Genomic DNA, 72,089 nt, shown 5'->3' with positions numbered 1-72,089 from the left:
TATGTTTATACTAGTCTTATCCATAATATACAAAAACTGGACACAACCCAGTTGTCTGTTAATGAGTGAACACTTAAATTGTGATACATCTATACCATGAAATACCACTCAGCAAAAAAATGAGCAAGATAATGATAAATGCAACAAACTGAATAATGATCCACAGAATTAGGCTATAAGGGTTATATAGCATATGAGTCCATTTATATTACATTGAAATGAAAAAGAATTATAGAAATAGAGAACAGGTTAGTGGTTGCCAGAGTTTAAGTTGGGAAAGGCCTGTGGCTATGAAAGTACAACATAAGGGACCCATGATATTGAAAATGCTGTGTATTTTGACTGTATCAATGTCAATATTCAGGTTGCAATATTGGATTACAGTTTTTAAGATGTTACCATTGGGAAGAATTGGTTAAAAGATACGTGAAATCTCTTATTTTTTTTTTCAATAGCATGTGGATATACAATTATCTTTTAAATTAAATGAAAATTTAAAGAGAAAGTTTTGTGTTATTAAAAGCTGGTGATATTTTTCATAAGATTTTTAGTACAAATTAGTAGGTGCTGAAAAAAATTCTGTGAGCCTATGATCTTGTGGACAGAGCACAGTTGCTATATGATAAAAAGCAAAAACACTCAATGCTGATATAGAGACTTGTAGCCCCAAATATTCATTATTGGGGCCATCAGTGATCTATTTCATTTGCTACTTATTGAATTCCTTATTCACCTGTGTACCAATACTATTGGTAAATTAAATGGCTTTTCAACAAGTTAAATTCTATCATAATTACTTAGAATTCTAATGTGTTTTAAGATTTTAAAGTATACATTGTCATTTTAAGACTACCTTATTGTAATTAGCAAATTTTCCTGCTAAGTATAGTAAGAGCTAAGTATACTAAACAAGAGAAGACATTCTTGGTTTTATAAATCTCTGCTGCTGCTGCTGTAATTATATTTTGTGGTCTATAGTTGGTTCATTAAACTCTATTTTATTTATTTGTTTTATGGCCTTTATATGTAATCCCAATTGGCCTAAGCTTTTCTAATTATCTCAATATCCAATAGTCTAAAAAACCAATTTATGGAAGACAGGACAGGACACACTGGATTAGGAAATGCTCATGAGAGGTCAATATTCATTCTCACAATAAAGTTCATGGACTCCTAATTGTTTAAGGAGACAACCAAGTTAAGATGAGTGAACTACACAAATATCTGGGAGACAGTCATAGGCAACACTAAATAAAAGGAAGAGGAAAATGACAGATGGGAGGCAAGATTCAGGACTGTTAAGTTCATTTTGTTGCTAAAGTAAATTTCAGTTTCATTTGACTATGCACAGTTAAAGTGACACAGAACACCATATAAAAGATTTGGGGGTTGGAGAGGCAAAAGGAAGGGATATTCCTAAAGTTATATTTCATATAGTCATATCTTGTTCTTGATCTGTTCTGTCCTTTTTGCATGCAAGTATTTACTTCTCTCTACCCACTCTCTAACAACTGATGTCTCTGGTGGTTGTGCAATAACACAAGGAATGGATGACACAAAAGGAGGTAGCTGATAGACCTGATAAATGCAGATATCGCATAACCATCTGGTCTCATGACTCTAAGGGGGCTCCCTTTCCAAACACAGAGTTAGCTGAAGGAAATAGTCAGCTTCTTTCCTCCTTCATCCAATACCTTGTATAAAGAAACCTATCTTTATAGATGAAAAAGTTTAAGAAATACTAATTTTTTTACTACTTACTACTCTGTCTTTTAGCTGTACTACACTATACATCTCTATCCAATGGCAATAACTCCTGTTTTAAAGCATTGCTTATCCTGCTAAAGTTACTCCTTCCAATAATAACAACATGTATTAAAGGAAGTTTTTCATTCTACAAATATTTTATGTTATGCCTGTTATGAGATGCTAACCATTCATTGTTATTCAATAAATACCCAATAATTACCAGGAATATCATTTGAGAATTTCAGATAGTGGTTTGTGTGGTTCTTGAAAAAGTCAGTTTAAATCCAGAGTTTTACTTACCATGTTTCTTTTTCTATAATTTATAAAGGGGTACTGCGGAAATTCTAACCACTCTGACAAGATATTTTTGTGTTTTGTTATTTGTATCATGACACATTGGGAAGAGTTTTACTGATTTTAGCATCATTTGGTTCATTAATAAAGTTATTCAAATTTTATTTATAATGATACAAATAAACATCTTTTAATATACTGTAGGTGATTTCATTGAAATGTACTAAACAGTAGAAATGACACTGAGTTTTGATAATAAAAGTCCACCAAAACAAAATGATATTGTAAGGGCTTTCTATATCTTAGTTTTCTTATCTACAAGTTGTACAGAAGGCTTTTTAATCAAACCCCTGAAGTTATACTAACCAAGGAGATGGAAGTAATAACATTATACAAGCACAATGGATGAAGCAAGTCCCAGCAGAATACTTACGGTGTATCTTAAGTTCAGAATAAGTGGAATGAAATGTGTGGACATGTATATTGGTAAAAATGTTAAATATTATGAATAATAAATGAAATTTAGAAAGCTATCGCTTATCAGGAAGATAGAATGTGGAAGTACATTTTGGTAAACATTGGTAATTATTACTATGCTATGCTTCTTGTGTTGAACAGGAGGTTTGTAGCTATTCATTATAGTAGTAAATAAATATAAAAGTAAATCAGTAAAATAGTCATACATGGGACAATAATGATGATGAGTTTTGAGTTAAGCATATGATTGTGGAAGGCAGAATTCTAAGATGGCCCCAATATCCCCACCCCTCTGTTATACACATTTTCTTTCATTTATTGAATTAAATACTAATCTAGGTGGGTCTGTAAAGGGATTTGACAGATATAATGAAAGTCTCATATAAATTGAGTTTATATGAGAAAGATTATCCTGGATGGGCCCTATCTAATCAGGTGAACCCTTAAAATAAGTCAGAAGGATTAAAAGAGACAGAGATACTCCCTTGTTGGCCTTGAAAGAGCAACCACCATGTCGTTAATAGACTGTGGTCGAGGGATGTGGCAAGGAACTTAGGGTGACCCCTAGGGGCTGAGTGTGGTCCCAGGCCAATAGCCACGGGGAAGAAGGGAACCTCAGCCCTACAACTGCAGAAAACTTCTTCCAACAACCTGAGTAAACCTGACAGAGTACCCCAAATTCCAGATGAGACTCCAGCCATATGGATGCCTTGTTTTTAGCTTTGTAAGATGCTAGGAAAGGGCCCATGTACACTGTGCCTGGCATTTTGACTATAGATGCTGTGAAATAGTAAATGAGATGAGACCAGAACTATAAAGTCAAGGCTCATTAGAGGACAAATTTCAGACCAAATGCAATTTGATGTAGTAATAATGATAAATAACATTTTATTTTGTCTTATTATGTTTAGATTCTTTTCTTTCTATTATTAAGGGTGTATCTCTAAATGAAATGATTTGCTCACTTTTTTCAGGAGTCAGATATGTTCTTCTTTGCAACAAAACAATGTCATTGCGAGTACACCCAGACAAAAGTACGCTTCTGAGAAAGGCGTTTAAAGGACCTGCGTATCTAGATTTGTCATAACTCAGCACCAGCATCTTAACTCTCATAATCAGGGAGGTTCTATGCTGTCTGGGAACCTATATGCAGCAATTCATAGCAGTTTTTAAATTTAGGACTTGATGAAATTGACAAGTGGGTATGTTGAAAGTGATTCCCCATATTCAGTTTACTTTGTATTTAAATCACAATAAGTTATTTTTAAAAAAGGATAATGTTGTATCAGTTCTAATTTCTCCAGCATGGAACTGGTAGGAAGCCTTAACCAAATTGGACAGGGAAGTAGTTCCTTTCTGTGCCTCCCTTGGTTCTTAACTAATCCTACCTACTGATAGATATTAGCCTTCCTGCTTCAGGGCCCTAAGTGTTAGGTTTTCTTTATGTAATTAATCAGTCTCAAAGAACTGAGATTTTATAAACTGATTTCTATTGAAGGCTTCAAATATATGCTTTGAAAACTGCTAGCTGTTAAGGTGTGATTATGTATCTATTCTTTTTGTGAAATCAGTGTTTTTCTATACCCTGCACTAGCATTAATGTTTATAGAAATATGATTGCTATTTTTAGTATGATTTTTCTTCCACTTTTTTTCTTCTAAGAAAGAAGTTATGAGCGGAGCTTGTTAGACATATTGGGAGGAAGAATTGCTTTCTCCTTGCCACCCAGGTTAGAAGGAGATTGCTACTGTGGAGAGGTAGGAGGCACAGATCCCCTGAAGTTCCTGTAGAAAACTTTACTATTTGTTCCATCGTTAGTAACTGACAAGAACATTATGGCTACCATATTTGCTGGATTTTTTCTTAAAAGACAATCTCACAAATTTTTCCTTTGTTTCATTCTTATGCCATTTGAATTAACAAGCAATTATATGTAATACTGGAATTTTAAATAATGATTCAGACTACTGAACAACAGGGCTGACAGAGTAGATACAAGCTTTAACTTTTATCACAAACTTTTGATTACATACAGTACTCCTTAGGTGACTTGGCCTGTTTTTTAGTTTGTTTAACATTTCCAGGGTCTGAGTATAAAACCACCAATGATTTTTAAGAGGAATACTAAAAATCCTAAAATTAGAAAATATGTAGTTGAATACTCACTTGCTCATATAATTTCATATCAGCTTTCAGGATCTGTAAAGAGACACAACTGTTTTACAGTTCGATTGGAACTGGGGAGGAGTTTAAAAGAATCACAGTAAGCCCTCTAGTCTTTTCCAGGAGGATAATCAACAACATTGACTGATTATGTTTGTATGGGTAAGTATGTCTGTTTATAGATAATGTTAGTTCTCCTCCAATGAATGTCTTCTATGTAAATAGACATGAAATTCATACTGTTCAAAGCTGTCTGTTAGTTTAGACTATTCTAAATTGCACTGAGTATATGATATTGAAACACGCTGATCCCTTTGCAGACCTGTCACATATTAGAAGGGTTTCCAAAGAAGCTGTTGAGGGAGCTGGGCTCCAGATAAATACATATTTAAAAAAATACTAGCTAAGACATTGAGGAAGATTGCACTAGCATTAATGTTTATAGAAATACGATTGCTATTTTTAGTATAATTTTTCTTCCACTTTTTTTCTTCTAAGGAAGAAACTTAAGAAAATAACTGTAGAATGATGCCAACTGCACATTGGATACAGATGGGAATTTCCAAGTAACTCATGCTGTAATTAGAGAAACTTCATAAACAGATAATTCATGTCTAAAAATTTAAAGGGAATCTATTTAAAGAAATTGCAGTTTGAAATGATTTTGTAGTGAATAAAGGTTACAATGAGCAGCCAGAAATAGTCCTGGTGAATGAAGCTGTAGGCATTCAGATAAGGGGGTAAGGGAAGACAGAAATAATGCTAAAACAAAAAATATATATGGTAAATGAATGTAAAGAAGTTACAGTAAACATTTCAGAATTATAAGGGGTATGCCAAAATATCAATATATGTATTTGCAAAGAGTTTTATTTTAGGTTCAGGGTATATGTGCAGGTTTATTATATAGGCAAACGTGGGTAATGGGGGTTTGTTGTAGACTATATTATCCTCAGGTACTAAGCCTAGTACCCATTAGTGTTTTTTTTTCCCTAACTCTCTCCCTCCTCTCAACTCCACCCTCCAATAGGCCCCAGTGTGTGGTGCTCTCCTGTATAAGCCCATGTGTTGTCATCATTATCTCCTACTTACAAGTGAGAACATGTGGTATTTTGTTTTCTGTTCCTGCATTAGGTTGCTAAGGATAATGGCCTCCAGCTCCATCCCTGTTCCTGCAGAGATCATAATCTTGTTCTTATTTTATATAGCTGCATAGTACTCCATGTTGTATATGTACCATATTTTCTTTATACAGTCTATCACTGATGGGCATTTAGGTTGATCCTATGTCTTCACTATTGTGAATAGTGCTGCAATGAACTTACATATGCATGTGTCTTCATAAAAGAATGATTTATATTTCTTTGAGTACATACCCAGTACTGAGATTGCTGGGTTGAATGATATTTCTGCCTCTAGGTCTTTGAAGAATTACCAAACTGCCTTCCACAAGGTCTGAACTAATTTACACTCCCACCAACAGTGTATAAGCATTCCTTTTTCTCTGCAACCTCACCAGTGTCTTTTATTTTTTGACTTTTTAATAATAGCCCTTCTGACTGGTGTTAGATGGTATCTCATTGTGGTTTTGATTTGCATCTCTCTAATGATCAGTGATATTGAGCTATTTTTCAGATACTTGTTGGCTGTATGTATGTCTTCTTTTGAAAAGTGTCCGTTCATGTCCTTTGCACACTTTTTAATAGGATTGCTAATTTTTTTTCTTGTAAATTATTTTAAATTTCTTATAGATTCTGGTTATTACACCTTTATCAGATACATAGTTTGCAAATATGTTCTCCCATTCTGTAGGTTGTCTGTTCATTCTATTGATAATTACCTTTGCTGTGCAGAAGCTCTTTTATTTAATTAGATCCCATTTGTCATTTTGTGGTTTTGTTGCAATTGCTTTTGGCATCTTCATCATGAAATCTTTGCTCATTCCTATGTCCTGAATAGTATTGCCTAGGTTGTCTTTCAGGGCTTTTATAGTTTTGGGCTTTACATTTAAGTCTTTGATCCATCTTGAGTTGGTTTTTGTATATGATATAGGAAGGGGTCCAGTTTCAATCTTCTGCATATGGCCAGCCAGTTATTCCAGCATCATTTTTTAAATAGGAAGTCCTTTACCCATTGCTTGTTTTTATCACGTTTGTCAAAGATCAGCTAGTTGTAGGTATGCAGCCTTATTGCTGCATTCTTTATTCTGTTCCATTGGTCTATGTGTCTGTTTTTTTACCAGTACTATGCTATTTTGTTTACCATAGCTCTGTAATATAGTTTGAAGTCAAATAGCACAATGACTCTAGCTTTGTTCTGTTTGCGTATGATTGACTTGGCTATTAGGATTGCCTTGGTTATTAGGGCTCTTTTTTGATTCCATGTGAATTGTAAAATAGTGTTTTTCTAGTTCTGTGAAGAATTTGAATGGTAGTGTAATAGGAATGGCATTGAATCTAGAAATCATTTTGGGCAGTATGACCATTTTTACAATATTGATTCTTCCTATCCGTGAGCAAGGAATGTTTTTCCATTTGTTTGTGTCATCTCTGGTTTCTTTGAGCCATGTTTTGTAGCTCTCCTTGTAGCTTTACCTTCCTGGTTAGCTGTATTCTTAGCTATTTTATTATTTTTGTGGCAATTTTAAATGAGATTGCATTCCTGATTTGGATCTTGGCTTGACTGTTGTTGGTGTATAAGAATATTACTGACTTTTGCACATTGATTTTGTATCCTGAGGCTTTGCTGAACTTGTTTATCAGCTTAAAAAGCTTTTGGGCTGAGACTATGGGGTTTTCTAGCTATAGGATCATGTTGCCTGCAAACAGAGATAGTTTGACTTCCTTTCTTCCTATTGGGATGCCTTTATTTCTTTCTCTTGCCTGATTGTCCTGACCAGGACTTCCAATACTATGTTGAATAGGAGTGATAAGAAAGGGTATTCTTGTCTTATTCCAGTTTTCAAGGGGATTGCTTCCAGCTTTTGCCCATTCAGTATGATGTTGGCTGTGGGTTTGTTATAGGTGGCTCTTATTACTTTGAGGTATGTTCCTTCAATACCTAGTTTATTGAGAGTTTTTAACATGAAGCGGTATTGGATTTTATCAAAAGCCTTTCCTGCATCTATTGAGATAATCACGTGGTTTTTGTCTTTAGTGGTGTTTATGTGATGAATCACATTTATTGATTTGCAGATGTTGAACCAACCTTGCATCCCAGGGATAAAGCCAACTTGATCATGGTGGATAAACTTTTTGATGTGCTGCTGGATTTGGTCTGCAAGTATTTTGTTGAGTTCCTTGCATCAATGTTCATCAAGAGTATTTGCCTGAAATTTTTGTTGTTGTTGTGTCTCTGTCAGGTTTTGGTAGCAGTGTGATGCTAGCTTTGTAGAATAAGTTAGGGAGGAATTCCTTCTCCTCAATTTTTTGGAGTAGTTTCAGCATGAATGGTACCAGCTTTTCTTTGTATATCTAGTAGAATTCATCTGTGAATCCATGTGGTCTTGGGCTTTTTTTGTTGGTAGGCTATTTATTACTGACTCAATTTCAAAGTTCATTATTGGTCTGTTCAGGGATTCAGTTTCTTCCTGGTTGAGTCTTAGGAGGGTATGCATGTCCAGGAATTTATTGATTTCTTCTAGACTTTCTGGTTTGTGTAAATAGAGGTATTCATAATAGTCTGTGATGGTTATTTGTATTTCTCTGTGGTCAGTGGTAATCTCCCCTTTGTTGTTTCTGATTGTGTTTATTTGAATATCTGTTTTCCTCTTTATTAATCTAGCTAGAAGTCTATTTTATTCATTTAAAAAAACAGCTCCTGGATTCATTAATCTTTTGAATGGTTTTTAATATCTCTATCTTCTTCAGTTCAGCTCTGATTTTGGTTTTTTCTTGTCTGCTGCTGGCTTTGGAATTTGTTTGCTCTTGGTACTCTAGTTCTTTAATTGTGATATTAAGTTGTTAACTTGAGAAATTTCTAACTTTTTGATGTGGGCATTTAGTGCTATAAATTTCCCTCTTAACACTGCCTTAGCTGTGTTCCAGAGATTCTGGTATGTTGTAAATTTCTTTTTATTAGTTTCAAAGAACTTGTTGATTTCTGTCTTAAATTCAGTATTTACACAAAAGTCATTTAGAAGCAAGTTATTCAATATCCATGAAATTGCATAGTTCTGAGTGAATTTCCTAGTCTTGACTTATAATTTGATTGTTCTGGAGTCTGAGAGATTGTTATAATTTCAGTTTTTTGCATTAGCTGAGGAGTGTTTTACTTCTGAATATGTGATCTATTTTAGAATATGTGCTGTGTAACTATAAGAAGAATGTATATTCTGTTGTTTTGGAGTAGAGAGTTGTATATATGTCTCTCAGGTCCATTTGATCCAGTGCTGAGTTCAGATCCTGAATATCTATTAACTTTCTGTCTCAACAATCTGCCTAATATTGTCAGTGGGGTGTTAAATTTTCCCACTATTATTGCGTGGGAATCTAAGTCTCTTTGAAGGTCTTTAAGAACTTGCTTTATTAATATGGGTGCTGCTGTATTGGGTGCATATATATTTTGGATAGTTAGATTTTCTTGTTGAATTGAATCCTTTACCATTATGTAATGCCCTTCTTTACTTTTTTATGTTTTTTGGTATAAAGTCTGTTTTGTCAGAAACTAGAATTGCAACCCCTGCTTTTTTCTGGTTTCCATTTGCTTGGTAGATTTTGTTCCATCCCTTTATTTTAAATCTGTGTGTCATTGCATGTGAGATGGGTCTCCTGTAACAGCATACCAGTGGGTCTGGGTTCTTTATCCACCTTGATATTCTGTGTCTTTTAATTAAGGCATTTAGCCCATTTACATTTAAGGTTAATATAGATATGTGTGTATTTGATCTTGTCATCATGATGTTAGCTGGTTATTTTGCAGACTTGTTTATGTGGTTGCTTTATAGTTTCACTGGTCTGTGTATTTTAGTGTGTTTTTGTAGTGTCTGGTAACAGTCTCCTTTTCATATGTACAGTGCTTCCTTCAGGAGCTCCTGTAAGGCAGGTCTGGTGGTAATGATTTCCCTCAGCATTTGTTTGTCTGAAAAAGGTCTTATTTCTCCTTCACTTATGAAGCTTAGTTTGGGTGGATATGAAATTCTGCATTGTAATTTCTTTTCTTTAAGAATGTTGAATGTTGATCCTCAGTCTCTTCTGGCTTGTTGGGTTTCTGCTGAGAGGTCTGCTGTTAGTCTGATGGGCTTCCCTTTATAAGTGACCTTTCTCTCTAGATGCCTTTAACATTCTGTTTCTTTCATTTTAACCTTGAAGAATCTGATGATTATGTGTCTTGAGGATGATCTTCTGTGAAGTATCTTACTGGGGTTTTCTGCATTTCCTGAATTTGAATGTTGGCCTCTCTAGCTAGACTGGGGAACTACTCATGCATGTTGTCTTGAAATATGTTTTCCACATTGGCTGCTTTCTCCCCATCTCTTACAGGGACACCAATGAGTTGTAGATTCAGCCTCTTTACATAATCTCATATTTCTTGAAGCTTTCGTTCATTCCTTTACAATTCTTTTTTGTCTATTGTTGTGTAACTGCGTTATTTCAGAAAGCCAGTCTGCAAGCTCTGCAATCTTTCCTCCACTTGGTCTATACTGCTAATAATACTTGTGATTGCCTTATGAAATTTTTATAGTGTTTTTTTCAGCTCTATTAGGTCAGTCACATTCTTTTCTGTACTGGCTGTTTTGTCTGTCAGCTCCTACATTGTTTTATCATGATTTTCATCTTCCTTGCATTGGGTTTCAACATACTCCTGTACCTCAATGATCTTCATTGCTATCCATATTCTGAATTCTATTTCTGTCATTTCAACCACCTCAGCCTGGTTCAAAACCCTTGCTGGAGAGGAGATATGGTCATTTGGAGAAAGGAAGGCACTCTGGCTTTTTGAGTTTTCAGGAATCTCATGCTGATTCTTCCTCATCTTTGTGGGGTTATCTATCTTCAATCTTTGAAGTAGCTGACCTTTAGATTTTTTTTTCTTTTATCCTATCTGATGACCTTGAAGGTTTGGTTGTGGTATAAGGTGAATTCAGCCAGCTTCATTTTTGGAAGATTTTAGGGGGCCAACACTCAGTTCCCAACTCCTGGACTGCATGCTGTAAGTCTGGGGGACTTGTACTGGACCCCAACTTTGTTTCTATTTCTCTTGAGGTCTGAAATCCACTGAACTGTGGGTGGGAGGAGTGGAGGTGCGGTAGCTGTGGCAGAGTGCTAGTGGGTGTCAGGGTGCCTGCCTTCCTGAGGGCATTCACCACAGTGGCAGAAACAATGCTGCTGGGGGTGGGGTAGGAGACTGTGAGTGTGGTCATGCTGGAGGTGGTGTTGACTTGGAAGTGGGGTGCTCATGGATACAGGTCTGGGTGCCTTCTCTGTGCCCTGCAAGCAGAAGTGATTGCTCAGGGTGAGGGAGAATCCACTGTTCTGAGCAGTGTTAGTGCAAGGGTGGGAAGCTGGTGGGGTTGAGGCTTTCTGGCTCAGTGTTGCCAAGGCTCCGTCTGCAATGACAGTCATCAGGGGGTAGACTGCTGGACTGCTGGCAGGGCAAGGAAAGCAAAACCTGCCTGTGCAGACATGCACATGTAAAGTGATGTGGACAGTTGCTGTGTGCCTGGAGGAAGCTGCATTATAGGGAGGGAGCGGATGGACTGGTGTGTGTCCATAGGGCTGCCTCACTGGAGCTCTCTACTGGTCAGGCACAATCTGCCAGGGCAGAAGCTATGGTGTGGGTCCCCAGGGCACCCAAGACTTCCCTGCAAGCAGGGGTGGCCAGGCTAGGGCCCCAGGAGTGGGCAGCAGACGAAGGGGTGCTCATGTCAGAGCAGCCCCATCTGTTGGGCAAGACTACTCTGCAGAGATCAGGTCCAGCAGTTTCCCTAGGGCTAAAGCCTCCTATGGGAGCAAGTTGAGCCTAGAGGGATGGCTGTCCCTGGCTGTGCTCCACTACTGATGCTACTGCATCAAACCTTCTGGGCTCCACATCAGCTGTCTTGATGGCCCTACCACTTTGCAGAGATATGAAGACGGTGGATTTATTTTACCAGTAGAAATGTCACATGAAATATATGGAAAAGCTTGTATTTACTGAGACATAGTTTCAGACATTGTGGCAGTCTACAGCTAACTACTTTTCTACGTATCTTGTGAGATCAAAGATGTTCTACTTAAGTAGAATAGAATGATCAAACTCAGGAAATCTGACAATGAATAAGGATGGTATATTTAACATATGATATGTATTCATATATTCCCAGTAATAACAATAGTTTTCTTTATAGCTTGTATTTTTAAAGTAATTTTATATTTTATTTTAGGTTCAGGGAGTACATGTGCAGGTTCATTACATGAGTATACTGTGTGATGTCGATATTTGGGATATGAATGATCCTATAACCCAGATAGCATGCATAGTACTCAACACTTAGTTTATCATTTCTTGCCTCCTTTCTCCCTCCCCACTGTCTAAGTCCCCAATGTCTATTGTTGCCACCTTTATGTTCATGACTACCCAATGTTTAGCTCCTACTTATAAACGAGAACATGTGATATTTGGTATTCTGTTAATGCATTAATTTTCCTAGTATAATGGCTTCCAGCTGCATCCATGTTGCTGCAAATGTCATGATCTCATTCTTTTTATGACTCTGTAGTATTCCTTGGTGTATACATACCACATTTCCTTTATCTAAACCACCAGTGATGGGCACCTAAGTTAAGTCTTTATCTTTGCTATTGTGAATTACACTACAGTGAATGTACATGCTATATATCTTTTTGGTATAACAATTTACTCTCCTTTGTATATATACCCAGTAAGGGGATTGCTGGGTCAAATGGTAGCCCTTCTTAATGTTCCTTAAGAAATCTCCAAACTGCTTTTCACAGTAGCTGAACTAATATATACCCACCTATAGTGTATAAACATTCCCTTTTTTCTACAACCTTACTAGAATCTGTTATCTTTTGACTTTTTCTGGTAACCACTCTGACTTGTGTGAGATGATATCTTATTGTGGTTTTGATTTACATTTCTCTGATAATTAGTGTTTATGAGCATTTTTTCATATCTTTGTTGGCCACTTGTATGTCTACTTTTGAAAAGTGTCTGCCCATCTGTTGCCAATTTTTTAATGAGTTTGTTTTTTGCTTGTTGAATTGTTAAAGTTCTTTATAGATTCTGGATATTAGGCCTTTGTTGAATGTGTAGTTTGTGAATATTTCCTCCCATTCAGTAGATTGTCACTTTAACCCTATTGATAATATCTTTTGCTGTGCAGAATCTCTTTAGTTTAATTAGGTCTAACTTCTCATTTGTTTTTATTTTTGTCGCAATGGCTTTTGAGGACTTAGTCATAAATTATGTACCAAGGCCCATGTCCAGAATGGTGTTTCCTAGGTTTTCTTCTGGAATTCTAGAAGATTTAGACTTACATCTAAATCTTTGATCCACCTTGAGTTAATATTATATATGGTGAAAGGCAGAGGTCTAGTTTCATTCTTCTGCATGTAGCTAGCCAGCTATCCCAGTATCATTTATTGAATAGAGAATCCTTTCTCTATTGCTTATTTTTGTCAACTTTATCAAAGATCAGATGTCTGTAGGTGTGTGGCTTTACTTCCAGGTTCTCTATTCTGTTCCATTTGGTCTAGGTGTCTGTTTATATAACAGTAACATTTGGTTTGGGTTACTGTAGCTTTACAGCACAGTTTGAAGTTGGGTAATGTGATGCCCCTGGAGTTACTCTTTTTGCTTGGGATGCTTTGGCTATTGAGGCTCCTTTTGATTCCATATGAATTTTAAAATAGCTTTTTCTAATTCTGCAAAAAATGACACTGGTAATTTGATAGGAATAGCAATTAATCAGCACATTACTTTGGGGTATCTCCATTTTAATAATATTGCTTTTTCCGATCCATAAGGATGGAATGTTTTTCTATTTGTTTATGTCACCTATTATTAATTTCAGCAGTGTTTTGTAGTTCTCCTTGTAGAGATATGTTATTTCACCTCCTTGATTAGATGAATTCCTAGGTATTTTATTTATTTTGTTGCTATCGTAAATGTAATTGCATTCTTGATTTGGCTCTCACTTGAAGTTTATTGGTATATAGAAATGTTACTATTTTTTGTACATTGATTTTTTGTATCCTGAAACTTTACTGAAGTATTTTTTCTGTTCCAGGAGCCTTTGGTGGAGTCTTTAAGATTTTATAGGTATAGTATCATATTGTTCGTGAAGAGAGATAGTTTGACTTCTTCTTCTCCTATTTTGATGCGCTGTATTTCTTTATCTTGTCTGATTGCCCGGGCAAGGAATTCCAGTACTATGTTGAATAGGAATGAGGACAGTGGGCATCCTTGTCTTGTTCCAGTTGTCAAGGAAAATGCCTCCAGCTTTTGCTCATCAAATATGATATTGGCTGTGGGTCTGTCATAGATGGTTCTTATTTTTAGTTATGATCATCCAATGCCTAGTTTATTGAGGGTTTTTGTTATGAAGTGTTATTGGATTTTTTTTTTTTTTTTTTTGAGACGGAGTCTGGCTCTGTTGCCCAGGCCGGAGTGCAGCGGTGCAATCTCAGCTCACTGCAAGCTCCACCTCTTGGGTTCATGCCATTCTCCTGCCTCAGCCTCCCGAGTAGCTGGGACTACAGGTGCATGCCACTGCGCCCAGCTAATTTTTTGTATTTTTAGTAGAGACGGGTTTTCACCGTGTTAGCCAGGATGGTCTTGATCTCCTGACCTCATGATCCACCCACCTCGGCCTCCCAAAGTGCTGGGATTGCAGGCGTGAGCCATCGCGCCCGGCCGTGTTATTGGATTTTATCAAAGGCTTTTCCCACATCTGTTGAGATAATTATATGATTTTTGTTTTTAATTATGTTTATATGATTAATCACATTTATTGACTTACATCTCTTGAATGTACCTTACATCCCAAGAATGAAACCTACTTGATTGTGATAAATAGCTTTTTATGTGCTACTGGATTGGGTTTGCTAGTATTTTGTTGAGGGTTTTTGCATCTATGATCATCAGGAATATTGGTTTTGTTTTTGTGTTTGTTTGTTAGGTTTTTCATTGTTTCTTTGCCAGGATTTGGTATAGGGATGATGATGGTTACCTAGAATGAGACAATGAGTTAGGGAGGAATGTGTCCTCCTTGATTTTGTGGAATAGTTTCATTAGAATTTGTACCCACTCTTTTTTTGTATATCAAGTATAATTCAGCTGTGACTCTATCTAGTTCAAGGCTGTTTTTGGTTGGTAGGATTTTTCTTACTGACTCAATTTCAGAACTCAATATTAGTCTGTTCAGAGTTTCAGTTTATTCCTGATTCAATATGGAAAGGTTGTGTGTTTCCAGAAATTTATTCATTTTTTCTAGGTTATCACGTTTATGTGCATAGAGTTGCTTATAATAGTCTTAGAGGATCTAATATATTTTTGTGGGATTGGTTTTAATGTCCCCTGTGTTGTTTCTGCTTATGCTTATTTGGATCTTCTCTCTTTTTTCTTTGTTAATCTAGTTAGTGGTCTATTAATCTTGTTTCCTTTCAAAGGACAGACTTTTGGATTTATTGATTCTTTGTATGGATTTTTGAGTTTCAATTTCATTCAGTTCCACTCTGATTTTAGTTATTTCTTTTCTTATAGCTTTGGAGTTTGTCTTTGTTTTTCTAGTTCCTCTAAGTGTGAAGTTAGATTGTTAATTTGAGATCTTTCTCACTTTTTGAGGTAAGCATTTAGTGGAAAAGCATAAACTTTCCTCTTAACACTGCTTTTCCTGTACCTGGGAGACATTGGTATGTTGTATGTCTATTTTCATTTATTTTAAAGAACTTTTTGATTTCTGCCTTAATTTTATTTTTAACCAAAAGTCATTCAGGAGCAAGTTGTTTAATTTCTATGAAATTGTGCTATTTTTGGAGATGTTCTAGGTACTGATTTCTATTTTTATTCCACTATGGTTTGAGAATATGGTTGGTATAATTTCAACATTTTTGAATTTATTGAAACTTTATGGCTGAGCATGTGGTCAATCTTGGAGTATGTTCTGTATACAGATGTATATTCTGTAAATGTATATTATGTGGTTGTTGGGTGGAGTGTTCTGTAGATGTCTATTGGGTCCAACTGGCCATCTAATTAAGTCCAGAATTTATTTGTGAGTTTTCTGCTTCGATGAACTACCTAATACTGCCAGTGGGGTTTTGATGTTCCCCACTATTATTGTATGTCTGTCTAAGTCTTTTCCTAAGTCTAGAAGTACTCATTTTATGAATCTGGGTGCTCCAATGTTGGGTGTGTCTATATTTACGATAGTCGAGTCTTCTGGTTGAATTGAATCTTTTATCATTATTTAATGCCTTTCCTTCTCCTTTGTTGGTTTAAAGTCTCTTTTATCTAATATAATAATAGTGACCCCTGCTCTTTTCTGTTCTCCATTTATGTGATAGATCTTTCTCCAATCATTTTATCCTGTCCATGTGTCCTTACCTGTGAGGTGGGGCTCTTAGAGACAGAAGACAGATAGGTCTTGTTTTTTTAATCCAGTTTGAAACTCTGCCTGTAAATGGGGCCTTTAGACCATTTACATTCAAGGTTAGTATTAATATGTGACATTTTGATGCTATTGTGAAGTTGTTAGCTGGTTGCTTTGTAGTTTCTATTGTGCGGTTGCTTTATAGGGTCTATGGACTATGTACTTAAGTGTCTTTTATGGTAGCAAGTATCATTCTTTCATATACATGTTTAGAACTTCCCTAAGGAGGGCTGGTCTAATGATAATAAATTCCCTTATTGCTTGCTTCTCTGGAAAATATTTTATTTATCCTTTGCTTATGAGGCTTAGTTTAGTGGGATATGTAATTCTCAGTTGGAATGTATTTTCTTTAAGAATGCTGAAGATAGACCTCAATCTCTCCTGACTTGTAAGATTTCTGCTGATAACTCTGCTGTTAGCCTTTGTACATATCTGACCTTTTTCTTTAGTTGCCTTTAAGATTTCTGTCTTTATCGTTGACCTTGGATAGTTTGATGACTTTATGCCTTGCTGTTGTTTGTTTTATACAGTATCTCAGAGGTGTTCTTTGGATTTATTGTATCTGAATGTCAACCTCTCTAGCAAGATTAGGGAAATTTTCTTGAAGTATTTGCTAAAATATGTTTTTGAAATTCTTTTTTCTCCTCTCTCAGGATTGCCAACACTTCATAGGCTTGGTCACTTTATAGAATCTCATATTTCTTGAAGACTTTTCATTATTTTAATGCTTTATTCTTATTTTTTTTGTCTGACTGAATTAGTTTGAAAGACGTGCCTTCAAGCTCTGAAATACTTTCTTCTGCTTTGTCCACTCTATTGATAAATTTCATTGATATTTTGAAATTCCTTAAATGAGTTTTTCTATTCCAAAATCTCCAATTGCTTTCTTTTAAAGATATATATCAGTTTTCATTTCCTGTTGGAGACCTATAGTATGATCCTTTTTTTTCAGGTATTACATGGTGCCATAATTCTTGCACTGGTTCCTTTTCATCTGGATATGCTGGCCTTTCTTATTTTGGTAATTATTTTTGTGCGAGGAGAATTTTTTCTTTCAGTATATTTATTCCTTTACCTTTCACCCCACCCCCTCCCTTGGGGCCGTGACTTTAGAGAACATTGATTAGGGTCTTTTGGCTTTGCCTTTATAGCCCTATGCAGTTTTTTCAGCAGGTTTTATATTAGGCTGTATGGTTCAACCTGCAAGTCAATATATAACATTTATGGGTAGGAGCCAGCTGAAGCCAACATGGCTAGGTATGTACTTGATTCTTGTTTACCAGGTAGAACTATCTGTTGTCTCAGGCCACAGGCTGATCTGTGGTTTGCACAGAGATCTGAGCTCCCTGCTCAGCCCAAGGGAATGGGGCTCAAGATGGCAAGGGTTAGACTTGGCAGGACCTACCTTACATATTCCCTCATGGCAAGCACAAGCACCAGTGCTGAGAGAGAATCCAGTGGGTGTGCCACCAAGCACTCAGAATTATGTCTAGGCATGGAGCTGGGCAACCTACTTAGTTTTCAGTTCTTTGCAAAGGTAGTTGGGTGGCCTAAACTGCTATTCCAGGAGGGTGGGCACTCTAGATGCCTGGAGATCTGCCTGAGGGTGGACTGCAGAGGGCCACAGTGCATCAAAATCTCTGCACAGAAAAAATAGGTGGCACAGGCTACTCATCCAGGCAGGTGGGTGCTCTGAATCACTAGAGATCTGCCTGGGCATGGAGTAGAAAGGGACCTGGTGCACCACAGTTTCTATGCAGGAAATGTAGCACAGCTCAGGCTGTGAATCTTGTGAGCAGGTGCTCTGAATGCCTGGAGATCTGCAAGGGCATGAAGAAGAGAGGGCCCCTCACCCCACGCTGGCTCCAGGATCTCTGCACAGGAATTATAGGGCAAGCTGGTCCTTTGAATGCCTGAAGATTTGCCTAGGCATGGAGCAGAGTGGACCCCACTGCACAATGATCTATGCACGGGAAGGGGGGATGGGGTGGCTCCAGCTGCTTATCCAAGTGAGCAGATACTCTGAATGCCTGGAGATCTGCCTGGCCATGGAGCAGAAAGGGCTCCACCACACCATGATATATGTCTAGGATGGGTAGAGTGGCTCAGGCTGCTGAACTAGGAAAGTAGTTGCTCTGAATGCCTGGATATCCTCCTAGTCATGTAGTGGAGAGCACCCCACTGCACCACGATGTACGCACACGAAGAGTGGGGTGGCTCAGGCTGCTGATCCAGGTGAGAGTGTGCTGCCAATGCCTAGAGATCTGCTTTTATCAGCTGAATACCATCACAGGGGCCCTTTGTCCCTGTTGTTATCCCTGAAATCTGGGGTATCTTCATGATTGTGGTGGATTCGTGTCTTTCTTCTTAAATTAAAACTCAAGAGTTGATCTTCATGTACAATCTTGTTATTTCCAACTGGCTGAGACACACTAAAAGCCTTGACTCCACCATTTTTTAGGGAAAAGCTGTTTTTCATTTAATTCAATAACCAGTCAATAATCATACATTTTATTTGTGATGTCTGTAATCTTCTATAATCTAGAAGACATCAGCATTTTTTATGTCTTTCTTGAAACTGATATTTTTAAAGAATCAAGGTCAGAATGACACATATTTTGGCCTTGTTAGGTAATTTCCTAGTAAGCAGAAACATTTTTGGCAGAATTTTTATGTTAGTAATATTTGGTCTTTCTCAATTTATCACATCAGGAGTACATGATGTCACTCTTCACCATAACTGTTTATCTTAAGTTTGATAAGATACGATTTCTTCATGGTAAAGATTGACTTAGCATTTTATAATTGATAAGTACAGTTTCTTCAACGTTTATTTGTCTGTCTTTAAAAAATCATTTACTCAAATTATCCCTTCCCAATTCATCTATTTTAAAATCAGTATCAATTTGTAGATTTTTTTGTGTGTGATTCTATTTCTGTAAGTATTTATTTTGAAGCAAAAAATTGTCCCAAATTTGGCCAGTGAAAGACTCTTAATGTCAGTTTCCTCAGGATATGTCTGTATTAGTTCTCCAGGTTCTTCTTATTTCCTGGCACAACAGGATAGTTCAGGGTCACACTATAACCTTCCTGCTCTAGATCTGGAATCAGCCTTTTCTTCAAGGAGCTCTTGTTCCTTTTAGTGTAAAATGATATGTCAAAAGTGATATTGGTAAGCTAGGAATTATTATTGCTACTAGGGTGCCATTTTGTTAGATCCTTTTTGTAGACAGATACCTCCAATTCCAATTCTGGCACCACAGTATGTTTCTTCTTTTTCTCATATTCCATAGTTGTATCTTTCTTCTTCTACAGCAAAAAAATCCTAATTTATCAACAATATCAATATATGATTACTTATTTTCTCAATTCTACAATAAATACAAAATAGTGTTGGAATTTCTGTGTCAGTACCACTGCAAATAATAAACCTAATAAGGAAAGCTAAAAATATCTTAATATTTTTTGTCCTTAGAATATATACCATTGGAATTATACAGTTAAATTATTGTATGACAAATTTATTTGGATAAATTTTTGTCTGTCTATCTAAGTGAATATGTTATCTCCTTGATACATAGTTATAGGCCATTTCTGTTTATGTTGAATTTTAGGATTTCTCCCCTTTGTTGAAATAGTTTTATTTTTTGCTTATGTAAAATATTAACATGTTTCAAAATCCAATTTCCTTCTCAATCTCTTTCTCAGGATTCTTAATCACTTCTTGTAAGTAAACAATTTTATTAGTAGCTAATTTATCCTTACTGCATGTCTTCTTGAAAAATGAGCATAGAGTAATGATAGATATATAGAAGTAAATATACAAACATACATATGAGCTTGTGTTCACACAAAAGGTAGTGTTCAATAGATGCCCTTTCCCTGTTGCTTCTGTTTATCTAATGTATACATCCTATGAAATTTCTCAATATCAGTTCATAGACATATTCCTCACTTTTTAAATAATGTATTAGCCTTCCATTATAGGAAATTACCATAGTTTATTCTATCATTCCCATATGTATAGACTTTTAGGTCATTTTTGGTATTTTGATATTATAAGTAATGCTGCCATGAATAAGCTTCAACATATGTTTTTGTATTTGGGAGGATATATCATCGGGTTAAGTTACTAAACATGGAATTGCTGGACAAAAACTAAATATGAACATCTTTTCATATGTTTGAGTTATTTACATATCACTCCCTGTGAATTTTGTATTTATGTGCTTTGCTCAGTTTTCTAATGGATTTTGGCCCTTTTATCTCTAAATTTTTGAAGAGTCCTTTACCATTTATAGTGGTTCTGAGAGTAAATTTGCTATACCTTAGTATATTATAAGGTATGTCCAAGCAATGTGATATTGAAAATAACTTAAATTTGCAGGTTATTTTTCTTCTTTTAAAATAAATGTGAGGATTCTTGGAAGATGGCAGAGTAGGAACAACTGTGGATCTATATCCCTACCCAGACAACAACTGCACTGGCTGTACCTGTCTGGTATAATTATTTTGAAACTCTGGAGCTATTGAAGGCTTGCAACTTTTAGGAGAAGGCTTGGATGGTAAAATGCAGTTAATTTTTATCAGTCTCAGCTGTTAGTATAATATAAGCTTCCTATCCCCCACTCCCAGCCAGGGGCAGCCAGCTGTGCACACTTCTGTGAGCAACTTGCCACAGCTTGCAGGAGTAAGGGGGGGCAAAAAGCACCCTGTCTTTCAGTATTAGGGATTGGTGCTATGATCATTGATTGCTCCCTCTGATCACAGAGGTGCAAACAAAAAGGTGGATAACCATTGTTATGGCACCATCCACCAGCAATGAAAGTGCTTCTCCCTCAGCTATAGTGACTTCCAGAGTATTTAAATGGCTGGTGCCCTTTCCCCTCCTTCTTTTCATTTTTCTCTTTTCCCCCTTTTAGAAGCCAGATCTTAAAGAGTAGGACGCTCAGAAACAACTGCATATAGGAGAAAAATTGGAAAGTACTGGGCATGCTCAGAAAAAGGCACAAGCTCAAAAAGACTTGAGAAGACCTTAAGGGTCTCAGACTGATTCTCAGTACAGAGACAATTTGCAAATATTTTTCTAAAATACAAAAACAATGTAAAACAACAGCAAATAGCAAACCAGGAGAGAAGAAGAATCGAATTTCCAGGTACCACATTATTAGATTCAAATATCCCATTTTCGACCAATCATAAGGCATATAAAGATTCAGGAAAGTAATACTTATTCAAAGGAAATAAATAAATCATCAGAAACTGTCATTCAAAAGCACCCAATGATAGAACTAACTTACAGAAATTTTAAAACAACTGTCTTCAAGAGGTTCAAAGAACTAAAGGAAAATGTGGAAATATAGAACTTAAACAGCACAATAAACCGACTAGATGTAAAAAACATATGCAGAACACTCTCTTTAACAACACCATACACATTCTTTTCAAGTGCATATGGGACATTCTCCAGGCCAAAAGTTAAGTCTCAGTATATTTCAAAATACATATCATACAAAGTATCTTCTAGAAGCCAAAAACAGAAGTAAAACTGAAAACTTTACAAATTGTGAAAATAAAACAACAAACTCTTAAGCAACCAATGGATCAAAGAAAAACCACAAGGCAAATAAGGAAATATTTAAGGATGAATTAAAACATAACATGCCAAAACTTAATAGGACTTAGTGAAAGCAGTACTAATGGAAAAATTTATAAATACTTACGTTAAAAAACAAGAAAGATCCTAAGTCAACAATTTAACTTTACACCTTAAGGAACTAGAAAAAGAGAACAAACTAAGCCCAAAGCTAGCAGAAGTAAGAAATAATAAAAAGTAGAACATAGATAAATGAAATAAATAATAGAAAAAATAGAATCAATAAAGCCAAAAGGTGGTTCTTTGAGAAGATGAATAAAGTCGACAAGCCTTTAACTAGCTAGACTAAGAAAAAGAGTAAGAGGACTCAAATTACTAAAATTAGAAATAAAAATGCAGATGTTACTACTGATTCTACAGTACAATAAATGATTCTAGGAGAGTTCTATGAACAATTGCATGTCAAAAAATTGGATAACCTAGATGAAATGGACAAATTTTTAGAAACATAAAACCTATAAAACTAAATCATCAAGAAATAAAATATCTGAATAAACTTCTATAACGAGTAAGGAGATTGAATTAATATAAGTTCAGTAATCAAAAACTGTTATAAATGATAAATGAATTCAGCAAAACAGCAGGACAAAAAGTTAACATGCAAAAACTAGGTGCATGAATATACACTAACATAACTAATATGAAAAGTAAATTATAAAAACAATTTAATTTACAATCATTTCAGAAAGAATAAAATATTTAGGGATTAATTTAACCAAGTAGGTGAAAGACGTATACAATGAAAATTAGAAAACATTGGTAAAAGAAATTGTTGACCTAAATAAATAAAAACATCCCATGACCATAGATTGGAAGGCTTAATATTGTTAAGATATCAATACTACCCAAAGAAATCTATAGATTCAATACAGTAATAAATTCCCAATAATGTTTATTTGTAAAAATAGAAAAACTCACCTTAACATGTATATGAAATTTCAAAGGAACCTGAGTAACCAAAACAGTCTTGAAAAAAAGAACAAAGCTGGAGAACTCACACTTTCTGATTTCAAAACTTACTACAAAGGTATGGTAATCAAAACAGTATGGTATAGGTACAAATACAGACTAGTGAAATTGAGAGCCCACAAATAAACCCTCACATATATTGTCAAATGATTTTTGACATGACTGTCAAGACCATCCACTGGGTAAAGGACAGTTTTCAATAAATGGTGCTGAGAAAACTGGATATTAACAAGCAAAGGAATAAAGTTGGAACTTTATGTAACAACATATACAAAAATTATATGGATCAAAAACATAAATGTAAGACCAAAAGAAATAAAACTGTTAGAAGAAAACACAGAGCACAGGCTTTACAGCATTGGATTTGGCAATGATTTCTTGGATATGAGACCAAAGGAACAGGCAACAAAAGAAAAAATACACAAATTAAACTTCCTAAATTAAGACAATTTGTGCCTCAAAAGACACTATCAACAGAGTAAATAGAAAACCCACAGAATGAAAGAAAATATTTGTAAATCATACGTCTAAAGAATTAATATCCAGAATATATAGAGAACTCCAAACATTCAATAACAACAACAACAACAAAATGCAAAAATGGGCAAAGTACTTAGGTACACATCTCTCCAAAGAAGATATGCAAATGGCCTGTAAGCACATAAAAAGATGCTCAAAATCACTAATCATTAGGGAAATGCAAATCAAAACTGCATTGAGACACACAGACTGCAATGGCTACTATAAAAATTAATAAAAATTAGTGTTGATGAGGATGTGGAGAAATTCGTACCCTTGTGTAGTGCTGGTTGGAATGGAAAATTGTGTAGTTGCTGTGAAAAATAGTATAGTGAGTGGTTCTTCAAAAAATTACGAATAGAATTACCATATGATCCAACATCTTCACTTCTGTGTATATACCTAAAAGAATTGAAAGCAGGGTCTTGAAGATACATTTGCATATCCATATTCATAGTAGCATAACTCACAATTGCAAAAATGTGGAAACAACCCTAGTGTCCTTCAATGGATGAAAGAGTAAACAAATGTGGTATATCCATACAATGAAATGTTATTCAGCCTTTAAAAAAGGAACTTCTGCAATCTGCCATAATATGAATGAACCTTGAGGATATTATGGCGGTGAAATAAGCAAGTCACATAAAAGCAAATATTGTATGAGTCCACTTATATGAATTACCTGGAGTTGTCAAAATCATAGACATAGAAAGTAGAATGGTGATTGTCAGGGATGAGGAAGAGGGAGAAATGGAGACTTATTATTTGATAGGTAGAGTTTCAGTTTTACAAGATGAAAAGTGTTGTGGAGTTGGATGGTGGTGATGGCTAGACAATGATATGGATGTATTTAATATCACTGAACTGTACACTTAAGAGTGATTAAGATGGTAAATTTTATGTTATGTATATTTTACCACAATATAAAAAATTAGAGAAAAAAAGAAATGGTGAGGAACAAAACTAAAAGAGGGCTTAAAATTAAATAAAGGAATATGATATGTATCTCTTCACAAAAAAGAGAAGCAAATATAAGATAATTTCCATAATAATATTATTATTCATTGGTTGCTTTCCAATCTAGCTTGTTGGATAAAAAGGAATGAACAAGGGCTCACCAGCCATCAGAGAATTGCAGCTAACCCTAGGTAAGCCTATTGGAACAAATTCTATGGTCAAAGATCTATTTTTCATATAATGAGAAACAAAACTACAGTTGAACAGTTCTGTTAGAAATAATCCATGTAGAACTTTGAAATGTGTCCATTTATATTTGGTTTATACGAAGCACCAGCCTCTACACAGTATTACAAATATACTGCTTATCAATGTCAAAGTGACTAGAATGACTAGAACACTGCCTCCATAGAAATTTTCTTTTTTTTTATTATTATACTTTAAGTTTTAGGGTACATGTGCATGGACACAGGAAGGGGAACATCATAGAAACTTTCTGTCGTACCTCATTACAGTACAGATTATCTACCTTTACTTTCCTATAATTCCCTAGAGCACACCTCTCTCATTTTCCCTGTATTTTCTAAATTTATGGAATACATACAGCTTGGAAATCTTTATGATTATCAGTCTATTGTTCTAACTTTTAATTATCTGAATCATAATATATGGGTTCTCTAATATATATTTTTATATTATTATTATACCCTATATATAATATTAGTAGCAGCAGCCAGCTTGCTTGCTTGTATCCTTCCTCCTTCCTTTTTCCTTTCCTCCCTCCCTCCTGACCTTCCTACCTTCCTCCCTCTGTTCCTTCTTCCTTTTTTCCTCCCTCTCCCCCTTTCTTACGTTTCTGTAACATGTTATAATGTCTTTCTGGCTCTAGGATTGTGCCATATAATGCCTTTCTCCATCATAGCTTCCTCATTTCAAAGATATTTTGTCTGTGAATATGTAAAATAAATGGCAAATTCCAGATTGGCAGAATAAATGAGTATTCTTAGGACTTGGTAATTGGGTGCTACGGATCCTATTTAATACTCCTACATATTTGTCTTATTTGTTACTACATGTTAGTGATTCAATATTAAAGCCTGAATTTTTATACAGGCTGAAGGTTTAGGTTTATGTGTTTGGATTTTTTTTTTCCTTTTGGAATTGGCTGGTAGATTATTTACTGCTAAAAACACCAACTCAATTAAAATAGATATCAATGCATCAGGGCTGTATATCACATGTTTGTAAACTGTTATGTGCAGACCTCAGCAATTTATAACTCCTGCCTAAGTACTAATACATTGCTAAAAGACATTATCATCATTAATTTTTCTTTTTTCTTTTTTCTACTATTCAAAGTCATCCCCATTTTGATTTAAAATTAAATAAGTCACTTCATGACGTACATAATTACTTATATCTGCAACCTGAGACACAATTTCTTTCAAGAGGAATCAGATTTATCTCAACTAATGAGTCATTAAGTTTCATTTCTGTTGCCAAGTACACATTATCTTTTATTCAATATGATATGCCAGAAACTTCCCTAAATGCCAAAATATCATTTATCCTCCCTCTACACTCTTTCCCCAGGGATCCAGGCATTTTTATTCACTCACCTCAGCCCTGATCCACATGCCTGCTGTTTCCATCCCAGCCATCTCTGCAAGCTGCCAGTCATGCTCCTCTTGGCCAGAAGGCTTAGGGCTTTTGAGTTTGTACAGCCAAATATCCAGAGACTGGGTTCACTCCACCCAACACTTTTGGATTTTGATTTCGGCATTATTTTTCACACAGACTTCCAGAAATGAAAGGTTGCTTTACCAAATCCCCATGACACCTGTTTTTTTCTGTTTATTTATATTTTGCATTTTCCCAGCTACCACATAGAAGCCAACCTAGGAGGAGACAGCAGAGGTGATTGTAAGTGCACTGAGTTTCACAGTGAATGCATGCTGTCTGACTGCTGGCTAAGGGGCCTTATTTACTGAAGGCATTTTACAATTTTATGTTTCCTTCCAAGCCACCTCAGCAAGAGTTTTCTTTTGAATTTCGGTGGTGAGAGGTGATAGAATGATGACAGGTTGGCATGATGCAGCCTTTACCTGTTGAATAGAAAGAAGCTTAAAGTCTTTGGAGAAAATATCTAGGAATAATAAAAGAATATTTTTCCCTTGAGAACTCTGAATAGTTCAATAGAGTTATTATAAGCCATTAAAGGTGCAGGTTGCTTCTAACTGTGCCATTCTTATCTATTCTCAAAATTTAGAGAGAAAAATGTTTGGAATTAGCAGATTATTATATTTTTATTACCTTACATTTGATGATGCTATCGCTTAAAATGTACAAATACCAGTCAATTTGACCACTAAGGTTAAAAAATACCATTTCATTATAGTCAATTTATTGTTTGTGCCTCATGACCTTTTTTAAAAAAAAGGTTAATTTCATTTATTGAATCTATCTTCCCAAAATGACCTTTACTGTTAATTAAAACTACATTCTCCTGCACTTAAAGAGTAGTTTGGCTACCATTTGTAAAAATGGTATTAAATCTTCACAGATACAAAAGGGAGACAGACTCTTAACATCCTCCTTACACAAGCTAAGAAACAAGAAATACAGCACCCTAACTCCCAATTACACATATTTGAGACAATTTTCTCAACTTCAGCTGGACTGAAATACCCTTGTATTTTCCTTTTCTAGACATAGGAAGATGGGGCTGCAGGCCTTATCATGATGAAATCCATGGAGTTGCTAGTGGAGTCATCTTAGTGGTCTAGTATGTGGCTCTCAGCTTTCTATGTCCAAGATTTTAATATACTAGTTAATACAGTAAAATCTTGAGAAATTTGATTATATATGCATCTGAAATGCATTTATAAAGCAATTTTCAGATATATGTATTTATATTGGAACATATCTTTCCAGTAATCAAAAAAAATCATTTTTACTATAAAAAATACCTCATTTCCAGTATCAAAGTATTCAGAAGTCAAATTAGCAAGCAGAAATTGGAGAGTGAGAAATCATAGAGAAGGACTGTAGAGAGATGGAAGCCTTCTTCATTTAAGCCCTTTGAACACTGTCCCCTTATAAATTACATTATTTCTGGAGACCAGACTGTTTTATAGGAGTAATTGGAATTAGAAGTACCATCCACCGTGAAATTACATGGGAAAATGAACTGGCTTTGGCTCCCTTAGTCTCAACCCACAATTATATAGAAGAGATAGAGGGGCAACAGTATGTATAGTTCAGAAATCAGGCTTTATATCAGGCAAATTTGTATTTGAACCTCAGCTCCACTGTTAGTACAGCTGTGGAACCCTGGGTCAATTACCCTGATTTGCTTTAATTTTATCTGTACATGTAGGAAAAAAGCTCCCTCCCCTTCCTCCTCCCTTCCCACACCACACGCAATACCATTAGGGTTGCTGTAAGGCTAAGGAAATACAACATACTGAGCACAGGGACTGTCAGGATGGGTCATCAATAAAATGATTGACCAACATACTAATATCTGAAACTGGGTAAGGCTGCTGGGCTGGACTGTCTACTGTCAACTCAGCATCATTACCACACCCTTCAAAGGTCTGAAAATTGCATTCCCCAAACTCCCCTTCCCTATTATTTTCCAGGTAGAATTTCCCATTGAGAGGAAGTTGCATGAGATTTAGACAGCAGAAGAGAAAAAGCTCTTATTCTCTGGATATGGTTGCAACCAAACTTATAGGCAGGCATGAGAGATAGCAGCTATTCAGTGAGCACACGAGAACCATCCATACTGCGGCAGGTGGCAGAGATTTTCCCCAGCATCCCTGACTTTCCAGCTTCTGCAGTCCCAATGTTACCATGGCAACGCTCTGACCTTCCCTCTCCAGCTCTTACAACATCTGTGTAAAGCCTAATTTCTGAGCGAAAACTTTTATTCTTGGAAGAGTTAGGATAGCTCTGTTTTCCTGACTGATTCTGGGTTGATAGCACTGGCTGTAGTCAGGATCAGGAAGCTGCCAGATGGTGGAATTCAGGTGGAACAGAGAAACTGCTCCTGTTCTCCATAGAGAGGATTTGTTTATAGATTATTTGATTAGTATTATTCTCCCATACTAGGCTATAGCACCAAGTCCAGTGCTTGGCACATTAGGAACTCAATAGACAGTTGTTGAATGCCAGCATCTATGTGTGGTTTATTCTGTTTGCCCTACCCCCTCATCCCCTTTCTTCTAGAATGGGTTTTTTCTTACTCTCCCTCCACCGCATGGTTGAACGACAGCCAAAGTCTTCTTTTAGAGCTTACTCCTCTGGACACATTTTATTGTTCCTAGTCACTGCTGACCAATTAAAATTTTTCTAAAGATGTTTTAAAGTAGATACTAATAGTACAGCCCCTTGCTGTATCATGAAAGCCTGGAAGCTACTAGCAAGCATCATTTCAGTAGTATGGAGAATGTCTGAGAGAATGAAATAGAAATAGAAGTAGTACATATGTGAAATGGTGAGAGAATTTTGTCAGCATTCAAATTCCCTAGCAGCAGTAGTCCCCAGCAACAGTTTGTAGTGAAGGATAATACCTCACGTTTCTTGTCTAAGCAAGTTTGAGTTGAATTTCTGTCACTGCACCAAAAGAGTAATATATACTATCTCCACCTGTATACCAACAATCTTATGTCTCCAGTCCTGCCTTTGTCCTTGGCTGTGCCTTTACTATCCAATTTTGGGAGGAGAAAAATGATAGAGGTAAAAGTCAGAGAGTTAAGTTAGAGAAGAAAATATGGGCCCATGTAAAGGGAAGGCAGAGAGAACACACCTAGTCACTTTCAAAGCCTCAGATGTGTGAAAAAATATTATTTTTTTAAGTTTACAAATGAGTACATTCTATTCCATCAAAAAGAACCAAGAGCTAGTGTTCAGATAACCATTCAGCATTCCATTGTGTTAGTTATCTTATCCTCAGGATCTATACTAATTTACAACTTCACCATATCACACACTTGCCATGCTATATCACAGTGTATCTACCTACTAGTCATTCTACTTCATTAATCCATAATCCACTGAAAGGCAGAGATTATATTTTATTTGTCTTCACATTCTCAGCATCTGGCATATTACTTGCCTCATAATAGGTGGTCAATAATCTTATGTCAAATGAATAAAATTTATTTATACAAAGAAATATGTCTGTTTTGACACACCTTTTAAAAAGTCTCAGCTGATAATTTTATTTAAAGAAATATTTGACATGTTATAGTTTAATCAGGTAAGAAATCTGGCCAGTTTATTTACATTTTGATTATATAGAGAAATATATATAATTTTATTTACCAGTTTAAAAAGTTTTCTAGAATTCACAGTGAAAAAAAAGTAAAATACTGTGATGAAATTCTTTGTTGTCTCTTCTCCTTTCTTCTTTCTGAGTGCCAGGTTTTATGCTAGGAACTAGGGATAATAAGACGCAGAAGCTCTCAGTTCTTCCTTAAGAAAGAGGGTGAAATCTAGTGGCATAGACTATACTTGCCAACATTCTCTGTCTCTCTCTCTCTCTCTGTCTCTGTCTCTGTCTCTGTCTCTGAAATGCTTAGAGTTGTTAGAGATAATCAAATATTTATTTTATCACCAAATGACCCGTAAAAAATACAGTTGCATTAAGTATGTAAGAGTCTTAGTATTAATAAGTATGTAAGACTCTTACATGGAAAAGAGTATCCAAAGTTACTGCTTTAAAATAATAATAATGATAATAATATCTAATATTTATAGAGCGCTTACCAAGTACTATGAACTCTGCTAAATGTGTTACATAACCTATATTAGCCCTACAAAATTCATGTGCGGTACATATAAATTATTAAATATTTTGCAGATGAATAAAATTATGCTTTGAAGTGTTAAGTAGTTTTCCCAAAGTTATATAGCTAACATGTGGCTCAGCCAACATTCTAACCCAAAGATGTTCATCTGTAGAGCCAGCACTCTTCTGTAAAGAGAGGAAATGTTTTAAAAGCACAATTAAGGAAGAGGAAAATCAGACTATTACTATTGGTAATTTGGGATTGTGAATAAGAGTTTGAGTGGAATATGGTCTAGCAGAAACTTTTTGATGGAAATCTTGCATGTAGTGGAATTGAGAATGAAGTTTACATATCTTAGAGATGACCTTAGCAGGTAAAGGCAAAGGTTGAAAGCATCAGAGGTGGAAAAAAATTTCAGTAAATACAATTGACCCTTGAACAATGCAGGGGTTGGGGTAGTGACCCCTTCACAGTCGAAAATTTGTGTATTATCTTTTGGCTCTTCCAAAAATTAACTAACCCCCTAGTGTTGACCATAAGCTTCACTGAAAATAAACAATCAATTAGCACATATTTTGTTTGTTATATGTATTTTATACTATATTCTTACAATAAATTATGCTAGAGTAAAGAAAATGTTACTAAGAAAATTCTGAGGAAGAGAAAATATTTTTGCTATTCATTAAGTGGAAGTGTTTTATCTTAAAGGTCTTCATCCTCATTGTCTTCACATTGAGTAGGCTTAGGAGGAAGAAGAGAAGGGGTTGGTCTTACTGTATCAGAGGTGGCAGAGGTGAAAGAGGTTGGGGGGGTGGAAGGGGAGGCAGGAGAGGCAGGTTACAATAGCTGTAACTTTACAGAAATCATCATCATAATTTCTGCCTGATATTTTTGCTTGTGCATTTCTCAAAAAATTTTCTATATGGTACCAATCCTTCTTCCACTGTTGCTCATGTCATGGAAGAGTGCATGTCTAAAAAAAGTCACAAACTGTCTTGAATAATCAGAATTCTCCTGCCAGATTGTCTGATGTCAATTTGTTTCCTGGCATTGTTTCTTCTACATCTTCCTCATCAACTGGAACTGGTTCAAAAGCACTTGTCTCCATTAAGTTGTCTCTTGTTAATTGCTCTGGTGTGGTGTCTATTAACTCTCAAATTTCTTGAAGATTAATACCTTGAAACTTTTCACCTGTCTTTTTTTTGCCATATCCACAATCTCTCTCATGATTTCCTTGATTGGCTCTGTCATAAATCCTGTGAAATCATGTGTACCATCTGGACACAGTTTTCTCCAGTAGAAATTTATTGTTTTAGGCCTGATGGCTTTCACAGCTTTTTCTGTAACAATGATGACATCTTCAGTGTAATGCTTTAAGACTTTCATGATGCTCTTTCTGAGGGTTCTCTTCCATAGCAATGACAATCCTTTCCATAGAGCACCATGTGTAATTGGTCTTAAAGATTTTTATGACTCTCTGAACTACAGGTTGAATTAAAGATGTGTTTGGGGACAAGTAGACAGTTTGGGGACAAGTAGACAAAGACAGTCAGTGTCTTTGTTGTTGAAATCATGGTGTTCTGAGTGGCCAGGAATATTGTCCAATATCAAAAGAACTTTAAAAGACAGTCTCTTATTAGCAACGTGCTTCCTGACTTCAGGGACAAACAATCAATGGAATCAATCCATAAAAAGGGTCTCGTTCAGGTCTCCTTTTATAACCAGAAGACTGTTAGCTGGTGTTTCCCTTTTTCCTTCAAGGGTAAGAGCTTAGTGGCTTTATATATAAGGGTAGTCCTGATCATAAACCTGACTGCATTTGAACAACAAACACTAGGGTTAACCTTTTTCTTCTTCCCTTAAGTCCTGGTACTTGCTTCTTTTCCTTCCTGGTAAATTTTCTTTATGGCATTGTTTTACCCAAAATAGAGCACTTTTGTCTGCATTAAAAATCTGTTTGAACAAATATTCTTTCTCTTCAATATTTTTCTTTTTTTTTTTTTTTTTTTTTTTTTTGAGAAGGAGTCTCGCTTGTGGGCCAGGCTGGAGTGCAGTGGCATGATCTGGACTCACTGCAAGCTCTGCCTCCCGGGTTCATGCCATTCTCCTGCCTCAGACTCCCGACTAGCTGGGACTACAGGCACCCACCACCTCACCCGGCTAATTTTTTGTATTTTTGTAGAGACGGGGTTTCACCATGTTAGCCAGGATGGTCTCAATCTGACCTTGTGATCTGCCCACCTTGGCCTCCCAAAGTGCTGGGATTACAGGCATGAGCCACCGTGCCCAGCCCTCTTCAATAATTTTCTTAAGACACCTCTGGGAACTCGTCTACAGCCTCTTGATCAACTGAAGCTGCTTCTCCTGTTATCTTGATTTTTTTTTAAGACAAACCTCTTCCTAAATTATCAAACCATCCATTGCTGGCATTACATTCTCCAGGTTTAGAGACTTTCATTTTAAGATGTTGCATAATGACTTCCTTTAAAAAAAAAATAAACTTAGTCTATAGGTATACTTTCTTATAGTAATCCTGTACCCACATATAAACCGATTTTTCAATATGAGATTAAAAAGTATTTTGCAAAAAGTGCAAGGTTTTCATACTTGCTAACACAGCTACTCGTGAAGCAACAGCTTCATGAATTCCTTCCTTCCTTCCCTCCCTCCCCTTTTCTTTCCTTCTTTGCTTCTTTCTTTCTTTTTTCCTTCCTTCCTTTCCTTCCTTCCTTTCCTCCCTCCCTCCCTCCCCTTTTCTTTCTCTCTCTTTCTTTCTCTTTTCTTTCTTTCTTTCCTTCCTTCCTTCTTTCCTTCCTCCCTCCCTCCTCTCTCTCTCTTTCTTTCTTCCTTTTTTCTTTTCTTTTCTTTCTTCCTTTTTTCTCTTTTTTCTCTCTCTCTGTCTCTCTCTCTGTCTCTCTCCTGCCCTCCCCTGCACCCCATCCTTCCCCTCCCCTTCTTCTTTCCCTCCCTTTCTTCTTCTCTCTTCCTGTCTTTCACAATGTGCCTCATGTTGAATTTATTTCTCTTGAAATGGTGGGAAACTGCAGCTATAGATCTGCCTGCTGCACGTATCAAGCAAGTCAACTTTTTTATGTAGTGTAATGACTTTTCTCTGCTTCTTGGCAGCACTTCCAGCATTACTAGTGACACTTCATAGGGATCCGATGGCGTTACTCAAGGTTTACAGTACTGCACTAAGCATGATGAAAAATGTGAAATGCACAAGAACTGTGGGATCATTTTTTTCTGTGACATGCAATTTACTGGAGATAATTAGCATCATATGGCATCTTAAACAGATCTCACTGCAATGGCAACAGGAGATGGCTATAAAATTATTACAGTAATATAATATGTACTACAGTTAATCTTATTCTGTTATGATTTCATTCTGCATTTTTATGTTTGTTTACATTTCTCTCAGCTACAGCTGACACCATGTATGGTCTGTGTTTGTGGGTATATAGTTTGATAAACTTTGACTTTTTATTACAGATTTTTGCATATTTTATGGGAGTAAATGATAAAATGAACTAATATGTATCTATATTTTATGCCCTCATGACATACCTAACTTTCTCTTATTTTTTTCAATATTTCTAAGCTACTGAGATTCACCTGCAAGTTTTTTCAAATTGTTGCAAATCTTTTAAAAATTCCAATATATTTCTTGAAAAAAATCAGTGCATAAGTAGACCCACACAATTCAAACCTGAGTTGTTCAAGGGTCAACTGTATTTGACATAAATATGCTATATTTATAATATAAATATCATCTATTATAGAATAGATGATAATCTTCAATAGGTCAGATCTCAGAGCTTCCAAAAGTTAGACAGGAGAAATATGTTCTTTTACCCACTTTATAACATTTACTCTTCAACTGCCTATGACTCTGGGGCAATAAATTTAGAAATACACAGATTAGCAACAAGGTTGCTCCTAGATCAAGAAGCTCTTGACACAGCTATTACTATAAAGATTGAGGCTGGAAGAGACAGTTTATTGAGTAAAATTGGAGTTTTCTTATAATAAAGAAAGTGATGCTGGGTGAAAAAAAAATTAGACAGTTACTTCACATAGCATTTGAAATATATGTCCAAATTTTTGTCTAAAATATCTAGCTGGAGTTTTGAGGCTACATTTGCTCTTTAGGTATGGAGTATTCACATGTGCTCTGCTTTTTTCCCCCTACTTTTGGCTTTACATGTGCTTTGTTAGTACTAGCTCGTAGCCTTAGTTTATTATATTGCAGGTCAGATGTTACAGTGAGAAGAGTATCAGCTTGAGAAAGTTTAATCCCAGGGAAGGACTATGTGAGTTCTTTGATTTGGTACAATTCATCAAACCTCAACTGAAATTGTTCTAAATTAAAGGAGATTGGTGACCCTAAGAACCCATTTGGTTTTATAGTTAAATTAGCCTTTGCTGGTCCTCAGCCCTTAAATTGTGAAATTCCTTTTCTTATAGCACTTCTCCCTAGGATCATCCTGAGTCAGAGTTTCCTTTCTCTATAGACATTGGCATGTCACCTGTGGTCTCCACCAAATTGGTTTTGTTAAGGTTACAACATTTATTTATATGAATATTTATTATTATTAGCTCAGCTCTGAATAATTTTCAAAAAGTGCTATCAACATTATATATTGACAGACACTTATTAGAGATTTAATATGTGGTGTTCAATTGCAGATAAACTGTCACACCACTTCACTGTCTTTTATGATGAAAAAAGTGTAATCTGTCTCTAAGAATTGTTTTTATCATTATAAATCACATATAGCTTTATTTCACATATGAGTAAATTAAAATGAGGAGGGAAGCTAAGATTTGTCTAGGTCAAACCGCATGTCTTCTGATTCTAAATATAATTTTCTTCTATCTATACCAATAACTTCGGTATTTCTTTAAAAATAAGTGGCGAACCGCTGAATCTTGTTCTAAATGTCCATGCATTTATTCATCTGCCATGTGTTATATACTTATTGTGTCCCACGCCCTATGCTTGGCCCAGATAAAAGAAAAAGAAGCCAGTAATTGCTCTGAGTTGGCTTACAGAGTGCTGGTGGGATGTGTGAGAGCAATAAAATGGCAATAACAATATTGTGCGAGAAATAGAGTAATAAGCCAAGATAGCATTTACTTTGCAAGTGCAAGGTAGGGGCACTGAATTCAGACTGAATGGGTCAGGAAAGGTTTTCTGGTGGAGTGGTAGCTAAATTAAATCTTGAAGGGTAATACAAATTAGCCAGGAATAGAAGGACAGAATGAACATTCTAGGCAAATGAAGCAGCATAGACAAAAGCAAAAAGAGATGAAAGGGAAAGAAAAGGCCTTACATAATGATTCTTCCTTTTTAAAATAATTACATAGGTTTATACTATATTTAAGAGGGACTTACAATAATCAAAAAGTAAATATGGGTTGAAAAAAGTAGATGTGACAATAATATAGAGTCTGCAAAAACAGTACCAATCCCAGAAGGAAGGAAAATGAGACGGAGAAGCATGAAAATAGCTTGACCTTTGGTGGCTGGGAAGCAGATAAAGGTCTCTCTGTGGTCCTATCAGTACAAATCAAGTCAGCCAAGGTGCAAGTCACCTGAAGAAACAGTCATAAGTCACCGCATGCATTTATTTTCCCTGCCACAATCCAGAAGGAGGACCAAATCAATTCAGAATCATGGCTTTGCCTGTATGAGTGATAGCAGGTCATTTTCAGTGGGCCAGGTCCAGCATTGTATTTATTCAGTGTTGAAATGTAGTAAGGGAACAGAGAATTGGTTGACTTCCAGAATTATGAAATAAAACATTTGGCTTCAAAATTAACCACATGAACAAATGTCTTTTGAGGTTTGTTATGGTAGCTGCATTGTGCATCAAGCTGACTTTGGGATGTATAGGATTTTCATTTTATACTCCATCTCTAACTCAGTTGATGAAAATCATTAATGTCAGAATATACATGATATTGTATGTTTTGAAGTCCCCAGTTATTTTTCTGAACCCCAACAGAAATTGATATCCAGATCACTATAAAGAACATTTGCTTTTAACACTAGCCATCTCAACAGGGAGTTAAGTCTCTCTTTTTTTTTAAATTCCCCTCAGCCAGTATTAACACACACCCTGAAGTTCTCTTCACTTACATTCTGTCAGTTCCCTTTGTCAGCTGAGGTTGAAACTGGCTACCCAACTAGCTTTAATTCAGTTGTATTCTCTTAGCTCAGGATTTTATTACTATTCCATAATGCCTGATAAAATGTGATGGACCCACCCACTCTGGAAATATCTCTAAAATTGGGAAGAGATACATCAAGTGATTTTCACTTCTCTATTCTTCGTCCTTCATTGTGAATTCTAAAGCAAAATTCTAAAACACGATTTTGAATCGGAGCTGTACATTACCATTTATGTAATAGCAAAGGCAATTTCTAATTTTAGTATAGTGGAAATTATACTGTGTTTAGGATCAGAAGACCTGCTTTTTAAGTCTTAGAACTGAAACTAACTACATGCTTTATATTGAGCAAGTCAAACCTCCCTGTTCTTCAAAATCCTTCCTGTGTGAAATAATATATATAGACTGGTGACCTCTATAGGTCTTTCTTGTGACTCTCTGAATGCTTAAACAAATGTAATTCATTCAAGGCCTCCATTAATAAAGAGAAATCTAGAAACAAAATATACCATGAAGTCAAAACATCAAAACCCTTGAATAGGTTACATAATCACCCTAATGATGATAGCCACAACCATCATGATACATTATTTATCAAATATCTACATATTCACATCACCATGGTAGACACTAAGATATATCAAATAAACTAAACAGATGTGGTCCTGGCTGGACTCCTAGGAGCACAATAGATAAAAAGAGAAAATGGTTTCCCACATGAAACTGCTCCTTCAAAGGAACTATTTATCTGGCTTTTTCTTCAGGATGATTCATGATGTGTAGTATTCTGTTCACTTCCAGGTTAATAAAGAATAACCAAGAACAGAACTGACAAATTAAGTCAGTCACTGCCACCTGCAGTTGGAACAATGACATAAATCCTGCCACATTTTTTATGGGAAAATCTAATGGAAACTGTTCCAAAGAAAATCAATAAAGCCATCAAACATTGGGTACTTGTTAGATGTAGTTTCTTTTTTGGCAAGAGTGGTAATAAATAAGATGAAATTCACTACCTTAGTGTATTTATTCTCTAGGTAAGTAGACAAGAGGAGAGATTACAAACTGAAATTGATTCAAAAAATGCATCACCATTTTTAATAGTTGAAGTCTATATAAACAGAAATGCATATCAGTGAACAAAGGACCTAATGATTAGCATTAATAAAAAATGGTCTAAAAACCCAACTGTGCCTTGCATGACAGGGGAATTACAAAGAAATATTAAAATAAAGACAAATGAATTGATATTGTGTAGTGTTTTACAAAGCATGTTTTTATACTTGATTTCATTTTATCTTCAGATGATAAAAGCAAGGCTAACAGTATGCTAATGTTACATGATTTGACAAGGTAAAAATTCATAGACTTCAAAAATAGGAAATTAATGGCCAGAGCATTCATTCATTGCCTCGTAGGTGTTCGCAGTGAGTAAAGGAACTCTTGTCTTTCATTAATCCTGACAAATTTATAATTATTACCTCTTCAAATATTACATCTTTTCTACTTTTAAAATTATCTTTTTCAGTAACTATAGGTAGATATATAGTAATCCATGTTAATTACTCTGCCGTGACTCTTAAATTGCCATGTCTCATTTCCTTGAGTTTATATATGCCAATAAATGTTTTAATTGCATCTGTTATAAACTTTCTAACATCTAGGCATTATGTTTCAGTGAATTTTAAATTTAACACAACAGGAATTAGCAGAATTGATAGATTATTTTTGATAATAATAATAATGACAAAGTCATTCTCATTTTCCTGGGATAAAGTCTCCCAGGCTTAAAAATTTGGAATCGTCGGGGAGGAGCCAAGATGGCCGAATAGGAACAGCTCCGGTCTACAGCTCCCAGCGTGAGTGACGCAGAAGACGGGTGATTTCTGCATTTCCATCTGAGGTACCGTGTTCATCTCACTAGGGAGTGCCAGACTGTGGGCGCAGGTCAGTGGGTGAGCGCACCGTGCGCCAGCCAAAGCAGGGGCGAGGCATTGCCTCACTCCGGAAGTGCAAAGGGTCAGGGAGTTCCCTTTCCAGGGGTGACAGATGGCACCTGGAAAATCGGGCCACTCCCACCCGAATACTGTGCTTTTCCGACGGGCTTAGGAAACGGTGCCCCAGGAGAGTATAGCCCGCACCTGGCTCAGAGGGTCCTACGCCCACGGAGTCTTGCTGATTGCTAGCACAGCAGTCTGAGATCAAACAGCAACTCGGCAGTGAGGCTGGGGAAGGGGCGCCCGCCATTGCCCAGGCTCGCTTAGGTAAACAAAGCAACCGGGAAGCTTGAACTGGGTGGAGCCCACCACAGCTCAAGGAGGCCTGCCTGCCTCTGTAGGCTCCACCTCTGGGGGCAGGGCACAGACAAAAAGACAGCAGTAACCTCTGCAGACTTAAATGTCCCTGTCTGACAGCTTTGAGGAGAGCAGTGGTTCTCCCAGCACGCAACTGGAGATCTGAGAACAGGCTGACTGCCTCCTCAAGTGGGTCCCTGACCCCTGACCCCTGAGCAGCCTAACTGGGAGGCACCCCCCAGCAGGGGCAGACTGACACCTCACACGGCCGGCCAGGTACTCCAACAGACCTGCAGCTGAGGGTCCTGTCTGTTAGAAGGAAAACTAACAGAAAGGACATCCACACCAAAAACCCATCTGTACATCACCATCATCAAAGACCAAAAGTAGATAAAACCACAAAGATGGGGAAAAAACAGAGCAGAAAAACTGGAAACTCTAAAAAGCAGAGTACCTCTCCTCCTCCAAAGGAACGCAGTTCCTCACCAGCAACGGAACAAAGCTGGACGGAGAATGACTTTGACGAGCTGAGAGAAGAAGACTTCAGACAATCAAATTACTCCGAGCTATGGGAGGATATTCAAACCAAAGGCAAAGAAGTTGAAAACTTTGAAAAAAATTTAGAAGAATGTATAACTAGAATAACCAATACAGAGAAGTGCTTAAAGGAGCTGATGGAGCTGAAAACCAAGGCTTGAGAACTACGTGAAGAATGTAGAAGCCTCAGGAGCCGATGCGATCAAATGGAAGAAAGGGTATCAGCCCTGGAAGATGAAATGAATGAAATGAAGCGAGAAGGGAAGTTTAGAGAAAAAAGAATAAAAAGAAACGAGCAAAGCCTCCAAGAAATGTGGGACTATGTGAAAAGACCAAATCTACGTCTGATTGGTGTACCTGAAAGTGACGGGGAGAATGGAACCAAGTTGGAAAACACTCTGCAGGATATTATCCAGGAGAACTTCCCCAATCTAGCAAGGCAGGCCAACATTCAGATTCAGGAAATACAGAGAACGCCACAAAGATACTTCTCGAGAAGAGCAACTCCAAGACACATAATTGTCAGATTCACCAAAGTTGAAATGAAGGAAAAAATGTTAAGGGCAGCCAGAGAGAAAGGTCGGGTTACCATCAAAGGGAAGCCCATCAGACTAACAGCGGATATCTTGGCAGAAACCCTGCAAGCCAGAAGAGAGTGGGGGCCAATATTCAACATTCTTAAAGAAAAGAATTTTCAACCCAGAATTTCATATCCTGCCAAACTAAGCTTCATAAGTGAAGGAGAAATAAAATACTTTACAGACAAGCAAATGCTGAGAGATTTTGTCACCACCAGGCCTGCCCTAAAAGAGCTCCTAAAGGAAGCGCTAAACCTGGAAAGGCACAACCGGTACCAGCCACCGCAAAATCATACCGAAATGTAAAGACCATCGAGACTAGGAAGAGACTGCATCAACTAACGAGCAAAATAACCAGCTAACATCATAATGACAGGATCAGATTCACACATAACAATATTAACTTTAAATGTAAATTGACTAAATGCTCCAATTAAAAGACACAGACTGGCAAATTGGATAAAGACTCAAGACCCATCAGTGTGCTGTATTCAGGAAACCCATCTCACGTGCAGAGACACACATAGGCTCAAAATAAAAGGATGAAGGAAGATCTACCAAGCAAATGGAAAACAAAAAAAGGCAGGGGTTGCAATCCTAGTCTCTGATAAAACAGACTTTAAACCAACAAAGATCAAAAGAGACAAAGAAGGCCATTACATAATGGTAAAGGGATTAATTCAACAAGAAGAGCTAACTATCCTAAATATATATGCACCCAATACAGGAGCACCCAGATTCATAAAACAAGTCCTGAGTGACCTACAAAGAGACTTAGACTCCCACACATTAATAATGGGAGACTTTAACACCCCACTGTCAACATTAGACAGATCAACGAGACAGAAAGTCAACAAGGATACCCAGGAATTGAACTCAGCTCTGCACCAAGCGGACCTAATAGACATCTACAGAACTCTCCACCCCAAATCAACAGAATATACATTTTTTTCAGCACCACACCACACCTATTCCAAAATTGACCATATACTTGGAAGTAAAGCTCTCCTCAATAAATGTAAAAGAACAGAAATTATAACAAACTATCTCTCAGATCACAGTGCAATCAAGCTAGAACTCAGGATTAAGAATGTCACTCAAAACCACTCAACTACATGGAAACTGAACAACCTGCTCCTGAATGACTACTGGGTACGTAACGGAATGAAGGCAGAAATAAAGATGTTCTTTGAAACCAACGAGAACCAAGACACAACATACCAGAACCTCTGGGATGCATTCAAAGCAGTATGTAGAGTGAAATTTATAGCACTAAATGCCCACAAGAGAAAGCAGGAAAGATCCAAAATTGACACCCTAACATCACAATTAAAAGAACTAGAAAAGCAAGAGCAAACACATTCAAAAGCTAGCAGAAGGCAAGAAATAACTAAAATCAGAGCAGAACTGAAGGAAATAGAGGCACAAACAACCCTTCAAAAAATAAATGAATCCAGGAGCTGGTTTTTGCAAGGATCAACAAAATTGATAGACCGCTAGCAAGATTAATAAAGAAAAAAAGAAGAATCAAATAGACGCAATAAAAAATGATAAAGGGGATATCACCACCGATCCCACAGAAATACAAACTACCATCAGAGAATATTACAAACACCTCTACGCAAATAAACTAGAAAATCTAGAAGAAATGGATAAATTCCTCAACACATACACCCTCCCAAGACTAAACCAGGAAGAAGTTGAATCTCTGAATAGACCAATAACAGGAGGTGAAATTGTGGCAATAATCAATAGCTTACCAACCAAAAAAAGTCCAGGACCAGATGAGTTCACAGCCGAATTCTACCAGAGGTACAAGGAAGAGCTGGTACCATTCCTTCTGAAACTATTCCAATCAATAGAAAAAGAGGGAATCCTCCCTAACTCATTTTATGAAGCCAGCATCATCCTGATACCAAAGCCTGGCAGAGACACAACAAAAAAAGAGAATTTTAGACCAATATCCTTGATGAACATTGATGCAAAAATCCTCAATAAAATTCTGGCAAACAGAATCCAGCAGCACATCAAAAAGCTTACCACCATGATCAAGTGGGCTTCATCCCTGGGATGCAAGGCTGGTTCAATATACGCAAATCAATAAATGTAATCCAGCATATAAACAGAACCAAAGACAAAAACCACATGATTATCTCAATAGATGCAGAAAAGGCCTTTGACAAAGTTCAACAACCCTTCATGCTAAAAACTCTCAATAAATTAGGTATTGATGGGACGTATCTCAAAATAATAAGAGCTATCTATGACAAACCCACAGCCAATATCATACTGAATGGGCAAAAACTGGAAGCATTCCCTTTGAAAACTGGCACAAGACAGGGATGCCCTCTCTCACCACTTCTATTCAACATAGTGTTGGAAGTTCTGGCCAGGGCAATTAGGCAGGAGAAGGAAATCAAGGGTATTCAATTAGGAAAAGAGGAAGTCAAATTGTCCCTGTTTGCAGATGACATGATTGTATATCTAGAAAACCCCACTGTCTCAGGCCAAAATCTCCTTAAGCTCATAAGCAACTTCAGCAAAGTCTCAGGATACAAAATCAATGTACAAAAATCACAAGCATTCTTATACATCAATAACAGACAAACAGAGAGCCAAATCATGAGTGAACTCCCATTCACAATTGCTTCAAAGAGAATAAAATACCTAGGAATCCAACTTACAAGGGATGTGAAGGACCTCTTCAAGGAGAACTACAAACCACTGCTCAAGGAAATAAAAGAGGGTACAAACAAATGGAAGAACATTCCATGCTCATGGGTAGGAAGAATCAATATCGTGAAAATGGCCATCCTTCCCAAGGTAATTTACAGATTCAATGCCATCCCCATCAAGTTACCAATGACTTTCTTCACAGATTTGAAAAAAACTACTTTAAAGTTCATATGGAACCAAAAAAGAGCCCTCATCACCAAGTCAATCCTAAGCCAAAAGAACAAAGCTGGAGGCATCACACTACCTGACTTCGAACTATACTACAAGGCTACAGTAACCAAAACAGCATGGTACTGGTACCAAAACAGAGATATAGATCAATGGAACAGAACAGAGCCCTCAGAAATAATGCCACATATCTACAACTATCTGATCTTTGACAAACCTGACAAAAACAAGAAATGGGGAAAGGATTCCCTATTTAATAAATGGTGCTGGGAAAACTGGCTAGCCATATGTAGAAAGCTGAAACTGGATCCCTTCCTTACACCTTATACAAAAATCAATTCAAGATGGATTAAAGACTTAAATGTTAGACCTAAAACCATAAAAACCCTAGAAGAAAACCTAGGCAATACCATTCAGGACATAGGCATGGGCAAGGACTTCATGTCTAAAACACCAAAAGCAATGGCAACAAAAGCCAAAATTGACAAATGGGATCTAATTAAACTAAAGAGCTTCTGCACAGCAAAGGAAACTACCATCAGAGTGAACAGGCAACCTACAAAATGGGAGAAAATTTTTGCAACCTAGTCATCTGACAAAGGGCTAATATCTAGAATCTACAATGAACTCCAACAAATTTACAAGAAAAAAACAAACAACCCCATCAAAAAGTGGGCGAAGGACATGAACAGACACTTCTCAAAAGAAGACATTTATGCAGCCAAAAAACACATGAAAAAATGCTCACCATCACTGGCCATCAGAGAAATGCAAATCAAAACCACAATGAGATACCATCTCACACCAGTTAGAATGGCAATCATTAAAAAGTCAGGAAACAACAGGTGCTGGAGAGGATGTGGAGAAATAGGAACACTTTTACACTGTTGGTGGGACTGTAAACTAGTTCAACCCTTGTGGAAGTCACTGCGGCGATTCCTCAGGGATCTAGAACTAGAAATTCCATTTGACCCAGCCATCCCATTACTGGGTATATACCCAAAGGACTATAAATCATGCTGCTATAAAGACACATGCACACGTATGTTTATTGCTGCATTATTCACCATAGCAAAGACTTGGAACCAACCCAAATGTCCAACAATGATAGACTGGATTAAGAAAATGTGGCACATATACACCATGGAATACTATGCAGCCATAAAAAATGATGAGTTCATGTCCTTTGTAGGGACATGGATGAAATTGGAAATCATCATTCTCAGTAAACTATCGCAAGAACAAAAAACCAAACACTGCATATTCTCACTCATAGGTGGGAATTGAACAATGAGAACACATGGACACAGGAAGGGGAACATCACACTTCGGGGACTGTTGTGGGGTGGGGGGAGGGGGGAGGGATAGCATTGGGAGATATACCTAATGCTAGATGACGAGTTGGTGGGTGCAGCGCACCAGCATGGCACATGTATACATATGTAACTTACTTGCACGTTGCGCACATGTACCATAGAGTCTAAAGTATAATAATAATAATAATAATAATAATAATAAAGGAAAAAAAAATTTGGAATCGTCTTGATTTTATATGTATCCTTACTTCTGTGTTCAATTAGTCATTAAAATTAATTATTCCTGCCACAGTATAAAGTTCATGGGTTCTCAAACTTAGGTGTTTATCAGAATTATCTTTTCTGTGTCATTTCTCCAAGAGTTTCTGGTTCATAGATTCTCTGACACACAGTTGAGAATTATTTTGGTAGGGATTCAATAAATTCATGACAAAATGGCTCCGACATTTGTTTCTGCCTTCCTTTTACACCACTATTTTTAACCCATAAACTGGGCCATTTAGATAGGCAATGGTAAAACCATTCTCATAAGAATTCTTCTCTCTAATGTTCCTTTTCATTTATTTCTGCAAGCTGACTTTAGACTTAATTTCTTCAAATATCCCTACAACCATATCACTTCTCTGCTTAGATATTTTAGGGCTTTCCTAGTTGTCAAAGCTCTTGATATTTGGGTTCAGTTTACTTTTAAAAAATAATTTCCTACATCTTATCTGTGCAAATCTTGCTTACTTTCCAAGTGATCTATTCACCATCCCTGAACCTACTTTTTATTCCCCTTTACAACTTTACTTATGAGAAGGAAGATTTGAGTTGAAACTCTGACTCAGCCACTTTCCGGTTATGTAAACTTAGGAAAATCATTTTACCTGGTTTACTATATTTACTCATTTGTCAAATGTAATGTTTCTAATCTTTGACTTTCTTGCTCTCAAAACTATTACGGAATATAAACTAAAATTGAGTACATAAATGTGCTTTGCAAAATATAAAGCACTACACATACACCTGTTCCCTTATCTCTGTATTAAACTTGCTTTCTACAATGAAGTATGTTTAGTGAAATCCACCAGAATTTATGGTGAAGCTTTTCCAGTTATTTCTTATTTGCTTGGGACACCATTCTCTTAAGTTACTCAAAAAGTGGTTATGAAAGCAATGTCTTGAGTTCTTGCCAGTTTCTAATAGTTTGTGCATTGCTTTGGTACATGAAGTACAATTTGGCTGGGTATAAAGTCCTTGGCTCATATTTTCTTCCCTTGGGTATCTTAAAAGCATTATTCTATTTTCTTCTACTAGAAAATATTTCTGTACAGATATCTCATGTCAATTGCTCTTTGCCCCATGCAACTATAATGAATGGTAACCCAAATTATTTTTATTCTCTGAAGATTAGTATACCTTTTGGTATATTGATTCTAATATGTTATTTTCTATAAATGGAAAAGTTTTCTTGACTGAAAATCTTACATATATATTCCAATGTATTATTTCTTCAAGAACTCCAAATTAAATTATACATATATATATAAAATAAACTAAAATCTAGTTCTTTTAAAAATTCACAAAATTGATAAGCCTCTAGAAAGGTTAAGAAAAAAATGACAGAAGGCACAAATTACAAATGTCAGAAATGAAACAGAAGACATCACTACAGATCCCAATGACATTAAAAAGGAAATAAAAGAATGTTATTAACAACCCTATGTCTACAAATTAGTTAACATGAATGAAATGGACCAATTATTTGAAAGACATAATTTGCTAAAACTCCCACCAGAAGAAATCAACAATATAAATAGTTCTATACCTGCCTTTCTTTAATGGATAAAGGCCTATATATATTAAGGTAATTGAATCAATAACTAATAATAATCTTCCAAAACAGCATCAGGACCAGATGAGTTCACTGACAACATTTAAAGAACGAATTGTATCAATTCTACACAGTCTCTTCCTGAAGATAGAAGCAGAGGGAATATTTCCAAATTCAGACTATGAGGTCAACATTACCCTAATATCAAAACCAGACAAAAACATTACATGAAAAAAATTATACATGACAACTATGTTGGATTTATCCCAAGTTTGCAAGGCTAGTTCAGCATTTGAAAATCAATCAATTTAGTCTATCATGTCAACAGACAAAAGAAGACAAATCACATGACTATATCAATAGATGCAGAAAAAACATTTGACAAACTTCAACATTCATTAATGATTAAAAAAAAACACTCAGAACAGTAGGTAAAGAGGGAGAACTTCCTCAACTTGATAAAGAACATCTAAAAAAATAAAACTTATGCCATACATAATGCTTAGAAACTGGACGCTATCTCACAAAAATCAGGAACAAAGCAATGAGTTCCTTGTGTTATCATGGATTTTAAACATTGTGTTATATGTCCTAGCTAGTGCAATCAGGCAAGAAAATGAGGTAAAATATATACAGACTGGGAAGGAAGAAATAAAACTCTTTTTTTGCAGATAACATGATAATTTGTAGAAAACTCGAAATGCAACAATTTTCTGGAACTAATAAGCTATTATAGAATGATTGCAGATTACAAGGTTAATATAGAGAAGTCAATCACTTCTCTATATACTAGCAATGAACAAGTGGAATTTGTAATTAAAAACATCATTTACATTAGCATCCATCAAAAATATTAGTTATAAGTATAACAAAATATGTGCACAATCTGTATGAAGAAAACTACAAAATTCAGATGACAGAAACCACATAAGAACTACTTAATGGAAACATAATTTGTGGTCATGGACTGGAAGACACCATATTGTCAAGATGGCAGTTATTTCCAGTTTGATCTATGAGATTCAATACAAAACAATAAAAATCCCAGCAAGCAATTCTGTGGATATCAACAAACCAATTCTAATGAGACCTAGAATAGTTACATTAATATTGAAGAAGAACAAAATCAAAAACTGACACTACCCTAGAGACTTACTATAAAGCTATTCATTAAGACAGTGTAGTATTGGTAAATGAATAGACAAATAGATCAGTGGAACAGCATAGGGAGCCCAGAAATAGACCAACATAAACATGGTCACCTGATATTTAATGAAGGAGCAAAGCATCACAATGAAGTGAAGACAGTCTTTTTCCACAAATGGAGGTAGAAAACCTGGACGTCCACATGCAATAATATAAACCTAGGCATAGACCTTACACCTTTTACCAAAGTTGAGTCAAAGTAAATCATAGGTCTAAATTGAAACATAGGAGAAAGCCTGGATGATCTTTGGTATGCAGATGACTTTTTAGATAAAACATTAAGGCATGATCCATGAATAAAATTATTGAGAAGATTGAATCTACTAAAATTAAAAACTTATTTTCAGTAAAAGATGATGTCAAGAAAATGAGAAGAGAAGCCCAATACTGGGAAAAAATTTGCATCTGATAAAGTACTATTATCTATAATAGTACTTTTTATAAGTTTATAATAGTACTTTATAAGTACTATATAAAGTATTTTATAAGTTTATAAGTATTATATAAAGTACTTTATATATTTAGATAATATATAAAGATATATTATCTAACATATATTAAGAACTCTTATTAGGTTGGTGCAGATGTGATTGCGGTTTTGGCCATTGAAAGTAATAACAAAAACCACAATCATATCCGCACCAACCTAATAAAAAATAAGGAAACTAAGAACCAGATTTTAAAAAAATGAGCCAGAGACCTGCACAGACACCTCACGAAAGAAGATATAGAGGTGGCAATTAAGTATACAAAAAGATGTACAACATCATATGTCTTTAGGGAATTGCACTTTAAAACAACAATGGGATATGACTGCACAACTGTTAGAATGGCCCAAATCCAAAACACTGACAACACCAAATGCTGACAAGGATGTAGAGCAACAGAAACTCTCATTCATTGTTTATATGAATGCAAAATGATACAGCCACTTTGAAAGACAGTTTGGCATTTTCTTTAAAAACTAAACATACTCTTACCATAAAATACTGCAATCACACTTATTGGTATTTACCCAAATGAATTAAAAATTTATATCTACAAAAAGCCCGCACACAGATGTTTATAATGACTTTATTCATAATGGCCAAAACTTGAAAGAAACCAACATGTCCTTTAGTAGATACGTGGGTAAACTGCTGTACATTCAGACAATAGAATATATTTCAGTGCTAAAAAAATAATCAAGCCATGGAAAGACATGGTGAAAAGTTAAATGCATATTGCTAAGTGACAGAAGACAATCTAAAAATTCTACAGACTGCTTGATTCCAACTATATCAGATTCTGAAAAAGGCAAAACTATAAAGACAGTAAAAAAAAAAAATCAGTGGTTTCTTGGGGTAAGTGATAAGGGAAGGATAATTAGGCAGATCACAGAGGATTTTTAGAGCAGGAAAATTATGCTGTTTGATACTACAGTGGTGGATACACATCACTGTACATTTGTCAAAACCTATAGATGTACAAAAGCAAGAGTGAACCCTAATGTAAACTATAGAGTTTGGTGATAATGACCTGTCGATGTAGGTTACCAATTGTAATAAGAAGTACAACTGGGATGCAGAATGATAGTAGGTGAAATTGTGCACGTGTGAGGGTAAGGTGTACATGAAAACTCTTTCTGCTTACTTTTGCTATGTAACTAAAACTGCTTTAAACATTAAAGTTTATTAATTTCTAAAAAACACAGGACTGGTGGGCAGAGCAAGATGGTGGAATAGAAGGCTCCACCGATCGTTCCCCCGACAAGAACACCAATTTAACAACTATCTACACACACCAAAAAAAACCTTCATAAGAACCAATAATCAGGTGAGCACTCACAGTACCCAGTTTTATTTTCATATTGCCGAAAGAGGCATAGAAGGAAAAACAGTCTCCAGTCACCAACCCCACCCCTTCATAATCCCTCGGCAGCAGTGGCATAGTGCAGTGTTTCTGTGCACTGAGGTAGAGAGCCAGTAATTGTGTGGCATGGAACTCAGTGCTGCCTTTGTTATAACAGAAAGCAAAACCAGACCAAACTCAGCTGGCACCTGCCCACAGAAGGAGCATTTAACCAGCCCTAGCTAGAGAGGAATCACTGATCCCAATGCTCAGAATCTGAGTTCCCCAAGCCTCAGCACCATGGGTTGAAAAGATCTGGGGCCCTTAATGAAATTGAAAGACAGCTTAGGATGCAAGAACTATGATTCTTAGGCAAGTCTAGTACTGAACTGAGCCCAAAGCAAGTGTACTGGGGGACACATGACCTACTGAGACATCAGCTGGGGCATCTAAGAGAGTGCTGGCATCACCACTCCCCTAACTCCAAGCTGCATAGCTCATGGATCCAAAAGAGACCATTTCTTTTTGCTTGAGGAGAAGAGATGGAAGAGTGGGGAGGACATTGTCTTGCACCTTGGATACCAGCTCAGCCACAGCAGGATAGGGTACTGATCTGAGTCATGAGGTCCCCTTTCTAGGCCCTACCTCCTAAATGACATTTCTAGACACACCCTGGGCCATAAGGGAAACTGCTGCCTTTATCAGAAGGACCCAGTCCTGGCAGGATTAGTTACCTGCTAACTGAAGAGCCCTTGACCCCTGAATAACCAGCAGTGATACCCAGGTACTATGTTCTGGGCCTTGGGTGAGACTCTGGGAGTTGTAGGCTTCAGGTACCAGCTCAGCAACAGGGGGTAGAGCACCAAAGGCTCTAGGACTTGGCTCTTGGATTACATTTCTGTACCTTCCCTCAGCCATAGGGGAGCCCACTGCCCCAAAGGGGGAGTCCCACGCCAGGCAGCATTCACCACAAGCTGAACGAAGAGCCCTTGGGCCCTAAGGAAATATCAACAGTAGTCTGGCAGTATTCCCCATGTATCTGAGGTGGTGGTGGCCATGGAGTGATGCTCCTCTACCTTTGGAAAGGGGAGGGAAGAGTGAGAAAGACTGAAACCTGTGGTTTGAGTGCTAACTCAGCTTCAGTATGATAGAACACCTGCTAGACTTCTAAGGTTTGAGTCTAATCCCTGGCTCCCAGATGGGAACTCACCATCCTGAAGGGAAGGACACAGGACTGCTGGCTTTGCCACCTGCTGATCATAGAGCATGAGGACCTTGAGCAAACACAGGCAGTAGCCAGGAAGTGGTTATAGCAGGCCTTGGTCGAACCCCAGTGCTGTGTGTTGTGCTGGCTTCAGGTCAGACTCAGCATAGTCCTAGGGGTGGTAGCCACAGGTTGTTTGTGTCACTCTACCCCCAGCTTCAAATAGCTCACAAGGGACAGAGAGACTCCACTTGTTTGGGAGAAAGTAAGATAAGAGAACAAGAGTCTCTGCCTGGCAATTCAGAGAATTATTCTGTATCTTGTCCAAAGCCATCAAGGTAGCATCTTTATGAGACTGTAAAACCCACAGAGTTACTGGGTTTGAGGTCCTTCCTAAAACAGATACAGCTTAGATCACAACACTCAAGTCCTTTTGAATACAAACAAACTTAGGCTGTGAAGACTACAGTAAATAGCTAACTCTTCAATGCCCAGGCACAGACATCTACAAGTATTAAGGCAATCCAGGAGAATACTACCTCATCAAATGAACTAAATAAGGAACCAGGGACCAATCCTAGAGAAACAGAGACATGTGACCTTTCAGACCGATAATTCAAAATAGCTGCGTTGAGGAAACTCAAAGAAATTCAAGGTAACACAGAAGAAATTCAGAATTCTATTATATAAACTTAACAAGGAGATTGAAATAATTTAAAAGAAGCTGAAATTCTGGAGCTGAAAAATGCAACTTGCATACTGAAGAATGCATCAGGGTCTTTTAATAGCAGAATTGATCAAGCAGAAAGAAATAGCATGAACACAGGTTATTTGAAAATACACTGTCAGAGGAGACAAAAGAATAAAATAAAAAATAAAGCATCTCTACAGGATCTTAAAAAGTCTCAAAAATGCATATTTGTTATTGGCCTTAAAGAGGAGATTGAGAGAGAGGAAGGAGTAGAAAGTTTATTCAAAAGGATAATAACAGAGAACTTTCCAAACCTAGGGAAAGATATCATCATTCAGGTACAAGAAGATTATAGAAAACCAAGCAGATTTAACCCCAAGAAGACTACCTCAAGGCATTTAATAATCAGACTCCCAAAAGTCAAGAATAAAGAAAGGATCCTAAAAACAACAATAAGAAACAGCATACAATAAAGCTCCAATATGTCTGGCAGCAGACTTTTCAGTGGAAACCTTACAGGCCAAGAGAGAGTGGTATGATATATTTAAAGTGCTGAAGGAAAAGAAAACTTTTACCCTAAAATAGGATATCTGGTGAAAATGTTCTTCAAACATGAAGGAGAACTAAAGACTTTTCCAGACAAAAGCTGAGGGATTTCATCAACACCAGACCTATTCTACAAGAAATGGTGAAGGGAGTATTTCAATCAGAAAGAAAAGGATGTTAAGGAGCACTAATAAACTTTAAAGTACAAAACTCACCTGTAATAGTAAGTACAGAAAAAAACATAGAATATTATAACACTGTAACTGTGGTGTGTAAACTATTCTTATGGTAAGTACAAAGACTAAATGATGAACCAATCTACAAGAATAACTACAACAACTTTTCAAGACACAAACAGTACAATAAGATATAAATAGTAACAATAAAAAGTAAAAATCTGGGGGATGAATTTAAGCATAGAGTTTTATTATTTTTCTTTTTGCTTCTTTGTTTATGCAAACAGTATTGTTACCAGCTTCAAACAATTGGTTATAAGATAGTATGTGCAAGCCTAATGGTAACCTCTATGCAAAAATACACAAAAAGTGAAAAGCATGAAACTAAATTATGTCCCCAGTGAAAATCACCTCACTAAAAGGAAGACAGGAAAGAAAGAAAGAAGGAAGAGAAAATCACAAAACAACCAGAAAACAAATAACAAAACGGCAGGAGTAAGTCCTGACCTATCAATAATGACATTTAATGTGTATGGACTAAATTCTCAAAAGACATAGACTGGATGAATGGATTAAAAAACAAGACCCAGTGATCTATTGCCTAAAGAAAATACACTTCACCTATAAAGACACACATAGACTAAAAATAAAGGGATGGAAAAAGATATTCCATGCCAATGGAAACCAAAAAAGATCAGGAGTAGCTATACTCATATCAGACAAAACAAATTTCAAGACAAAAACTATAAGACAAGACAAAGAAGGTCACTATATAATTATGAAGAGGTCAATTTAGCAAGAAGATATAACAATTTTAATTACATATGCACCCAACACCAGAGCACCCAGATATATAAAGCAAATACTATTAGAGCTAAAGAAAGAGAGATCCTAATACAATAATAGATGGAGACTTCAACACCCAACTTTCAGCATCGGACAGATCTTCCAGACAGAAAATCAACAAATATCAGACTTGATTTGTACTATAGACCAAATGGGTCTAATAGATATTTACAGAAGATTTCACCCAAAGGCTACAGAATACACATTCTTTTCCTCCGCACTTGGATCATGCTTAAGGATAGAGCATATACTAGGTCACAAAACAAGTCTCAAAACACTCAAAAAATTACTATCAAGCATGTTCTTTGGAATGGAATAAAACTAGGAATCAATATAAGAAGAACTTTGGAAACTATACAAACACATAGAAATTAAACTATATGGTCCCGAATAACCAGTGGGTCAATAAAGAAATTAAGAAAGAAATTGAAAAATTTCTGGAAATAGACAATAATGTAAACACAACATATCAAAAACTATGGGATACAGCAAAAGCAGTACTAAGAGAGACTTTTTTAGATATAAGTGGATACATTAAAAAATAAGAAAAACTTCAAATTAACAACCTAATAATGCATCTTAAAGAACTAGAAAAGTAAGAGCAAACCCACAATTAGTAAAAGAAAAGAAATAATAAAAATTAGAGCAGAAATAAATCAAAATGAAGAAAACAATACAAAAGACAAATGAAACAAAAAGTTTTATGAAAAATTAAACAAAATTGACAACCTGTTAGCCAGAAAAAGAATAAAAGAGAATATCTAAATTTAAAAAATCAGAGATGAAAAAGAACACGTAACAATTGATATTGTAGAAATTGAAAGGATCGTTAGAGGTTATTATGAGCAACTATATGCCAATAAATAGGGAAATCCAGAAGAAATGGAGAAATTCTGAAACACATACAACCTATCAAGATCGAACCAGGAAGAAATCCAAAAACCTAAACACACCAATAACAAATAATGAGATTGAAGCCGTTACAAAAGTCAGCCAGTAAAAAATAGCCTGGGGTCCAGAAGCTTTACTATTGAATTCTACCAAACATTTCAAGTAGAACTGATACCAATCCTGCTCAAACTAATCCAAAAAATAAATGAAGGAATACTTCCAAATTCATTTTATGAAGACCATATTACTGTAATACCAAAACCAGACAAAGACACATCAAAAAAAGAAAACCACAGGCCAACATCTCTAATATATATTGATGTAAAACTCTTCAACAAAATACTAGGAAACTGAATTCAACAATACATTAAAGGGATCACTCATCATGTTCAAGTGGGATTTGTCCCAGGGATGCAAGAATGGTTCAACATATGCAAATCAATCAATGTGATACATCATATCAACAGAATGAAGGACAAAATCCATATGCTCGTTTCAATTGACGCTGAAAAAACATTTGATGAAATTCAACATCCCTTCATAATAAAAATCCCCCAAAAAACTGAGTATAGAAGGAACATAGCTCAATATAATAAAAGCCATATACAACAGACCCACAGCTAGTATCATATTGAATATGAGAAAACTGAAATCCTGTCCTCTAAGATCTGGGACATGGCAAGGATGCCCACTTTCACCACTGTTATTCAACATAGTACTGAAAGTCCTAGCTAGAGCAGTCATACAAGAGAAAGACGTAAAAGGTACCCAGTTGGAAAGGAAAATGTCAAATGCTCCTTATGTGCAGATTATATAATCTTATATTTGGAAAAACCTAAAGACTCCACACACACAAAAAAACTATTGGAACTGATAAACAAATCAGTAAAGCTGCAGGAGACAAAATCAACGTGTGAAAGTCAATAGCATTTCTATATGGCAACAGTGTACAATCTGAAAAAGAAATACAAAATTAATCTCATTTATAGTTAGCCACAGATAAAATTCAATACCTAGAAATTAAACCAAAGAAGTGAAAGAGCTCTATAATGAAAACTATAAAACATTTATGAAATAAATTGAAGACGACACCAAAAAAAAAAAGACATTTTGTGTTCTTGGATTGGAAGAATCAATATTGTTAATATGTTCATCCCGCCTAAAGCAATCTACAGACTCACTGCAATCCTTATGAAAATACCAATGACATGGCCGGGTGCAGTGGCTCACGCCTGTAATCCCAGCACATTGGGAGGCTGAGGCAGGTGAATCACGAGGTCAGGAGATAGCATTAGGAGATATACCTAATGCTAAATGACGAGTTAATGGGTGCAGCACACCAGCATGGCACATGTATACATATGTAACTAACCTGCACATGGTGCACATGTACCCTAAAACTTAAAGTATAATAATAATAATAATAAAATTAAAAAATTACTTTCTCCAATAATAAATTAACCTTAGCTTACTGTAACTTTTTTGCTTTATGAATGTTCAAATTTTAATTTGTTGACTATTTTGTAATACAGCTTAAATACATCTACAGCTGTACAAAAATATTTCCTTTATAGCCTTATTCTATAAGCTTTTTATTTTTAATATTTTTTACTTCTTAAAATTTTTGGTTGAAAACTAAGAGACACACACGTTAACCTAGGCCTCCACAGAGTCAGGATCATCAATATTACTGGTTTCCACCTTAACATCTTGTTCCACTGGAGGGTCTTGGGGGCAATAACACATGGAGGTGTCATCTCCTGTGATACCAATGCCTTCTTCTGGAATACCTCCTGAAGACCTGCCTGAGACTCTTGTACATTTCTTTTTTATATAAATACAGTACCTTTTAAAAGAATTAAAAATATATTAAATACATAAACTAGCAACAGTTTTTATTGACATTATCAAGTATTATGTACTGTACATAGTTGGATATACTATACTTTTATTTTTTTAATTGTATGCATTTTTTCAGAAAAGAATAATTTTACAAATCAAAGCAAATCCAAATAAATATAAAATGTAGGACAATCTAGTACATGCCATCCATATGTATTTTCCATCCTAGTATTGGAAGTATTCATTTATTTATTTTTTTAATTATACTTTAAGTTCTAAGGTACATGTGCACAATGTGCAAGTTTGATACATGCGTATACATGTGCCATGTTCGTTTCCTGCACCCATCAACTTGTCATTTACATTAGGTATTTCTCCTAATGCTATCCCTCCCCCTGCCCCCTACCCCATGATAGGACCTAGTGTGTGATGTTCCCTGCCCTGTGTCCATGTGGTCTCGTTGTTCAATTCCCACATATGAGTGAGAACATGTGGTATTTGGTTTTCTGTCCTTGTGACCATTTGCTGAGAATGATGGTTTCCAGCTTCATCCATGTCCCTGCAAAGGACATGAACTAATCCTTTTTATGGCTGCATAGTATTCCATGGTGTGTATGTGCCACATTTTCTTAATCTACTCTATCATTGATGGACATTTGGGTTGGTTCCAAGTCTTTGCTATTGTGAATAGTGCAACAATAAACATGTGTACATGTGTCTTTATAGTAGCATGATTTATAATCCTTTGGGTATATACCCAGTAATGGGATCACTGGGTCAAATGGTACTTCTAGTTCTAGATCCTTGAGGGATCACCGTGCTGTCTTCCACAATGGTTGAACTAATTTACACTCCCACCAACAGTGTAAAAGCATTCCTGTTTCTCCACATCCTATCCAGCATCTGTTGTTTCCTGACTTTTTAATGATCGCCATTCTAACGGGTGTGAGATGGTATCTCATTGTGGTTTTGATTTGCATTTCTCTGATGACCAGTGATGATGAGCATTTTTTCATGTATCTGTTGGCTGCATAAATGTCTTCTTTTGAGAAGTGTCTGTTCACATCCTTTGCTCACTTTGATGGGTTGTTTTTTTTCTTGTAAATTTGTTTGAGTTCTTTGTAGATTCTGGATATTAGCCCTTTGTCAGGTGGGTAGATTGCAAAAATTTTCTCCCATTCTGTAGGTTGTCTTTTCACTCTGATGGTAGTTTCTTTTTCTGTGCAGAAGCTCTTTAGTTTAATTAGATCCCATTTGTCAATTTTGGCTTTTGTTACCATTGCTTTTGGTGTCTTATTCATGAAGTCTTTGCCCTTGCCTATGTCCTAAATGGTATTGCCTAGGATTTCCTCTAGGGTTTTTATGGTTTTAGGTCTAACATTTAAGTCTTTAATCCATCTTAAGTTAATTTTTGTATAAGGTGTAAGGAAGGGATCCAGTTTCAGCTTTCTACATCTGGCTAGCCAGTTTTCCCAGCACCATTTATTAAATAGGGAATCCTTTCCCCATTTCTTGCTTTTGTCAGGTTTGTCAAAGATCAGATGGTTGTAGATGTGTGGTGTTATTTCTGAGGCCTCTGTTCTGTTCCATTGGTCTATATGTCTGTTTTGGTACCAGTACCATGCTGCTTTGTTTACTGTAGTCTTGTAGTATAGTTTGAAGTCAGGTAGCATAATGCCTCCAGCTTTGTTCTTTTGCCTTAGGATTGTCTTGGCAATGCAGGGTCTTTTTTGGTTCCATATGAACTTTAAAGTAGTTTTTTCCAATTCTGTGAAGAGAGTCCTTGGTATCTTGATGGGGATGGCACTGAATCTATAAATTACCATGGGCAGTATGGCCATTTTCATGAGATTGATTCTTTCTGTCCATGAGCATGGAATGTTCTTCCATTTGTTTGTGTCCTCTTTTATTTCATTGAGCAGTGGTTTGTAGTTCTTGAAGAGGTCCTTCACATCCCTTGTAAGTTGGATTCCTCAGTATTTTATTCTCTCTGTAGTAATTATGAATGGGAGTTCACTCATGATTTGGCTCTCTGTTTGGCTGTTTTTGGTGTATAGGAAGCGTGTGATTTTTGCCCATTGATTTTGTATCCTGAGACTTTGCTGAAGTTGCTTATCAGCTTACAGAGGTTTTGGGCTGACACAATGGGGTTTTCTAAATATACAATCATGTCATCTGCAAACAGGGACAATTTGACTCCTCTTTTCTTAATTGAATATCCTTTATTTCTTTCTCTTTCCTGATTGCCCTGGCCAGGACTTCCAACAGTATTTTGAATAGGAGTGGTGAGAGAGGGCATCCTTGTCTTGTGCCAGTTTTCAAAGGGAATGCTTCCAGTTTTTGCCCATTCAGTATGATATTGGCTGTGGGTTTGTCATAAATAGCTCTTATTATTTTGAGAGACGTTTCATCAATACCTAGTTTATTGAGAGTTTTTAGCATGAAAGGCTGTTGAATTTTGTTGAAGGCCTTTTCGGCATCTATTGAGATAATCATGTGGTTTTTGTTGTTGGATCTGTTTATGTGATGGATTACATTTATTGATTTGCATATGTTGAACCAGCCTTGCATCCCAGGGATGAAGCCAACTTGATTGTGGTGGATAAGCTTTTCGATGTGCTACTGGATTTGGTTTGACAGTATTTTATTGAGGATTTTCGCATCAATATTCATCAGGGATATTGGTCTAAAAGTCTCTTTTTTTATTGTGTCTCTGCCAGGCTTTGGTATCAGGATGATGCTGGCCTCAAAAAATGAGTTAGGGAGAATTCCCTCTTTCTATTGCAGAAATATCTTCTTTTCATTTGAAAAAATAGTTTCAGAAGAAATGGTACCAGCTCCTCTTTGTACCTCTGGTAAATTTTGGCTGTGAATCTGTCTCATCCTGGACATTTTTTGTTTGGTAGGCTGTTAATTACCATCAGAGAATACTATAAACACCTCTACGCAAATAAACTAGAAAATCTAGAAGAAATGGACAAATTCCTGGACACATACACCCTCCCAAAACTAAGTGAGGAAGAAGTTGAATCTCTGGATATGCTATCCTTTTATACAACTGGCAGCAAAGTATGTTTTTTTACACTAGCATCACCACAAACACTTAAGTAATACATTGCCCTACATAGTTACCATGGCAAGGACATCACTAGGTGAAAGGAATTTTTCATCCATATGATAATCTTATGCAACTATTGTCATACATGTGGTCTGCTGTTGACCAGAACATCATTATGCACCACATAATGCTTTTCTAAGTTCTGTCATCATATCCTCTTTATATTGTTCACCTATTGCCTAACTATATCGTTATCTAATTCAGATTTATACCTTTTTTAAAATCTTTTATCTTTGTTTACCTTGTTTTAAAATATGTGGCTATACCATTTGTCTTTTCATGGCTGTGTTTTCTTGATGTGTCTTTATTATCTGTTAGAAAGTGTTTATTTTCACTTTTGTTCTTATATCTTTGTATATGTTCAATCATAACTCTTCTTAGTTGTCAGTTTTAAATAAAATATGCCCTTTTTAACTCTGATGATTATATTCCCATTGGAATTGACCAGGATACCTGCTTCAAGTGCAATAGTTCCTTCTTGTGTTTTTATGCTGAAGTAGTGGGGGAAAAAAAACCCAGATCATATCTCTGTGTAGCTACTTCTGTTACTCTGAACTAGGCCTGATTCTAGCCTGTATTTTTTCAAGCTCCAACCTGCAAATGTTGCATATATTTAGATATGACTCTGTGACATTTCAGTAGTCTGCTTCCTTTAGGCTTCTTCTCCTCTTCCCACAGTACACAAACCCTTCTTTCTTGGATTCCAAGTGATTCTGCCATGTAGAAAAGTGTTCCAAACTGGCCATATGGGTTCTGTCTCTGCATCTTCTCCTATGCCTGTTATAAGCAATTTATCACATCATGTCAATCATGATGGTCTTTTACTTCTACTTTATATTTTTGTGTGCCAGGGAGACAGGAGAGTGGGAGGGTTTTACACCAAGTTCAGCAGGAGCGCAGACATCTGACTGTCTCAAACCACATGTTATCTCTCTGGGAGCAGTTCCCTTGACACTTTTATAAATACCACCACTGTACCCAAGACCACACCCCTGGCACAAAACTTTTATGATATGGCTCTCTTCAGGAAGCATAACCTAATCCCTCTGTTAACTGATCAAACAATGAATTGGTGAATAAAAATCCTCCCATATCCTTATATATCAACAAAAAATGAGAGAGAAAAGTCAAAAGATGTGCTTGTGTATACTTTGTAATAATACCATGAACTGATTAAAGAGTAAAATGCTCATAGGTGCCTTGAAATTATTTTGATACCTGAAATTTTATGATACCTCTAAATTCTAGAATATGGTATGGTTACTTTTATCATGAACTCAATCTGGAAACAATCCTCTCTTCATAGAATATGTGCTTTGCTTTATGTATACTAAATACATGTTGAATACATATACATTCATACCTGAATTGTCTGTTTAGTAGTTAATAAGTTTTTATCATTTCATGGCATGGGAAGACGTCTTACTTAGTTAATTCTTTTTTTGTGTATTTGACATATACTGAACTAGGGCAAAGTTTCTAGTTCCTGAGTAAAACACCTACCACTACACCCCAAAATACATATCTTGACATCACATTTATGTATTGCTTTAGGTAGATATGTGGAATTGATGAATTCCACAGTGGATGAATTCCATCCAGCTCTCAATTATGATGAAAATTCTGATTTCCAGAGTTGGCAAACAATAGCACTTTAGGAAGATGACACATCCCTCACATCTCTCCCTTAGTCCAACAGCAGGGGAGTTTGGAAAGAAAATATAATATCTTGTAGTTTTTTATTAAGCTAATGTGGAAACATTCTGCTATCACAGCAATTGATTTGGGGTAGTGTAAAGGGAAGCAGGCAGATCAATTACTGAGAATGGTGAAAGGATCTGATAAGAAAAACAGTGTCTCAGAAACAGAAAATCAAATACCACATGTACTCACTTATAAGTACGAGCTAAAAAATGGGTACTTACGACATAAAGATGAAAATAATGGATACTAAGAACTCCAAAAATGGGGCAGTTGGGAGGCTAAAGTTTGAAAAATTATCTATTGACTACAACGTTCACTATATGGGTGATGGGTATACTAGAACCCCAAACTTCACCATTCCACAGTACAACCATGTAACAAATCTTCACATGTACCCCTGAATCTATAATAACAATAAGTAAAAATAATAAAAACAGTGCTAAGAAAGTGAAGAATCTCCAGGAGATTCCTGCTTCACTTAAGGCATTTTCAAATGCAAACAAGAAGAAAAAAACAAACTAGTACTTGCTTTCACAGTAAAGACAGCTCACATAAGGAAGAATCTGGAGACAGAGTGCTTAGCAGTTAAACAATACCGTGTGCTTTGTTCATGTCACTGGTGTTCTTTTGGCTCTTCTCCCATAGTCACAAGGTGTGTTTTCAAAGCAACAAGCATCCTATTGAGGCATGACCATATTCTCACATGATCATGCCCAAAGACAGCAAGCAAGTTTTATTTTTTGCATGTATCTTTTTCTGCATGTTTATCAAGGAGAAGAAAAATCCTTAATAAAATCCTCCAGCAGAGTTCTTTTTATATCTCATTGGGCTACATCATGGATACCCCAGCTACAAAATATACTGGAAAAGACAGTATATTGAATTTTTAGCTGATGTAGTAAATGACGGGCAGGAAAAGAGGGTTGAGATATGTGATGGTTAATATTAGTTGTTAACTGGATTGGATGGAAGGTTGCCTAGATAGCTGGTAAAGTATTGTTTCTGGGTGTGTCTGTGAGAGTGTTGCCAGACGAGACTGATATTTGAGTAGGTGGACTGGGAGAGGAAGACCTACCCTCAATATGAGTGGGCACCATCCAGTCGGCTGCCAGCATGGCTAGAATAAATCATGTGGAAGAAGAGGATAAGCTGGCTCGCTAAGTCTTCTGGCTTTCATCTTTCTCCCGTGCTTGATGTTTCCTGCCCTTGGACATCAAACTACAATTTCTTTGGCCTTTGCACTCTTAGACTTACACCAGTGGATTGCTGGAGGCTCTCACTCTTAGCTTTCCTGCTTTTGAGGCTTCTGGAGTTGGACTGAGCCAATGGCTTCTTTCTTCCCCTGCTTGCAGACAGCCTATCCCTATCATGGGACTTCACTTTGTGATCATGTGAGCCAATTCTCCCTAATAAACTCCCTTTCATATATACATATATCCTGTGAGTTCTGTTCCTCTGGAGAACCCTGACTAATACAGGATGGCTGCTGAGTTTGTTGTAGTCTCCGCTTACCACAACTGATGGAGGGGATTGACCATTTCTTCCGAAGAACTTCAGTTCCTTCCCATTCAGGAACACTAACCTCCCACATTCAGTCAAATCCTTGTTTTACTCCCTACTCTGTTGGCCTCTAGGCTAGGAAATAAGCATTTGCACTGGGTAAAAGCTGAGAATATTATACGAAAGTGAATCAACAGCATAAATGATGAGTTGGATTCACCTCTCTTGTCTCTGCAACAAAAGATAGTACCTTCTCTCCATCCTCAATATGGATATTAGACACACTTCTTATTGAAACAGTGCAGTGTTTTATAGGATTCTGAGGTAACCTAATACTTAAATTATGGGTGTCTCATAGGTGCCAAAAGTAGCCTATTATTTAAATTATAACATTTTTAAGTACTATATTTCTGCTATAGAATCTAACTTCATACATGGGAAGATATTATGAATTGCTCTTGATTTACCTAGAATCCTTTCAAAAAAATTATTGACATTATATAAATTGTGTCTTCAATAAAAACTATTCAAAAGCTAGAGGTAGTTAGTAAAAGAGATTTGATAAAATTGGATTTAAACTTCCATTTAGCTATTTCTCAGCTGAATAAACTTTAGCAAACTAAATTCTATGAACATCAATTTACGCATCTGTTAAATGGGGGAAATTATTACCTATTTAGTAGGATTTTTATAGAAATTAGTTACTTTTCCTAAATACAACAGGTTATTGTTTTAGGGATATATTTAGAGGCTTAAATTACTAGACCTATGATTTCCAGTATTTTTCATTGTTACGTCAAGGTTTAACTTAGCATACAAACTCCCACTTCCCAACTGCCCATTTCAACAAAGTTGAAAATTGTTATATTGCATTATGCATATTATATGTATGTTAATACATAAAATAATAATACCCAAGACTGCAGGATGTTTCTAACACACCAGTTACCTTGCTAAGAACTTAAAGAATCATCTCCCTTTAATCCTCAGAGTAAACTATAGAGAAGTTATTACTCAAATCTGGAAAAGTTAAGTCTGTTAGCCCAGAGTCACAGAACTGGTAAGTGAGAGTTAAGATTCAAACTTAGATCTTTTTCATTTGAGAGATCAAGATTTTATTCATTTTCCTTTACTATATCTGTGATTAGTTAGTTAAATATACAAGTTGAAAAGACTTTGAGAGTAAGTTGAAAATTTTAGGTCTAATTTGGGGTCTTTTAAGAATATTTTATTGGGTATTTGGGCAAAATGAGAGCTGAAATTCAGTTTAAAATAACCTAATTGATACAGTTAAGATGTACCTTTTATACTATTAAGTAGATCTCCTGATTTTCACAGGCTCAAGAGCCTAGTTAGAGAGAATTTGAGTTCAGCCTCATGTGTTGAACCAGGTTCACAAGTATACACACAGGTTTAATAGCCAATAAAAAACTGATGGGGAAAGGATAAACATCATGACAGAAATCACTATTTGGGAAAATTAAGAGACTAAGAAACGAGACCTGAGTGTAAAACAAAAAACAAACACAATAATCACCACCAAATTCACAGTTATTGCATGTTCCAGCTCCCCAGAACATACTCATATTTCCCATGAAAGAAAACTTGTTTGATAGAACTGAAAGTATTTTGTCAGAGACTTCAGCAATTTCTTTCAGGGGTCTTGCCCTTGAAGACTAGTTGGCAGGGTTGAAAGAATGGTATCATGTGGACCTAAGAACGCTGTGAGACTCAGACCTTCAATGAATGGAGAGATGGTTTCCTGTTATCCAGGAAGAAAGAGATGAAGGCAAAGGATGTCAACACAACTGTTATAAATAAATATTCAGTGTCTTAGAAAAATAAATCAGAACAGAATCTCATTAAAATTGCAAAGTAAATTTGAAGGTAATTAAAGAATTAAATTCAAAATGACAATCCATAGACAGGCTAGAAAAAATGGTATGGAACAGATGGGAGGAACAATTTAAGCATAAAATAACAGAATAAATAGAAAATGTAGAAATACATAGATATTTGAACTTCTATGCCTGAAAAGAAAATGAAGCAACTCAAGATTTAAAAGATTTGGAGCAAAAATTAAAGTTAATATTACTTTCAAAAAGATTCTCAAGATGAAAAGATAAAATATCAATAAACTGACAAATAGCATGAATAGGTAATTCATAGAAGAAAGACAATAGTAAACAAACATGGAGGGTTAAAAACTTAATATCAACTAATCAGAGAACTGCAAAGTAAAAAATGAATGACGTTTTTTGCTTATCAAACTATTAGGTTGGTGCAAAAGTAATTGTGGTTTTTGCCATTACTCGCAGAAAAAACTGCAATTACTTTTGCACCAACCTAATAAAAGACGATGAAAAATGATGTTAAAAAGTACAAAGTGAAGTGGGCATACATTTCTCACAGCAATGTGAATTTCTGTAACCTGTTTTTGGAACATAGAAATATCTACTTGGTTTCAAAATTCATGGTGTTTAGCCCATTCTTTTCAATTTTCTAACTTACATAAGTAAACTTAATACAAAATTTTATATATAAAGATGTATAAAAATATTACATCGAGATTAAATATAGCACCTTTAGGGAAATTGTTATGAAACCTGAAAATGATAGTTACAAATACCATGTAATCACATATAATATTAAAAAGTAGTATATGAAATTGCATATATGCTAATTGCATTAAAAATGCTTACTTTAAAAAAAGAAAGGAAACATTTAGCCCAAAATTTGTATTAATTTTACTCTAAATGCTAATTATGTTGTAATGGTGAGAATATTCTTTTCTTCCTGAGTTTATCACTAAAACTTTAAAAACCTTAATATATTATACTTACACAATAGAGCACAAGAAGAAACATTGAAAAATCATAATAGTAGTATTAGAGTAGTGTAATAATCCATTTTATTCTATTTTCTACAGTTTCTGTAATATATATATCTAAGGAATTAAATACTAATAAACACATTACAAAATGGGTTTATTAGTATCTAAATGGAAGATGCCACAGTGAGTTCATGAAGAAAATAAAGCTAGATTGTAATTATTTATTTTTAGTAGTTTCTAGAACGATCAATCTGAAGCTGGTCAATTGTTCTGGAGTACTGAGTTTCTGTTTTAGGAATAATATTCCCAGGATGAAAATGTCCATAAATAAGCTATTACCTGAGTGGTTTGATTAAAACTTTATGTGGGGAAAAAAATGGAAAAGACTAAGAACACTTAGTTCAGACAACCCAGAGAACAACCATTTACAAATATCCATTTCTGTTATGTGGTAGAAATTCAGGTTTATTTTGTGATTACTTCATAAATAAACTAGTACCAAAGTAGTGGGGGAAAGTGTCAACTTCATACAAAGTAGATCATTACAGCAATCAAAGATTCTAAAATGTGGAATGGAATAATGTTGATAATAATATAAACTCCAAGCCCTGAGATGTTTAATTGGAAGATTGGTGGGTTCTTGTAGAGGTGATATAAACAAGAAATGAGGTTGAACCATCAGATTAAAGATTTTTCTTCATTCCCAGAATATTTAAGGTTTCTTTGGAGCATGTGTTATAGAAGCAGAGTTTAATATTTGACTATATTAAAAGGGAAAAAAAGAGGTGAGATAATACTTATGGCAAAAAATAAAAAGCCACCCAAGGATTAAGTATTTTCATAAAACATCTAACCTAAATTAAAGGAATTTATGTACAAGCAGGTATGTGGATTTTTATTGTTATCAGAAAGATAGTATATCATCAAATTTGTTAGGATTTCTAGTAGTGATGACACAGAAGATATCAGAGTAGGCAGCTCAGGAATCAGTTCCACCACCAAAACAAATACTAAGCTCTCAAGACTGTGAGAATCAACTATTTTAGACCTCAAGTTTAGTTGTAAACTTAACTCATCAACAAGAGTGTTTGATGAAAGAAAGGGGCTGGTGAATATGTGTGAATTTCAGCATTTTGTGTTGCAACAACCATCTCCCAGCCCCAGGGCAAATGGCCATGGTAACAGTGGCCAAAAGTCCTGGTGTAGTCTGCCTGTGTCAGGGTGAACAATGAAAACCTTGTTCTCCAATAATTGGAGTTTTAGGTTTGAATCTGCCTGGTGGTTCACTGAGAAACCTGCTCAGAAGCTGGCCTTTGTTTCAACACCCTCAGTCTAAAGCTCCTTCCCTAGAAGCATCTGTTGAAAGAATTTAGAGTCAGATGCCTTTTTTTTTACCCCTTGAGTCAAAGCATTCAAGGAAATATCTTAGGTGACAGGTTGACTGCACAGATAACAGAAGAGTGACTTCAGTGACCACAGAGAAAAAAAGGAATAGTCTTTGCAAAAATAGTTTGGAAAAGTAATAAACAAATGAATGACTGCAACCTTCAATAAGAAAAGAACAATCCTGGAGAGGGAGAAAAATCTGATTTCTAGAGTTACTATCAATACATTAAAATAGTCAAAGGGTCCATTTCTAAACAACAACCAAATCAACAAAAATAAAAGGAGAAAGTTCTAGCCTACTTACTTAGAAAAATAAAATGAGAAAAGTTATTTTCAAAGACGTTTTTACATTGGACTTATGAGACAAATACTTTAGTATCTTAAATATGCTCAAAGAGCTGAAGGGAACCATGGACAAAAAAAAGGAAATCAGAAGAATAATTTATGAACAAGTAGGAAATATCAAATGAAGAGATAGAAATTATAAAAAGAAACCAACTATAAATTTTGGAGCTAAAAATTACAACAAACAAAATGAAAAAATCACTAGAAGGGTTAAACCAAGATATAACTTCTGAAGAATTGGTGCACTTAAAGATAGGTAAAATAAAATTATCCAGCCTGAGGAGAAGAAAGAAAAAAGAATGAAAAATGAAGACACAAAGGACTTACGGGACACTATCAAGCATACCAATATGCACGTTATAGAATTCACAGAAGACAAGACAGAGAAAGGAAAAGATAAAAAGCATTTGAGAAGAGTCAAGATGGCTGACTAGAAGCAGCTAGTGTGCACTGTTCTCACTGAGAGAGAAACAATTGTGAGTAAATACAACCTCTTCTGCTGGAATATCCAAGTGGACTCAATGGGATTAATCAAGGAAACAATTCGACCCATGGAGAACAGAGAGGAGTGAAACGGGACAACTGCCCACCCAGAAGTGGCACAAAGCCAGGGTAGGTTCCTCTATAGTAGGGAAATTGTAAGTGAGTGAGAGTCCCCAGGGATGCACACTTCTGTCATGGAGCTTTGCAACCCTGGGCTCAGGAGATTCCTGCATGAGTCCCCACACCAAGGCCTCCAGACTGACATGGAGAGCTACATGGAGTCTGGGCAAGGCCACCACTCAGGCACACATGGAGTCCCAGGTGCCTTGGATCCCCAGGCATCCCAGCATTAGTGGCTCCAGCTCCAGCTATGGGGGAGGTCAGGCTCCCTTGAATACCCTGAAAAAAGCCAAATCCTGGGGGCTGAGCCACGACAGACTGCAGAGTTTGCCTCTACTGGCCCTCCTGGGATAAAGCCCTCTGGACTGGGACCATAGTGTGCCCACGTCTGCCCCACCTGGGCTCACAAGCTGGTAGCAGCTCTGAACTTCCTTGAGACAGAGCTCCCAGAGGGAAAGGCAGGCTGCTATTTTTGCTCTCTCACACCCCTCACCACTGTTGCCCTCAGGCTCTGGAGTGAGCATGGTAATTAGGGATTGGGGTGGATCCCTAGCACAGTGAAGCCACCCCAAAGAAAAGTGACCAGACTGTTTTCAATGCAGGTCCTCATTTCTGCTTTTCCTCACTGGGCAGAGCCTCCCAACCTAGGACTCTAGCCAACCCTCGGCTGGGCTCTCAGGCCGGTAGCAGCTCTGTACTTCCCTGGGACAGAGTTCCCAGAGAGGCAGGTGGCCATTCTTGCTGTCCTACAACCCTCACCATTGTTGCCCTCAGGACCTGGGTGGAGCATGGTGATTAGGAATTGGCACAGATCCCTCAGCACAGCAAAGCTGCCCCATGGAAAACTGGCCAGACTGTTTTCCACATGGGTGACTGTTCCCACTTCTCTTCACTGGTCAAAGCTTCCTGACCTAGGACTCTAGCACAACTACCCTGCCCTTACCCAAACACTTTAGTCAGAGATGGCTCTGCATTTCTGTGAGGAGGTAATCACACAGACAACACATAGCCCCTCTGCCATTGCAGCTGCTGTAGTACTGCCTTAACCACCGTTGGGCTGGAGAAGGAACAAAAGGCCTGGTTGCTATGCTGGAACCTCCACCACTCTGCAGCTGCCATAGAGAGAGGAGTCCAGTCTCTCTTCCTTGTAAGCTTCCATACTCCACTCTTCAGCATGCAGAGGCCCCAACTTGGGACCACAAAACAGTTGTCCCATCCCTGGCTGAGCTTACCCACTGGTAGTGGCTGTGTGATTCCCTGGGAAGGGGCCCCCAGAGGCAACCAACAGCCTCTCTGCCAGTAACACAGCAATGGTTCTGTTCTTGCTGAACCACTTGCAAGTGCAAGGGTTTCACTTGTACTTCCAGCATGCCACAGTCACTATATGGAGAGGAGCTCTGTCTCTTCTTTCTGAGAGCCATCAACCCTGGCTCTTCACCAAGAAGAGCCCCTGACTCAGGCAGCAGTGCAGCCTCTCTACCCTCTCACTGAACATTTCTGGTAGCAGTTGCTCTGCATTTCTCTGAGATAGAACTCCCAGAGACAACTGAAAGCCCCTCTGCCAGTACCACTGCAGTGGCACTGCTATTTTTACCGTTGGACTGGGGAAACGGTAAAGATCCTTAGTGATTTAAGCACACCTCCAGCAAGCTGCAGTGACCATAAGGAGATGAGGCCAGTCTGTCTTCATGACCCCTCTGTACCCCATGTTCATCACCAAGCAGAGTCCCCTCAGATTGGGCCCGCAGAGAAGGTGCCCCACCCTGGGCCAGTCAGAGTTATTTATAGTGGCTCTGCATTTCTCTGGGGTGGAACCCCAAGAGACAAGTAAAAGACCCTCTGCCACAACCACTACCAACATCCCTTCCCCTCCTGCCTCCAAGCTGTGGAGGGAACATAAAGTATAAGCTCACCCCAGAGCTGCAGTGTGCAGCTCAAGAGCGCTAAGCCAAGATATGCAGACAGCACTCAAATGAGAGAGAAGCCCACAGTTTCAGAGCATTGAGAGGGAGCATGGCTGCAATCATGAGGTAATACAGAGAACCCAGGTGGCTGAGCAAGAACCTACCTACTAACCATTATGCCCAAACGCTGTCTACTGAATTGGAGCCCAAAGTTTGACACCAAAAATTCTTTGCTAATGTACGCCCCTGTGAAAACAAGGACAAAAATTCAGCTACAGATAAGGATCCTGCACAAAGCCTTGACTGTCTGAAAACATCCAGAAAAAAGATCTACTGACTGTACTCAAATTACATGGAAATTAAAGGAATATCAGCTTACACAAATGAGAAAGAACCAGTGCAAAAACTCTGGCAATGCAAAAAGCCAGAGTGTCTTCTTTCCTCCAAATGACCATACTAGTTCTCTAGCAAGTGTTCTTAACCAGGCTGAAATGGTTGAAATGACAGAAACAGAATTCAGAATACAGATAGGAATGAAGATTACTGAGATTTGGGAGAAAGTTAAAACCCAAATCAAGGAATCTGAGAATTACAATAAATTAATGTGGGAGTTGATTGACAAAATGACCATTACAGGAAACAATCAAACTGCTCTAATAGAGCTGAAAAAAACACTAGAATAATTTCATAATGCAACTGCAGTATTATCAGGAGAATAGACCAAGCTGAGCAAAGAATCTCAGAGATCAGATCAGGTTCTTCAAACCAACTAACTTAGACAAAAATAAAGAAAAAGAACAAATGAACAAACAATACCTCCAAGAAATATGAGATTACGTAAGGAGACAAAATCTAGGACACATTGGCATCCCTGAAAGAGATGGGGAGAAAGCAAGCAAATTGGAAAACATATTTCAGTATATTTTCCATGAAAATTTCCACACCTCGCTACAGAGGCCAACATTTCAAATTCAAGAAATGCAGAGGATACCTCCAAAATAATACAAATGAAGACTATCCCTAAGACACACAGTCATCGTATTCTCCAATCTAAATAAAAGGAAAAAAATGCTAAAGGCAACTATAGAGAAGGGGCAGGTCACCTGCAAAGGGAACTCAATCAGGCTAACAGTAGATCTTTTAGCAGAAACTCTAAAAACTAGAAGAGAATGCAGGCCTATACTCAGCATTATTAAAGAAAAGAATTTCCAACCAAGAATTTCAAATCCAGCAAAATTAAGCTTCATAAGCAAAGACAAAATAAAATCCTTTTCAAACTAGCAAATGCTAAGGGGTTTCATTACCACCAAACAAGACTGGCCTTACAAGAGGTCCTGAAAATAGTGGTAAACATGGAAAGGAAGGATCATTACCAGCCACTACAAAAACACACTTAAGTACATAGGCCAGTGACACTATAAAGCAACTATACGACCAAGTCTGTGTAATAACCAGCTAACAACATGATGACAGGAAGAAATCTGTACATGTGAATCCTAACTTTAAATGTAAATAGGTTAAATGCCTCAATTAAAAGACACAGAGTGGTGAATTGGATAAAGAAGCAAGACACAAAAAATGGTACTGTCTTCAAGACACCCATCTCACATCCAGTGACATCATAGGCTCAAAGTAAAGAGATGGAGAAAAATCTATCAAGCAAATGGAAAACATAAATTATCAAGTGTTGCTATTTTAATTTCAGACAAAATAAAGTAATGTGTCCAGAGTTGGTTCCTTCTGGTGGGTTCTTTGTCTTGCTGACTTCATGAATGAAGCCGCGGAACTCTGCAGTGAGTGTTACAGCTCTTAAAGGTGGTACAGACCCAAAGAGTGAGCAGCAGCAAGATTTATTGTGAAGAGCAAAAAAAGCAAAGCTCCACAGCGTGGAAGGGGACCCGAGCGGGTTGCCACTGCTGGCTGGGGTGGCCAGCTTTGATTCCCTTATTTGTCACCACCCATGTCCTGCTGATTGGTCCATTTTACAAACCTCTAGCTAGCCACAGAGCTCTGATTGGTGTGTTTTTACAGAGCACTGATTGGCGCATTTGCAAACTTCTAGCTAGCCACAGGGCGCTGACTGGTGTGTTTTACAATCCTAGCTACAGAGTGCTGATTGGTGCATTTTACAATCCTCTTGTAAGACAGAAAAGTTCTCCAAGTCCCCACCTGACCCAGAAGTCTAGCTGGCTTCACCTCTCAATCTCTCCTCTAAACCGGACACCCCAACAGCTGTTGAGAATTGGGCAATGACCACTCTAGCTATTTCCTGCTGGATAGGGGTGAAGAAGGGGCCCTGCAGTGGTAATGTCCTCCAGAGGAGAACTCTCTAGGCCAGCCAAAAGGGTCAGTGGGTCAGTCCAGGGGTCCTCGGTATAAGTTGTTAGTTGAGCTCTTTTGGGGTTCCATTTGTAAGACCATTTGTAACTTGATGGCATTGATCCTGGAGGAAACAAATTTGACAAGGAGGTTAAAAATACAGGGCCCAAAGGCAAGTAATAGCAAGATGGCTGTCATGGGACCTAGAAAGGGGAGAAGCCATGTTGCCCAACTACAGAGGTTGGTATAAGAGTTTGAAAGCCATTGTCTTATTTCAGAAGCCTTTTCCTGTAAACGGTGGGTGGCACCTCGTACTATCCTTGACTGGTTAGTGTAAAAACAACGCTGTTCCCCTAAGAAGGCACAAAGTCCTCCTTTCTCAGTAGTGAGGAGATCTAGGCCTTAGCAGTTTTGGTAGTAAACTTACTTTTGTTGAAAACCTTTTAAGTTTGGGATTTCAATTATTCTTTGCTATTAATAAGACCTCGTTCAGTCCATATTAACTTAGAATTGGTATAGATGGCTCCTTCCTGATTCTGTACATACTTTGAGGTTTGGCTGAGTGCAAACAGCTCACACATTTTAGCAGACCAATTATTAGGCAATTTTCTTAACTGCTTCTACAAGAGTTTCCTTATCACTTACTGAATATCCACTGTGTCTTTTTCCCTTAATTGCCTGGGAGGAAACATCTATCGTCTTGTCCTGAAGGGAGTTCCTCCTAGGTCTAGTCGGACCTTTGTATGGTAATTAATTAAGATTTAGATCCCCTGTTAGGAAACTTCCTGGGTTAAGGATTTTTGATAGGAAGGCTATGGGTTGTGAGTGACCTCAGTGCTTTCAGGCTACGCCCTTGTCTACACTGACAAGGTGGTATTGGGGTGTTATAGGGTTATGGATAAGACCTTCAATTATCAATTATAGGTTTTAAATTTACCCTGGCTTTTAAAGGAATAGGGTACACAGTTTTTTCTTTATACTTTTATCTCTCTCTCTTTCTCTCTCTCTCTCTTTCCTTCTCTCTTTGCCTTTCTATCTCTCTCTCTCTCTCTCTGTCTCTCTGTCTCCTCCTCTCTCTCTGACTCCCTCTTTGTCTCTCTGTCTCTTCCTCTCTCTCTCTTTCCTGCTCTCTTTGACTGTCTTTCCCCCCACCCCCACCACCTCTTTCTTTCTCTTTGACTTTCTGTCTGTCTCTTTCCTCTCTGCTGGTCTTTCCCTGCCTCTCCTTCCCATTTTTGATGGCTTCAGCATTGTAAGACTGCCACTTCCTTGGGTTTTTGTGCTGCGTGCAATAACTCCATGATATCCTTGTGGTATTTAATGGGGATTCCTCTAGAGGTTA

This window comes from Pongo abelii, chromosome 6 (assembly GCF_028885655.2).
Source record: "Pongo abelii isolate AG06213 chromosome 6, NHGRI_mPonAbe1-v2.0_pri, whole genome shotgun sequence".
Taxonomy (NCBI): domain Eukaryota; kingdom Metazoa; phylum Chordata; class Mammalia; order Primates; family Hominidae; genus Pongo; species Pongo abelii.
The sequence above is the reverse complement of the archived record's forward strand: the minus strand, read 5'-3'. Positions refer to the sequence as shown.